Source organism: Gavia stellata, chromosome 11, assembly GCF_030936135.1.
Source record: "Gavia stellata isolate bGavSte3 chromosome 11, bGavSte3.hap2, whole genome shotgun sequence".
Lineage (NCBI taxonomy): Eukaryota > Metazoa > Chordata > Aves > Gaviiformes > Gaviidae > Gavia > Gavia stellata.
In genome coordinates this window covers 6,648,334-6,707,848 of record NC_082604.1, presented here as the reverse complement: position 1 = coordinate 6,707,848, position 59,515 = coordinate 6,648,334, and the positions used below count along the sequence as shown (strand labels likewise).

The window sequence follows — 59,515 nt, the reverse complement described above, 5'->3', positions numbered from 1 at the left end:
AGGAAAAAAGGCAGAAGCTATTCAAATCCCAACTAAACTGATACTAAGAAGGCAAATCCTTAGGCAGACAACCCCTTGATCCAAGGGCCAGAGGTAGGACTGTTACAAACTAAGAGTAGAGATGGAGAGAGGTTTCCTATGGCTCTCCCAAACAACCTCTGCTGGCTTTTCCGCCGTAACCTCTCTCCTTCCCTAACAGTGAAAACGAATGCTTAACAACACACAACTGCTCATGGGCTTCATCGCATTCATAGAATCATTTAGGTTGGAAAAGACCTTTAAGATCATCAAGTCCAACCCTGCTAAGTCCACCACTAAACCATGTCCCTAAGAGCCTCATCCACATGTCTTTTTAAATACCTCCAGGGATGGTGACTCCACCACCTCCCTGGGCAGCCTGTTCTAGTGTTTGACAACCCTTTCAGTGAAGAAGTTTTTCCTAATATCCAGCCTGAACCTCCCCTGGTGCAACTTGAGGCCATTGCCTCTTGTCCTATCACTTGTCACTTGGGAGAAGAGACCAGCACCCACCTCTCTGCAACCCCCTTTCAGGTAATTGTAGAGAGCAATAAGGTCTCCCCTCAGCCTCCTCTTCTCCAGACTGAACAACCCCAGCTCCCTCAGCCGCTCCTCATAAGACTTGTGCTCCAGACCCCTCACCAGCTTTGTTGCCCTTCGTTGGACACGCTCTTGCCCTAGTGCCCCTGAGCAGTAGTGTAAGGACCTGATTTTTTTTACACATACATATATATATATATATATGACATGACATACAATTTGTAAACACACAGATCCAATCCATCCCAACAGACAGGCGTGCAGAAAGCCAGCCTCGGAGCTGGAAGAACAGCTCTGCAGCGGCCCTCTCCCCAAGACGGAGCGAGAGCTGTGGGCTTACTGAAACGAGCAGGTGAGCAGCTCCCTCCCAGCTCTGCCTGCGCTGGTACAAGGCTGGTACAAGTCCCCAGGGCCACAGAGCAACGACATTTACACCGGTTTCAACAAGGCAAGAATGGGCCAATGACTTTACAGGATTTATTCAAAACAGGAGAAGAAAAAGCTTTCTTTACAGACATCATGAAACACATCAGTATGGAAGAGGACAGGGAAGGTGTTCTCACTGACGTACAGAGATTGCAGAGCTACTACTTACACCACGCTGCTGGGGGAGAGTCCCCTCAAGCAGGGAAAAGCTGCCCTCCTCAATTCTGCCTGTGTTTCAGCATGAGAAGCAGGGCACAGTCTCGTCCCGCACCGCCCATGAAGCACAGGGCAATGCATCTGCTCCCCACCTATTCAGAAAGCACAGAGCACCCGAGAGATCACCTCGGTTACCTTGCAGAGAACTGGAATGCATCTGGCCAGCAGCTATGTGGCATTTCTGTTACCAGAGATGAGCCAGCAAGTAATTTGCCAATAATTGCAAAGATAGACCAGCAGAGAGCTGGAAAGAGGTACCGACTTCCAGTGAGTTCTCCCATTTGTGCCTCGGAGCATCTTCCCCAAAAACATTTTTGAAATAAGGCTTCTTCTGTACCAAGCACGGCACTGTACTGGAGAAGTAAATATTCACTAAAATTTATTTTAAGTGATTTAAAAAAAAAAAGTAAAAAGATTAAAAAGTCTTGCAAGAATCACTGAATTGTGAATTGCCTCCCTCTTCCTTTGCCAAAAATGCCATCTGAATGAGTTCAGAATTCTTACAATTTGAAAGGAAGTTGTCATGGTTATTTTACAAACTGTTTATAAAATCAAGTATTTTGGACTAAGAGTTTAGCTTATCAGTATGCAGCTTTGACAGTGTTTCCATAAATCAGCCCTGCTCCAAAGAACTCGTAGGACTATGGGAACAAGTTGTAAATTATTTTTCTTGTTTCTCAATGGACCAGGTTTTTGGTTGTCATAACCCCTTTGAAGCAAACTAAACTATATTCAGCATTTGATCCTGACTTGTGCTATCTCTGCTTAGAAAGCCTCTCCTGCATCTCCCATACCTCACCCATCGGTTGAGATGAAGACGGAGATATCCACCTGCCGCATAAGCCTGGCTCCACCGGGAGTAAATTTATTGCAGTGGCTCATGCAGATACCGTGTGGACGTACCGCAATGTATTAACACCGCCTTACAGCTGGGAGAAGTTAGGCAACGAAGTCCTAAGAGCAAGTGTTGCAACATGGAAGAGCTGTCAAAACACACCAGTGCTTAGACCTAACAAATCTGACAACCCTGACTTAAAAAGTGCTTTGACAGTCAAGAAAAATTCCTAAACACACTAAAAACTGATCTGCTAGCAATGCACGTTTCGGAAGCCGGGCAAAGTAACTTTCCCGTGAGTATAGATGTCCTCATCTGTGCCCTGGTTTATATGCTTCACCAAGTTTTTCTCAAACAGGAGGGGGTGGTAAGCTCCCATGGTACAGGCACGGTCTTGAAACTTCTGGTAATAGTGGCAAATGTCCGTCTGCCGTTTGGAAGGGAGAAATTCATACACGTGCACTTCGTCACAGAGCGTCATCATGATCACGATGCCTAGGGAGGGAAAGAAAGCAGACATCCCCATGTCAAACCAGAGAACAGATTAAACATTCCAGCAAGACAGGCGGTCAGCAAGGAGTATCCAGCTCCAAGGGGAAGGGTTTCCCTTCTGAACGTTCAGACAAGAGGGGGAGAAAACACATCTGGCCAGATGGGGCTGTTTTCTGAAGCCCTCTCTTGCAAAGCCTGTGACTGACTTCCAGACTGTCTACAGCAACAGCCATGCCAAAAGGCCAATTTTAAAGAGTGCTACCATTCTCCACGACCTTCGTGGAAACTTGGGTGTCTGCCAACCGTGCACTACAATTAGCTGATCCAAACAGCCCATCTCAAACCCGCTTGGGTAAGCAGCAATGAGACCTTCATCTTTTCCCCACCTGCCTCTTGAGAATGGAGGGGATAGAAAAGCAACTGTGCTTGAGGATGGCTCACTCAGACGAGCAGCCGCTGCTCCTCAGGCCTCCCCAGCTCCCCCCAGCAGAGCAGTGCTGCCCTCCTGTGTCTTCTGACAGGCACATGAACCACTTGAGGACATTCACGCCAGGGCTGGGCACAGTCCTCTCAACCTTCTGGCAGGTCAGAAGTAAGCCATAGTTATTGGCTATTTTCCTTCCAAGTGCAAGAAATAGCAAATATTCTTGCTGTTACTAGGGAAATAGAACCAATGTATAATATCACAGAAAATTCAGGCAGTATGTGAGACATCAGGGACCATGAGTGATCAGAGGAACAGAGTTTACAAGACATTAGAAGAACCCATCCGTGAAACCACTTCTTTAACTAAGGTGCATTTTAAACATGTTTTCATCCACCTTTTCAAATCACCATTTTCGTTCACGCTTAGGCCTTCCAGGAAACCCAGAGCTGTAAACTGGAGCTTGTCTGTGCCCCTGAGTCTGTTGAGGTGACTTATTTTACAAAGCAGGTAACTTGGCCCAAAGTTACGCCACAGAGGTGTTTGCTGTCTGCCCCTAACTCCAGTTAACAACAACTTTGCTGCTGCAGTCATTGACTATGCTGTTACGTAGTTGTTCTGCACATATCCCAGCAATGATGTAATAGGTGCTGCACAGGAGCAAGGCTGTGGAAGAAAAGTAGACATTTGACTGGCAAAACTACGAAGTGACTCCATTTACACAGAGGTAGAAGGGTGCCTGTGCCCCAGCAGTGACGAGAGCAGAGACAGGAGCAGAGGAGGGGCTGAAGCACAGCAGCTGGATATCCACGTGGCAACCAAGACCGTATGTTTAATGCTGTGACTTCAAATACATGTGAACTTCCTGAGAAGTGCAATCCTTTTTATTTGGCTGATCATGAGATCTGCTCTCCCATAAGAAGGAAAGGCTTTGCAACAGCAGAATGTTAAATGAGCACCTTCACTGAGAGGCTGGATTTAGCATGCTGGTGAATAAGGCATTAGCGTGCTGAATAAGGGGGAATATCACTTTTCAGGACAACTATTCACCCTGACCATCCCCAACCCCCCATTAAGTCTTTAGCTATATATATTTTTTCCAAATATCTATATTCCCCTATTTATATATTTTTTTCACATATATATACATATATATAAAAATAGGCAAGCACTTAATTTTCATCTGCAGTAACCAGATTTATTTCCCTGACAAGATCTGAGCCCACAGGAGCCGTATCCTTCCTCTCGCACCCCGTGGGAACTGCTCTGGCGCTAGAAGCTAGAAATCCTAGAGACCAACTCGATGTTGCAATCTGCTCTCCTGTTCCACGTGGAACCAGGCCATGTTTGTAACTGCTGTTTCAGAGGGGTGCTGCAAACCACTTGTTTTAACACAACTGAGCTGCTGCTTTAAAGACAGGAAGCTTAAATTTTGGCATAAGACAAACACTGTAAAAGCAACTCTGATAAGCACCACAAATCTGTAGTTGTCTTGGAAAAAAGGCATCCTGACAAGTTCCTGCCAACGGAACAAGCAGTTTAGAGGGCAGTTATCTTACCAAGCATTCCTGACGACGGTGGGTTAGGCTGAATATGCTCCAGGGAATTCTCCTGCAGAATATCCCAGAGTTGCCACTGCATTTTTGGATTCAGGATATAGAAGGGCTGCTCTGGATGTGTACTGCGATACAACTTATAGCTTTCAAAAAAGTTGTAGTCTGGTTTTCTGTACCACTGCAAAACAGAAACGAGAAGTCAGACTCTTTATTTCTAGCCCACTCTTTCCCATAAACAATGGGAAATGAGGATGAGCGAACCTGCTGCTGCCAGGGCGAAAAGGTGCTGCTATACCTACACACACTCACCCTCTGTCCCCCCCACCTCATCTGCCCCTCGAGTCACTGTGATGACTTGGCTCAGTGAACAGAGCAGGAAAAAACCTGAATCTCCTCTCTTTGGCAGTGAAGGACCATTAAATGAGATCAGCCATCTTGTATAATTTCATTCTGCAACCCCCAATAGCAGATGATGTTGAGAACTCTGCCTTAAATGTCATAGACCCCGAGACCCCTCTCCACGCTGAAATACAAAGCATCTTATTCTGCCGGCAAGTGTCCCCAGCTCCTAAACCAGGCTGAACTGATTTGCATCCTAAAACTTCCCCTTTCAGTAAAAATACTGAGGAAGGGTTTATGTTTTCTTAAAGTCATTTTGAGATCTTTTTTTCCCTATGCTAAAAATACTCCATCCTGGTTTTACTGCCTTTGAAACATGCTGTACATACACCCTCATGTCTCTTGGAGGTGTGGGAGTAGGCACAAGAATAAACAGTGAGAAAATAGGAGATGCAGTCCAGAGAAAGGAACGCAAGACCTCTCAGTTACAGACAGAGCTTAAAATAAAAGTAAAGAATGGACTACTCACTCCTACCTGCTTTCGCCCTGAGCCTCCAAAGCTCATCACTTATCAAATAACTCCCTTCTGTGCTCAAAATGAAAAGTGAATGCTAGAGGGATTGCAACACCCACAAGTGAAAGTCTAGCTGACACAGAGGGGAGACACTTGCCAAGATCTGCAGAGGGTTTCCCAATGCATCAAGTATATCTCATGTCTGACTGGTGCTTGAAATATCCAAGCATCAACCATTAGCAAATCTTACAGCAACTGTCACAAAGAGATCACCCTCTGACAAGATAACCACTGCTGCAGCCAGTAGTGACCTCCTCCCTGCGGCATCAGCCCATGGGAAAGTAAACGTGGTGACCCATTACACTTGGCCTGAGGCCCTTCCCAGGGATCAGGAAGAGGCAAGTGTTTCCCTAGGAGCACCCATGCATGGGATACTCTCAGAAGTACATACAGATATATCCATGATAACGAAGAGGTAAAAAGAATGGCCTTAAAATGAGTGATTGCCCACATTAGAAGGAAGCGGGTTAACAGATGCACTTCAAAGCACATGGATCTGATTTTATTTACAGAAAACTCAGCCTTACCTCATGGATTTCTGCATGATATGGTGCTGGATCCCAGACAATTAAGATTCCAGTGTTATATAGCGATTCCGTCAGGAACTGCTGCTCCTCAACAGTTACAAGCTTGAATAACAACAAAAAACACAATAATACACAGTATGCTGTCAGAATTAGCAGGCAGCCAAGCAGTAAAACATACCTGAATACAGCCACAGCCACCCCACTGCCGGTTACTGAGCGTGCCCCACTGCATGCAGGCAAGGACAGGACCCCCAGGGACGCCCTTCCAACACCCACTCCAGTCCTACCTAGCCGCACAGGACTTAGCGGAGAGTCACAAGCAAAACTGCCATGATGCTTTACAAGGTTTTCTCTATCCATCTTCAATAACAAAATAAGGACAGGACCCGCAGAGTGACCCAGCCTGTATGGTGGATACCATCGCTACAATTCCCAGAAGCAGGTGGGAACATCAGTTGCTGCCACCAGTCGCCAGGACAGTCCAGGAAGAGCCTCACGCAAACACCCTGTTGGCTTTATCAAGAGCCTTCATTTGAACCAAAAAAAGTCTGCACGTGGGTGGATTCTCCCGAGCAGCACAAACTCAGGTGAGAGCACCGGTGCGAGAGACAGGAGACCATGGCACCCCAGCTGACCCTCGCACGGAGCCCCACCTTGCCTCTCCAGAGCGGGGTGATGCAACTCGGGCGAGGGAGGTTTGAGTCTTGTGAGAGCAGCAACGAGAAAGCAAGTGCCACAGCAGCAAAGCACACGGGCTGGAGGCGGCATCAGTGGAGAGAGACTGCTCCACCAGAGGCTCTCCCGAATGAGCAAAACCAGGAGGGTCAAACAGAGAAGTTGCACTCTACAGTCTGGACACAACCGTCACACCGTGACACCCGAGGGTTTGCAAAAAGCTAACAGTCAGAATCAAACGAGACAGGGGCTGATCTCCCGTCCTCCCCACCCAAAGGCATAACCCGTACAGGCACAGCTTGGAAACATCTGCTGAAGAAAAGCAGCATCGTATCGTAAAAATCAGCTCCCGTTTGTCCCAATTTTCTCCACAGATCTAATTAAGAGCTAGCCAATTTATCCTGGAGTATCCTGGCTGCCCCCAGCAGCAGGCTGCCTTCCTGGCCGTCCCCATAACCAGAGCACACGGACGCTCTGGCCAGCCCAGATGCTAATTATTCCAAAAGGGAAAAGGGTTTCCTCGCATCTGTTCTTAACTCTGCGGGATTAGGCTTTGGCCTTGACCACGTGTACTGCCTACTTTCATTTCCTTACAGTAGCTAAAATATCTAGGCCACTTGTTAGCTGGAGCGTGCCACGCTGCGGGTGTGAACCTCTGCCTCCGGTCCGTGGACGCCAGAGGCAGAGGGCACGGCCGCTGGCACCAGCCAACCCCTTAGCCAGGTACAAGTGGGATGGAGCATCGCAACGGGACAGGAATAGGGCAAGGAACATGGGTGCTTTATTTTCATTGCCTTGTTTCTGTTTAAAGGCTAGAAATCTTTCCGGAACTCTTCTGATGTGAAACACGTGAGAGGAGGATGCGAGAGATTGAGCATCAGGGAAAGCAAAGGTCAGCCAGCAAAGCCATGCGAGCTGGTGGAGCACACAGATCCCTAGAGAGCTGTGACAGGCACAAAGGGGTAAGAAATGAGGGGGGGGCACCCCCACAGCCACAGGGTGTTTGCTCTTTCCTTCCCCACACCACAGAGCTGGCCCTTGGCACTACAGTTATCTATCGGTCACTTCACCCGTTTGCTGGAGGAGTCTGGCTCCCCAGATACCTTTAGTGCCTATTTGTTCTGTTTAATAGCGACTGATTCTTTCCAAGTAGTTAAATTCATTTTAATTGCTACATGACTTATGTGTCCTGCCCAGCTTTTTGATCGTAATTAGTTAACTGATCTATCAATTTCCTAGTTAAGTTATTCTTTAGCCAATTCACTGTTCAGCAAGTATTGTGCTAACAGAGCCCCGACCCTCCCGGTACATTTATTGACCATACCAAGATGAGCTCCTCCTCTCCGGCTACTGCAGTCAATGTGCTGTAACCTAAACACGCTCCCCTTTCCCATCACAATCTTACTCCATTCCACTGGTGAGCTATCTCCTTTCTCTTCCTCCCTGCAGACTCATTAGTGCCAATAACAGCAAAACAGCAAAACACAGCCAAAGCAGAGAGTGCTCTCCATGACAGCGAGAAGCCAGCCAAGAAGAACTGTAAGCCAGGGCTGGGAGGAACGAGGTACTCTGGTCCTCGGTCAGCTCTGCAGAAAGGAGTTGTATCCTACAGAATGACATTGGCACTTCCCCCGCACACTTTTCAGCCCTTATTTTTGCAAGATGTGACCGCCTTCCCAGGGCAAATCGATGCCTTGCATAAGACCGCAGGAAAACATGCCATTAAAGGAAGCAGTACTGATGAACCAGTGAAGATCTAAGAAAACAGGCAAGGCAATGTTAAAGAATATCTTTCTTTAGAACAACTACCAAGCCTGTAGCCCTACAAGCCTATCCTCAAATCTGAGGATCCCAAATTTCTCCCCCCTTGCCAGTATCAATCTATTAATCTTTCCCTGTGCACACAGATGTACAAGATACCTCACTCTACTGTTAAAACCATCCACCCCTAGATATGTGCTAGAGACTGGTCAGCAAATCACAGAAAAATATCTTCAAATAGTTATTGAGCAACTTAGGGCCACTGGCCACACATGCCAAAGGGCGACTACTCAATACAGACTAGTTCTGACAGATTAGATTCAGGAGATCCCATTTCCTTCACTTTGGGAATAGACTGAGGATTGATCAAGAGTCAAAATAAGAGCAGCCAAGCCACAATCCCGTCCCTGTTCCCAGGGACCACTTACAACATAAGAAAAGCCAAACCCAGAACAAGAACAAATTACAGCTTATCCAGCCAGTACCTGATGTCTGCAAGCAGCTGAAAACAAAATGCAATCAGGCAACCCCACTATCAAGGTTAAAATGATGTCATCACGACTAGAACAGCACCGAACCATTAGATGTGCAAATGAAAACACAGAAGAAAACCAGGCTCCCAATCCAGTTATCCCTGAAGATAGCAGGGAATGTAATTAGACCTGTTCAGTTTAGAAACTCCAGGAGAGAGACTCCTGCACTATTCACATGAGGAGCATCTTTTGCCCTGTTTAGCAGCTAGATCAACGCTGCATTTTGAGTTACTTTAGCCTCAAAAACTGCAACGACTTTGCTCTGCCTGTAATTGATGTTCCCTAAGCTGGTGTCTCCATTCAGAGGGGATGGTGGCAGATGAAAAGCGTCACCCACGGCTGCAGGCTGATCTGCATGGAGAACAGAAGCACTGTAACAACATGGCTGTAACTACATTTAGTCCAAAATAAGAGCTTCCACACAGAGAGTTATTACTGCTGTATTACAGCTGTACAATCACACTGTTACCCTCCTCCCTGTGCAAATAACCCTGGTGTCACACAGGTCATGTACATGGTTTTGCTGGTACATGACTTCACATCACAGTACGTTTGGCAATGAGCACATCCTCCAGAGAAAGTTTTCTTAAGTGATAACATCTATCTGACACCATAAAAATACATACAGAAGGGAAAGATAAAAACCGTGGAGAGTTCAAACAGGGCAGAGGAGGAAGGATGTCAGCAGCCAGATATGTCTGCTAAAAGCAGATTGGTTCAGAAGGGACAAACTGTCCCACATCCAAGTGGTGGTTTAACGCGGGGGACTCGAGATGCAGCAAGCAGCAGAACAGAGCACGGTAGCAAGGGGAGAAGGCGAGACCCGAGAGCAGAAAGATGTAGCAACAGCTTTCATGCAAGAAGCAAGAGCACACTTCAAAAGACACACAAAATGAACCAGGGAAACTGGTTGCAAGCCAGCTCCATGTCTTGCCTTTGAAGAGGATGGCCAAGCTCCTGCTGCTGCTTTGAGAAACTTCAAGCCTTGTTAGCCGGCAGCACCCCGGACCCTCACACAGGAGGGGATGAGAAAACTCCAGGCCTATAAATCTCAGCTTTGGGGTGAGGAAAGAAAACTGCCTTTTCGGTTCTGGAGTACAAGAGCTATGCTTCAGTCCCCCTTCTCTCCCCCACTCACCCCCTCAGTCTTCACGTGCCGTCAGCCTCCTCCCCCTCTTCCTGGGTGAGGAGGTGCTCGCACGCTGCGCTGCGATGCCGCACCGGGTCGTTCATCCGACGACCTTGGCCTATTCGGTGTTTTACTGTCCCGCTCCATTCCCTCACCAGCACACACTACCGTGATTTCCTCTTCTCTCTGCATGTCTACACTTGAAAATTTCTCCCCCCGAAATGGGCAAAACATGAAGGGTAACAGCTGTATGGAAGTAGGGTGCAAACACTCTCGGAGATGTACCTGGCGCAGCGACGGTCTCTGTTGCGGGCCTCACTCTGCCCCTGAAGGGGTGGCATACTAACCCTGCTAACCTATTGCTAGACATGGTCCTAACCGCTGAGGGTCTGCTTCAAAGCCTACTGAAGTCCAAAGAAAATTAGCAGAGGGACAGCCTCATACCTAGAAAGAGCTCTCGAAGAGTCAGGGAAAATTTAACTCGGTAAGCAATGCCTTGCATTAAAGGTACTTTCTGCCGCGCTCTGCAACGAGGTCCGGGCCCTCCGACTCACCCACCAGAGTCCATACACTCTCCTGGCTGTGCGCAGGCTACAGCCTTAAAGGTGGGTCCTTTGCCAACTGTCTTCAGCCATTTAACAGCCCTGGTTAATGTGTTATCTACAGAGTCTGTGGCATCACTGGGCAGAAAAGAAGTATTCTTCTTTTATTAAATGCCAAATAAATTTCCTTCATTCTTCACACCCATCTCTGGGGCCGGCACAACTCGTCTCTTGGCACACCTCAGTTTGCTGAGCAGCGTTAGCTGAGCTGCCGTGCCGTTCCTGCCTCACGCTCCCAAAGCGCAGCAGCAAGCGTGCAGCTGGCCTTCCTGTACTAACAAAGAGGCTTCGAGCCAAGCCAAAAATCAAAATTAGCTTGTGCCTGCTGTAAATGGCAAGCAGGCTACTGCAGGTTCGCTAGCACATGCTATTTAACCGCAGTAACCTCAGATTTACCAACTGCCCCTCGTTACAAGGGCGGGCGTTCCCATCCTACGGCTATCTGCTAGGGACAGGAGAAATCGGATGGAAAGCCCTATTCTCCCCAACTTCATTTTAAAGACCTCCCAGCAGCAGATGAACCCAGAAGCCCCGTGGGTGTTATTTCAGGCTGCCGCTCAGCTCCCAGGCAGCACAGGGGAGGTACACAGCTCTGCCACGCTTGGCCCATTTGGCACACATTGGTCAGACCTACCTGGGAGTTCACAAGACGAATTGTTGTCTTTTGCCCCACATCTTCTTGAAAGCCCTTGACAGGAGCCCCATTGAATCGCAAGACGGCATCATGGCTATCTGAAAGCAAAACAGAGTGAAAACCCGTGAGCTAACAACTGTTTTTTGAGTGATACAAGAGACGTGTAATAGGTTATTCACCTGTATTTCTAATATAATCTGGCTAGTCCCTGGCTTTCCACGTAAGAACTAGAAGTATCAAGCCAGATTCTGTGGAAGAAGTTGTTAGTCTAACTTCATCATCAATACATTTTTAAAATTCTACTATTTAAAACTACAATCCACTGGCAGGCTGAGAGAGCAGCCCTAGCATTTGGTCTGCAGAGGAGCGTGGCATCTCCCTCCTCTCCCTCTTCTTCCTTCTGAACACTTGACCGGGAGACAGACTGATACGCAATTAATTTACCATGTGGCTGGCTGCAAACTAAGCAACTAGGAAATAACAGCAGGCCAGCGTCCTCTCTTGCAGCCTGGAGGTTGACCAGCCTGAGAAACATGTATAATAACCACAGTGGACAACGAAGCTGGCTTCAGCCTGCCAGCATACCTCCCACGTTACAGAAATAAAACCACTGCTGTGCATTTAACAGGCACGGCTTGTTACATGCCTTGGGATTCACGGCATTTTCCTCTGCTGGCCTCATCTCTTAAGATAGCACAGCATTCCTCCAGCACCCTTCTCTGCCTCGGCAGAGCCGGCCAGGCTGCCGCAACGCCACGGAGCCAGGCTGCTCCTGCGGCATGGAGGGCGTACGTGCCCATCACCCTGGCACCCCGGCTTCTCCGTACCTACTGGCTAGATTTGGACAGGAAACCTTTTATGTGATCGAGGTGTTCAGCTGCAGGAGCAAGACCAGCTTCCCTGCCTTTGCGCCGAGGCCACGCGACCGCAGCTCACACCAGCTGCGGCTGGGTCTGCGGGGAAGTGCCGAGTCCCCAGCCAGGGCAGAAGGGCTCGCCTGGGCCAGAACCAGGTCTTCTCAAGATCGTTTTCTTGAAAACAGGGGAGTTCTCACAAGCAATGCTGAGGATCGGTAATCACTGGCAGCGAAGACTAGTTTCTCAGCTAGTTTATTCTCATAGCCAAGTGGATCTTGTTTAGAACCCTTCCAAAGCAACACACAAAACCCAGAAAGGTGGTTCTTCCAAAAAAAAAAAAAAACCACAATGTGTCCACGCTGAGAAGCAGCTCTGTAGTTACCACTACAGACCCTTAACTCCACATCCTACCTTGCACCAATGGAGTACAGGGTTATAATTTCCCCATGTAACTTCAGCCAGACACCAAGTGTTATTACACCCTAAATTTGCGTTTAAAAAGGGTGTTTAATGACTGCACAGGCAGAGTAGCTGGGGCTCTGCAGCACTCTATCTCCAGGTGCTTCAGCTGCACTCAGTATTTCCCATCTCAGACTTTTCACTGGCAATTCATAACCTCCAATAACACCAAGAGCCCAGTAAGACACGAGCTGCTTGTTTACAAGCTTCTCCCTGTTCTGCTCCGCCAGCCTCCCTTACATTGACTAATTGCTCATTTGATATCTTAATGCGATTACACAGAACAAATATTTCCTGGCCATTTAAGGAATAATAATTCAGCAATCCGCTGTGCTCATCTACGCAAATGCTTCATTTTAAGCCTGTCAGATGTAGTACCTTTTTGGCACCTTCCTCCAACAAAACATGGAAATACGTCAGGTCAAAACTGGGAAAAAAACCATACATAAATTCACCGAGTACTCCCAAATCCTTTGATACTCACCCTGCCCAGCTCAAGGCTGCAAGTGCCCAAAACTCTACAGAATCACTAGCAGAAAGACTGCTTGAGCAGAAAAGTTAAAGTCTGTGTCTCGGCCGCAAGAAACACAAGCCAGGGACACCAGCAGGGGTTAATGGCATTTGCCTCGGGCACATTACACAGTGACCTTTCCAGCATCCATCCCTTGTGATCTGGAACAAACTGGTGCTTCAGTTTTGGGGACAGGCTCAGAGACCAGCCGTAGGAACAATGAAATGGCTTTCCACGTCTGACATCCTCTCAGCTGTGCCGCAGACGGAGCACAGCCCATTGCACTTCTTGGTTGCTCCGATACCAAACCCAGTGCTTGCACGGACTGCATTACAACATGCCGTAAACAACATCCTCAGCTCTTGAGAGGGTCTCCTTACAGAGGAGCGAGCAGTTTTAGCAGCATGCTGGAGTCTAACAAAGACACCCTTGGGCACAAGCCAGCTGTGTCAGAGGAAAGTGTTCAACAGAAGATCACTTCTGTGGAAACCTTTAGCTACTGAACTTCAGGAGGCACCTAAACAAGCCAAGACAGACAGTCAAAGAGAAAGTCAGAATTGGCTTCCCAAGTCTTGACCTACCTGGCCTGAAACACTTGTAAGAGGTGGAAACAATTATATCAACCAACTCCCACCTGTAATTTTTACCAGGAGGCAATGCTATTCTGGTTAATACCACCACCGCAACCTTTTTCATCACATCTTTCTTAGCATTTTAACGCACTTCAGACCGTTCAATTTCATTCTAGAGCCTGCCCACCTGCCCTGTGGAGCACACACGAGTTTGGCGGCGAACATTTGAGCAACTACCAGAAGAAAACCCTGACCTCCCCACGAGTATCTGGGGACTTCCGAAGGCTTTGCCCAGGTTGTTCACGAATAAAGTATTAAAGGGCTATCTACTTGTTTCAGGGGATGAAGGCTACCTACAGCTTAGCGCAACTCAAAGGGACCTGATCCAACAGACAACTTATGGACACACCGAAGTCTGCAAACAATTTCGACCGGAGAGAACACCCATAGGCTTTAAAACTTCTGCAGCAAAGCTGCGGTTCAGCAAAGTGTGAATCTTAACTGAGCCTCGAACAAAAATTAATGAAGAAAGCTGAGGGAACTGCAAGCACAGGAGAATTTTCTGCCAGGCACAAAATCCTGAGTTGACAGCAGGAGAGCTGGTTTCCCCTGCATACTGCTTTCTTAAAGACACAAAATGCTTTGGTATCAAAACATGCTGCTTTGTAATCCACAGTACAAGACCCATGTTTCAGGATTTATTAATTAATGCATTGACCTCAGATAAATATGGTCAGATAAGACTCCAAAGCACCATCAAACTTTGTCTAAAGAATAGATAAAACAATGCCCTGTGAAGTTTTTCCACGGTCTTCTGGGCCAGTCAAACTCAGCCACTGCCTTATGGTTCAAAATGAAGCAGTGCCACTTTTGGAAAGCCACGAGCAAGAATTACAGCATCACTGAGGTCTGAAGGGACCTCTGAAGACTGTCTGTGTCCAGCCCCTCTGCTCAATGCTGGGTCAGCTAGAGCAGATTGCTCAGGGCTGTGTCCAGTGGGTTTTTTTTCCCTTTAGTGTTTTCTTTTACTTCTTCTCTGAAGAAGTCTTTCTGAATGAAAAAGTTCTGACCATTGACTGTGGAATGAGGACATTGGCATTACTCAACCCATCGCAAGTCCTCTCAAGAAACAAACGCTTGAGGAACCAAGACCTCTCCCTGGTATCCAGTGTTAGTGCTACCCTCTGGTGATGCCAACATGATCACGAAAATTGGAAGGACTAGCTGGAATAGAACTACCTGCACGTAAGTCATGTCCTCTCAGCTCAAGCCAACCCCTTCTGCTCCCTTGGGGCTTGCCCGATTTGGTCTGCCCAAGGTCTAAGGCTCACAGGCACTGTGATCTAGGGCACCATAAGGCACCGTACACTGTGCGGTGTGCACACTCAGAGAGGATGGGAGTGTCTGATCATTACTCCCATCTCCTCCTAGGCTCTAATGTTCACTAACTTTAGAAGAAGTTTAAGGATAATATTTCAACTTATTTTAAACACCTTTGTGACCTTTGAGACTTACTGGTAAGAGTGTGAAAGTAGGTTACTTCTATTCAGCATAAGTTATAAAACAATGTTATTTTAATTTATGTGAATAGAAGGATACCAACCTATCTCTTGTCCCAAGTGAGATGATTTCAGAGACCCTGCTGAGGACACAACAGCACAGCGACCCAGGCGGCCCACTGTTTCATTGAGGCTTTTCCCTGGTAGGTGTTGCTGCCATTCAGAGGTATCAAAAGGACCATCCGTCCCCTCTATCATGGTCACGTTCACCCTGTCCCGTAGCTGGCAGAGGAGCTCCTCTGGGCTGAGTTTAGCAGCGTTCCTCTTTCCATTGTAAGTCACGTTGTACTTGTTCATGGACAGGTAGTTTTTTCTGACCTTCTGCAGCCTGGGTATGAGATTTCTGGATGAACTGTCCTTATCCCATACCCTCACAGAGTCTGCTGCTTTCTTGGATTTTTCGGCTGTTCCAAAGGTGCTGCCTTTCACTTTGTTGTGGTTACTAAACAAAGTTTGGGGTAACTGACCCAATTCACTGGCTGCTTCACGGAAAAGGCCCTGTGATTTAAGTGGGTTCCATTTATCCAAAGTCCTGTGAACCTGCAAATCATCGCTCTCAGTCTTGAAAGGAATGTAGTAGCTTCTTCTTGTCTCTCTCCACAGGCAAACCGTCAGAGCTACCAGTATCACCACAAGAACACACATGAATTTTTTCAACACATTGATGTGAACCATAGTGTACGGCGCATCCAAATGGCACGCTGACCGCCGGGCAGGAAGCTGGTCCTGGGAGAGAGGAACACAACTCAGTCAGGGCTGCGTGCACAGGCATGCATATATATAAATATCAGTGTGCGGGCAATGGGAGGGGAGAGGGAGAACAGAGGGGCAATTTTTAAAATTCAGGTCGTTTAAATATCTCATTTCAAAGCCCACCACCTCAAACATCAAACGGATAGACTTGAGCTGGCTATTAGCCATTGCATGCTATGTAACAGTGACCTGAGGCCACTGCCACTCAAGCCATTCCACATGTGACAGTCAAGTTTAACGCAGCCAGTATCACAGCAGCAGCAGGGTAAGTCTCTACTTTGCTTTCCGTCACCTCCCATCTCAGCCAGCCAATATCCGAATCCCACCACTAGCATTTCCAGAACTGAGCTTCTACTTCACCATAGGCATGAACACTAACGAAGCACATAACAAGAGATAAAACTGGGGAAAAAACCAAATTGTGAGTTCATGAACACCAGGAGCTTCACCAGCCTGGTACTGACACACTCGGTGACTTCACAGGCACCTTTGGCAAGCCTGCAGTGGGCTGAGTGCGCTCCCAACACGAAACCTTGCCAAACAGCTGCTGGGAGCCAATTAATCCACAGCAGGGTTGGAGGCATGTTTGGGTTCATGAAGGCACTTTGACAAACATTACTCAAGGTATGTTACCCCCGGAGAAAGCAAAGCCAGACCCTGTGGTACAGCACTGCCTATCTTCTTTTGCACTACCTTGTATTAGCAGACACCTCCCGCTCCCATCATGTTATAAAAGGGGGCAATTCAATAGGAGGAGTGCCCAAAGGGCAGCTTAACCTAGGCAGCACAAGGGGCTGGTGTAGGAAACATATGCTGAGGCATAAACACCTCGTGAGCGGCACACTGGACCACAGAAGACAGGAGGGCAGCTGCTCATTTCCCTACGCGGCTGCTCCGGGATGCGTCCAAGAACGCGGGAGCGGTATAGAGACAGCATGTGTTCCAGAGCCCCTCACTACCCATCCTTGAGAGACCCTAGCGACAACTCCCTCCTTGAGCAACCTGCCGAAAGCAGGCAGTGCTAAGCTGTGGTATTGAGAAGTTACTGAGCCACCAACACACTACCTGTGGATAAAGCAGCAGCTCTCCAGATCAAGTCATTTTTGGCTGTTGGCAGATTTTCTTCCGAGGGTTTAAGCAGGATATCCCAAAACACAACAGTTCTGTGAGGCACTGAAGAGTTCAAGAAACACCTGCAAAAAAAGAGGGGAAAAAACCACCTATTATGGAATAACCTCATGGTTCTGGGGATGAGCAAGTATTTCCTCAGATAAGCCCTGCGGTCCCACAAAAGCTGTTACCCAGGCACGGACAGGCCAGCAGCAAACACATTAACAGGACATTGCTGCTCTCTTCTGCGAGGAGTTAACGCGAGGTTCCCCGTGCTGCTTACGGTTCCCCTTCTGCTGTGGTCTCTGCAAGACACTCTCACCCCTGCCTCTCCCCCATCCCCTCCGCAGCCGGGGCCCCGGAGGGCCAGCCCGCCGCGCGTCTGCCCGGTGCCTCGGGAACAGAAAGAGCCACGTGAAGGCAGGACGACTGCAAAAGCCATTTGCTAAAGGGGAAAGCGCTGCTGAGTCAGCTTCCACGCTGCCAGAGGCTCTGCAGGCAAACCACACTTGGACAGCAATGTTTTCCGAATCGAGAGAAACACCGAGAGTTGTCCAGCATCAGCTTAGTACAAAACTGAGACACCTCCCTCTGACCACGCTTCCCGCAGCCCCCAACCTGACTTTATTCATGCTGTACTTCTTTACACAAGACGAGGGTCTGGCTTCTAGAAAACTCAACGGAGGTCTCCTGCGCAGGCAGGACAGAGCCTCCCCACCGCGGGAGGTGCCCCGGCTGCCCCGCCGCCCGGCAGAGCAGAGCTCTTCGCTCGGGCCCTGCAGGGCTCTGCCATGCTTTTGACTTCGGAAGCCTCTCCTGAGGGCTTTCCAGGTGTAGGTGACAGCTGGTGCATCTCAGTACCGCCAGCTTTTGTTTCCCACAGCTAGGATAATCTAGAGGAGCGGCAGGTTCATCGCGGTGGAACAACCTTACAGCTCATTGCAAGTTCCCACGGGGGCACTCCTCCCGATGCCGCAAAGCAGAGGATGCCCAAGAAGTCACAACACCTCCTCTCCTCGCCAGGCCACACAAAGGAACCTGTAACACTCACCTTCAGCACTCAGCACAACGGGATTCCCACCTTTGGTGACTGTGCATGCTGGTGCAACATCAACAGTTTTGCTTTCATTTGTAAGTTGGCAAAGTAGGTTCTGTAAGCAAGTACATTTTAGCAGAGCCACAACATTTTTAGGTACCTTTTGTTCACCATGGGTTCACTGCAGTCCAGTTTAGTTATTACTGCTACTTCGTGTGATATGACTTTATTTTATTTGCACAAGTAGTGTCCTAACATGAGGTCCCTCTCAAGCATTCTGCCACTAAACCTCTTCCATGGAGCAGGAAGGCAGCTGCCCCTCCAGACAAGGCAGGATAGCCCACAAGCAGTGCTCTTTCCACACCTTTAGATAAATCACTTGCGTGCACTTCTCTATCGCAGCGGTTAGTACAATGTGCTCTTCTGGAAGTGAGGTAAACTTATCACCTACACAAAGCACAAGGTGTCAGCTATGAGTACTAAGAAAGAAAGGACAAAAAAAATCCCCCAAACCTATAAAAATACTTAACCAAATAGCTGCTGCCTTCTTGAAACCCAGAGCCTGACGCAGCTGTGGGGTGCACCTCTGGCTGGCAGGCAGGCTAAGGCCACACGGCAAGTCCTTTGGGGGTACATTTATCCTGCACAGAGAACAAGGGCAGTCAGGGAATTATACCCTGTCCGCACACTCTTACACTTAACCTTTATTGTCCAAGTATCTCACTGGACTCAGGTCTTAAATCATCAACGTACACACGAGCGTAAAAGTCCTGCCACCTCTCACATCCCAGACGCGGCCGTCCGTCCAGGGAGCAGCAGCCAGCAGTACCCTGGCAATCCCCATTTCCACAACTCACAGCAGATTTACTGCAGAACTTTAACAGCAGCATCTTCACCTCGTTAAACAAGAAGTCTATCAAGTCCTTACCTGTCTCCTATAGTGACTGAAGCAGATACACAGAGAAACCACATTAAGTATGGACAAACGTATGAATGTATTTCTCTTCCAGAAAACGCACACAGCTTCCAAAAGCTGTGTCATCAGCTGTACCAATGCCCATCCTCTGCACATTTGTTTAATTGCTTCTTGAAACCACTCACATTTCCCAAACAGCCCGAGGCAGTGAACTCTGACAACCCCTCCTCTCCCCGCTTCACACCGGCAAACCCGATCACACCGATTGCGCCGACAGTAATCCTTCCGCCTTCGCTTTCTGCACATCGTTCATGGTTGCACCAGCTCTCCTAACACCCTCCCTTCCCCACTCGTTGTTTTCCAGGCTGAATCCCGCTCGTTCCAATCCCTCCTTGCACAGCAGCTTTTCCATACCTCCGACTCTCTTGGTCAACTTCCCCGGCACCGTTAGCAGCACGTGAACGTCCCTCGAGGCAGGCACACCGGGACACCCCCGCTGCACACGCTCAGGCCGCATGGTCCGGCAGCGACATAACAACGGGGCTGCTTTGCTCTCCTTCCAGAACTTCCTTCACTTCTATTTCCCTTCATGCCCGTTTCTAAGCACCAAGCTCAACGCTGTTGGTAATGACTTCAGGGTATTTTGCAAGCAGCACTGACTCACTGAGAGTTGTCCCCAGCACAGGGCGGAGGGCAGGAATAAAATACGACTAAAGAGCATTATCTTACCCCTGCTAGCACAGGCTTCTTTTGCCGTTGCGCTGCCCAGCCACCCAGGATCACTGGGTCCCTCTGCAGCTGCTCGGTCTTTCCTCTGGTCCCGGCAGCGCTCTGAAGACAAAGCCAGCCAAGCCCGCAACCTAGCCCTTCCTCCTCTGCTTTGCAGATCCGTTACCGCTGGTCAACGGCGGAGATCTCGGAGCAAATCCCTGTGGGATTTCTGCGATGTTGTGAAACCTGACCACTTGGTTTCCCACCCACTAGACAGTCACTAATCCAGGCCAGGAACCGTCTCATCCCACGACAGCTTAGGGTTGGTTTGGTTTGGTTTTTTTTTTCTGAGGCTCTTGGCGAGCAATCTCACTAAAACCTTGAAAATTCAAGCATGCTGTTTCCCTCTCTCCGGGTTCACTAACTTCTGAAAATGAGAGAAGAGGAAACAGGCAGATTTGAAACATGACCCTTCTGCAAACAGATGATGAGACTTCTCCATTAATTCTTACATATTCTGCAGGTGTTAGTTATTTTTATTATGTTTACTGGTCTGAGGCAACGGATCCCACCAGAGTCCCTCTGAAATGCAATCACGTCAAATAACACCTTTAATTTAATTTAAATGACGATTTGAGAGATGCAGCCCCTGGGGATGGCTCATGCAGGGATCGCATCCACCTGTTCTACTATGCCTCTCCTTGGTCCCTCCGTTCATACATCCGCATCATTCACCTGCGGTTTTCTTGCCTCTGAAGTATGCGCAAAAGCCTTTTACTTTAGCAAGTTGTTCCTCAGTCTTTTTTTGGGTAATGTGACAACGATTTCATATTTAAACTTAGAGCATTTACATTGCTTTCCAGGTTTCCTTCATTTATGCATTTCCATCTGTACCCACAACTGTGCCGTGCCTAAATACAACGCAGTAAAGCTTTGTTCCCAGCTTTCGCTCGTGTATTTTTGAATGTTTTGACGCTCCCCCGTATGAACATTTTATACTTCAACTACACCTTTTTATTCTTTTTTTTGTACATGCTCGGTATTAACCCCTTCCTCCGCCCAGCACCCACTGTAAAGCGCCCGTGAAGAGAACGGTGGCTGGCAGCAGAGGCAGAAAGAGTTCACATGAAAGCGTGTGAAAAGAGGATACCTAAAGAGGAACGACATGGAGCTGTAGGGCAGGAATCCCTCCATTCAAAATAAAATAACATACCCAAGGAAACTGAAGAGGAGAAAAACCTGGGATTTGAGAAGTAACCTCCAGTCTACACCTGCTCTTAAAATTCCCTATTTCTGTCCTGGGGGGAAAAAAAAATATCAGGAGCCTTTATAAACAAACTACCATCATGCCATTTTACAAATAAAGAAGCTATACTTTTCATATACTCGATACATCAGATGAAAGGTGGTAATACGTTTGTTCAAGCTAAAGATCTGTCCCTCTGGAGCTGAGTTTCAGAAGATCTCTCTGATACTTTATTTAGCCCGGCCTTTTACTTCAACTGTGTGTACTTCAATTTTGTAAATATATAAACAGGGAAGACTGGCTTCTAGCAATTCTTGGTTTTTTTCCAAAACGTCACTGTGCTGTGAAAATAAAACATCTGTTGAGCCATACATTTAAGTAAGTGCTTCCAATGCCACCAAACAGAACAAAAAAAGTGGAGAATGAGGAATTTTTACAGAGAGAATGAGGAAAAGAAGCATTTTAAACAAGGAACATGGTTAAATTTCAGATGACGTGTTGAGGAGCTATACAAGTCACTTGCTAATTAAATAAATCATTCCATTAGTCCTGCCTGCATTAAAAATCTCTGCATGTGCCAGAATAAAATATGCTGCTGGCACAGCTGAAAAAATCCTCCAAGAGAACAGGAGAAGCAGATTTTGGGGGGAGGCACAGGGGAAAGTTTAAGCACGTGTTTCATTTTTGTTTTACGCGTCAACACACATTGGGATTTAATAAAGGCAGAAGCCTTCATTTCTGGCTGTGTCAGCCCTTTATTCCCTCTCTTTTCTGAAGTCCCATGTTGTTTTTGGAGGGTGGCTCTGCATAGCAGCACACCGCCTCCCCTCCTGCCCTAATTAAAAAGCAGCAGTTTCGCTCTCACTCACGGCAGATGCTTCGCCAGGCACCTGCAGAACCGCAGGGTCACCACCGGCCACCGAGACCCAAGGCGAGAGGCGACCCGCGCTGTTGTGGCTTCCCACCTCTAGCCCCCGCCATCCCGGCAGGGTGCCTGCACAGCTCTGGCCCAGGACCAGCCCGTACCAGGGCATGGTCTTAAAACGCAGTGCATGTTTGGAGCTGTTGGAGCTCAGCTCTGATAAACCACTTTACGTTAGCAAGTATGACATACATGATGACAAATCTGCTCCAGGGCATCTGAACCAGGTAACTCATGCGGTTAAGGACATGCCAACAGCTGTGGCTGCGGCAAGAAGCGGTATGCCCAGCGGCACCCACGGGGCTGAGAAGCAGCTTTCCCAAGAAGTGAGCCTCTGCTGTTGTGCTCCTGTCCAGACCAGGAGCAGACACAAACACGTGCGTGCAGGGACCATCTTCAACACCGACGTACTGAGAGAGGAAGGGAGGGATTCAACAAACAGTGTTACAGCACAGCCACGCTGCTGGGGACTGTAAAAGGGACAGTGCTCCCATCCCTTTGCCTACCTGTTCAGAGACTGGCATCCACAGAGGGACAACCTTCAGCTCCGACAAGTGTATGACATTACGACCCTTTACTCCAACGCTGTCAGGAAAGCGGTTAACACCAAAAAGCGTATCTTCTCCTTCTGCAAAGCCACAAGCTCTAACCATCGCCCCGGACCAGCAGTAACAGTCTCTGTCCCTGCTGGCTGAGGGAGAAATGGGCTACTGCAGGGTCCCTTGCAGGTGCTTCAAGATGGAAGGACAATTTAACTCTTAGGACAGGAAAAAATAATTATCAAGGCATGCCATGGTGGAGAATACCATATACACATTTCTTGGTTGGTGGGTTACTCGCCCAGAGGGACGGTGTGTTTACGAGCTCCAGAACAGGACCAAGCTCTCAGCTGGTGGGACTAGCACCTCTCCATCACACAACCCCGCTTCCTACCCCACAGACAGACGCCTCCCGAATATTCCTTGTTAACAGTAACGGATGGGAAAGAGACCACCTGCATGGGATGCCGGCGTGCCCCAGGCAAGCCCCGGGCTCTGGCAGCGTGTTCTCGCTCGGATGCGGTCAGACAGCCACCACAGGAGCTTTCAAAGCTCCCATGTTGGCCTCTTCTCCCATGTGACAAGTGATAGGACAAGAGGAAATGGCCACAAGTTGCATCAGGGGAAGTTTAGATGGGATATTAGGAAAAATTTCTTTACTGAAAGAGTGGTGAAGCATTGGAACAGGCTGCCCAGGGAGGTGGTGGAGTCACCATCCCTGGAGGTGTTCAAGGAACGTGTGGACGTGGCATTACGGGACATGGTTTAATGGGCATGGTGGTGTTAGTTGATGGTTGGACTTGATGATCTTACAGGCCTTTTCCAACCTTAGTGATTCTGTGATTCTGTGAAAGTGCAATTCAACACAGAAGCCATTTCATGATAGCCACATGCCCATGGGAGCCTCACTCAGGAAGATATTTGGAGGCCACTGCTGGTAACAAACCTTTTCAATTTCTAAAATTGCCAGTTTCATGTTCAAATTGAAAAAAGAGAAAGAAAGTGCATCACACTATGCATGAACAGCACCAATTCCCAAAAGCACTGCTTCTCCTCCCATGCCTGGACCCCCTCAGCAACATGACTTTACAAATGAGGTTTTCATTATCAGTCAGATTTATCATAACTGTTCCCACACTGCAGCCAACAGTAAAAATCCATCCCCCAGCTTTAAAGACCAGAGTGCGATCACTCATTTAGGACTATTTACTTTACATGGAACATTACACCTTCAAATCAAACAAATCACTTCTTCATTCCCCCCCCCAAGTCATGGGCGTCTCTATGACGTTTATCTTTTGAAATGAGAGGGGAGTGCTTCTTTATTTTAAATTAGCAGCATGTGGAAGGTCAACACTTAATGTCTCTGCAAATATCACTGCGTGTCAAGACCTGTAATTGGTATTCCGTGGCCTCAGGACAATAAATACATTTTCTGCCAGCTGCAGCTACGCTACCTTTCAGGATGATATTTCTCTGACATCAGCCTTTTGCAAGTGGGCGCGTTGTCTTTCCGTCTCCTCAAGGACAATGCAGTAACTCTTTACAACTTGCTCAGAGAAGAATCTAATTCAATTTAACCTAAGACAGTGAAATAAACTCACAGAACTATGCATCTACCATTGCCAGTTTTCAGTCCAGCAGCACTACTGGGATTTGGTTTTCCTCTTCACACCCAGAGCTCATCCCTGTTGGGGATGGCAGGGTTGGCACTCAACAGCAGCGCTCCACCACGCCAACTTCACCGGAGGACAGAAGTAAAATGGGAATTCTGGCCATTGACTTCAGAAAGCGCTATTCAAACCCCTCTATGTTAAGCAAAACACTTCTTGCATTACATGTAAAATAAATTGGTTTTCACTAAGAAATCCATGCTTTATAATGTAAGAGAGACATACAGATGTCAAGAGTGTTCAGCAAAACGTATCAGGTGCTGAGAAAAAAGGCACATCCCGACAGCATTAAAGAGAATATTAGAATGGACACTCATTAGAGGCCATCAAAGCAAATAACTTTCAGGGAACTTGTGTGAAAAATTATGTAACAAGCACGTCAACTATTTGTCTGACAAAAATCAAAAAAGTTCCTTTCTATGCAAGGAACTTGAGGCATGGAAGACAAATGGAAACATCAAATTTACAGTTAACTATTTTGTCTCTGACAGAAAAGGAGGTGGAAAAAACATGTTACAATAATCAGATGTTTTTCCACAAACCAAAAATACTTGCTTTCGCTCTCCATAGCCACAGTGTTAGGTAAGCTAAATTGGTACCACTCCTACCACGTATCATCAGTTCCACTGGTTAAACCGAGACTGCACTGACCAGAGGAAAGCCGGGTATAAGTCAGCACAAGCTGCCAAGGAAGCCCCCGCCCAAGTTCAGTGTCAGGCTGCAGCGGAGCAGCCAAGGGAGCAGATACACAGGAATCCATATACCCCAAATTCCCGGATATCGCTTATTGTTGAAGCAGCAGCCACGTTCTCAGAAGTCAAAATATTTGCAGTAGCAGATGTCAAATATCCATTTTGCCAAGGCACGTCAGCAAATCACGTTCTCACACAGGGTGCTCACGGCGTGGCTGGACTTCAGCCCTTAATAACAGCAAGTGCCGCTCTGTTTTTTAAACATGAGTCTGATTTATTCATCTGGTAACGCTACCCCTTTGTAGCATCATTTCAAATGTATCTACCGTCAATAAGCCCACAAGAATGCTGCTGGGGAAGTGACCTTGCCTGAATAAAATTCAATTTTATAAATTATAGGCAATATAAACGTATAGCACAAATCTGGGTGCCTAGATATATTTAAAGACATTTAAAGAGCTTAAGACACTCCTACCCCCTCAAAGTTTCACATATGTATTTACAAAACCAGAAAACGTTAATGAAACTTCCCTGATAAAGCCTTCATTTAAAAACTCCTTGCTATTTTCTCCCCTCAGCATCCCCCGCAGACGCTTAGGAAAGGAAAACATGTTCAATGGTACTTCCTACCCAAACCCAAGACTATCTCCTCTGCTTAAGGATCCAGCACGGAGACCGCTTTGCAGGAGCAAACAGGTGCCTCTGAAAACGGCATGCAACGGCCACTCTTCGGCGGGATGGAGGACCTGGCACAGCCTAGCACCGGCTCCAGCTATAAGCTCCCAAACAGAGCGTGCCATGCATCTGGCAGCTCCATGGCGCCAGGTACAACCTATCCAAAGATTTCCCTTTTTCTTCCCCACTGACACACCCTGACAGCCTCCCTGTGACGGATCAGTGTGGTTATGGGGATGATATCAAATGATCTGAAGGGCAACGAATCTACACAGTTGCTGGAGGGAGGAAAACACCGTGCTTGTGAAATTGAAACACATGTAAAGTTTAATGAGGTTCAGAGAAGCCAAAATGGCAATAAAGGCCATTTTAGTGTCACAGAATCACAGAATCACTAAGGTTGGAAAAGACCTGTAAGATCATCGAGTCCAACCATCAACCCAACACCACCACGTCGCTCCACTCTATTTAGTATCTCCTACTCCAAGTGCTTTTAGCCTGCTTTTCCCTCTGTTGGAAAACCTGGTGTAAAGCCTGGAAAGCACTACCCAGCTCCTGTCCCCAGACACATCACTCGCTTCCTATGGTCGGCACTTCAGAAATAATTCCGGCAGCAGAGCTTGCAGATGGCTGCTAGCTGGATCCACCCTGGATCTGAACCACACACCTCCCCTTGAGGCAGGCTGCTCTCTCCCCTCTGGTATTTAAGGCCACGGAATTTTCATGCACACGGGAGCTTGTGCCTCCACTACAAAGGATGCCAAGCCATCCTGCCAACCCCGTGGCACTGCCTTACTGGCACGAGCAGCCAGGAATAACTTGGTCACTACCCACAGCAGCAACGGTTCCTGAAATCCGCAGGATATTGCTCTCCCAGGGCGTCACTAACGGTGGCCCGTCTTCCCGGGGCTTGTGCAGTGCCAGGGGAGAAACACAGCCAGCCACCCTCCCGCTCGCTTGCGCCAGGCACCCCTGCCAGCGGTCCCCGAAAGCGCTGCAGGCACACCAGCGCAACGGGCTGAGCGTGCCAGCCTCACACGCAGCACGACGGCAGGCCAGCTGAGCGTGCAGGGCTCGCTGCCCAGCGCCGAACCAGGTCCTCGAAACAGAGAACGGGGTGGCTGAGAAAGCGGGGAAAAATAGCGAGACAACCAACCAATCTCAGCACAAACGTGTTTCTCATCAACGCCAGGTAGCAACTTACAGCATGGAGGAAGAGATCTAGGCAGATAATTCCAACAAAAACATGTTACTCCCTAAAGCAGTAAAGGAGGCCCCAGACATTTTTGTATCCTCCATTCAATATCGGCTCTCGTACCACTTCTAGCACAACACATTTCAGCAGTTAGAGAGCTCTCGTATGGCCTCAAAAAGCTCTCTGAGCCTCCCAGAGCAATTAAAGATCCCTGTCTCCCCCCAAGGACCAGCCAGCACTTTGCTGAAAGAAGGGATGAGACATTGGCAGAGGGATGGGATATGGGAGGAGGACGTTACTGCCAATAGCTCGACTCCTGCACATGAGCACGCAGCTCTCTTCCCGTCCACTCAGTGCCATCCGGCCAGGAAGACACCAGACGACTTCTTTCATGAAGAAAACTCCCCTCAAACACAGAAGTCAGGCATCTGTTGTGCCTAGGACGGATGGCTTCGGAAGGGGCCATTCTCAACCACCAATAATTTCCATGACTAGCTACAACACTCCACTCCTCATCCCCACCTTGTTTTCTAAACGTAACTGCTAAAAATGGAGCCATTTCCTAGCACATAAGAGCTGAAGGGCCCTGAGATAAGCACACACATAACAGCATTAATTCACACAGTTCATGCCCCCAAGAGAAACCTGAGTTTATCTGTACTGCAGTTTTTCTTTTTATAACATCACCTATTGGTTCTGTTTAAATATCGAAGTTCTTTCAGCATTTTGCCGTATCAGTCAGCTCTGTCCCCAAGTCAGCCTTTTCATAGCACTGCCAATCCCAACTTCATCTCCTTCACCAAGTAAATCCTAAAGGGAAGCTCAAAAAAGCACATGTAAAAAATCAGGGGGGTGGGAGGTGCGTTCCTTATGACTTCTGTTGGTGTCCTGCTGCTGGGAAATGCAGCAACCCAAGCAGCTGGTGCAATCACTAGATGTTAGACCATTCTTGGAAAGCTTTTTTTAGTTGGGTTTCACTTGACTCAAACCCTCTTTGATCAGAAACTGCTTCCCAGTATAGATAGAAACATGGTACATGTGGGGGCGATCAGCAGGTCCGCTTCAATAGTGCCATCCTGACCCAAAGTGCATCAATGAAGTACATGCCCTCAACTTCAATGTTAATCAAACCTATGCTGCACCGCTCTCACTCGGGAAGACTGATCCCAAAATCCACCCAATTCTCTCAAGTAACATCTCAACAGCCCAGAAACAGAAGGCCACAGGGCTTCGCTGGGGCTTCCCCCACCACCAAAGAAGGAAACAGTGCCACAGCATCAAACACTTGATGTTTGGTTGAAACAAACCTTTACAAACCAGGGAGAAGGGGCAGAATACTGCAAAACTTGTCTCCGCGATGAGGCTGTGCAGCAAACGCTACTTACAGTCATCTCTCGCAACAACATGCTTTGATGGACCGCACGGGTAAGTACAAGTGCCAAAACCATCCACATCCCAGCAGCACGCACACTTCTGTGCCGACAGGGAACCTGGCGAAATCCAGAGGAGATGTTCCACACTGTGGCGGTGGCTGCCAGCTGCCGGGGGTGACTCACAGGACGCCCCGGGGGGACACACCATGGCTAACTGCTCTAGAGCAAGGACGGGGTGTTTCCACACAGCAGTGATCTCCCACGCTGTGACACCCCGCACAGTGCTCAAGACTGCGAGGGTGATCTCCTGCCACCTCTAGCACATGCCCAACTTCTCTGAGACAAGGCCATTTCTTCTTGCTGCTCAACATCTAATCCAAGCTCAACGTGGAAAAGCACCAGGCTTAAAGTTCACTGAACTTTAAACAAGGCTGACTTTTGGTCGGGCTCAGGTCAAGCTTTAGGTTAAAAGTTACTGATTCATTTTATTTAAACAAATCCGCCTACCTTTACTCCAGTACGCTTTTAAGGGACAAGTTTTTTATTTGGGAATGCCACTGTAGTCTCATAGGAACTGATCCTAGGTGACCCTTCATCTCCACTTTCCTCCCTCTTCTTGCCGAAGGGATCCTTACCAGTGCTGCACCTCGCTCTCTGTTCCACAGTCTCCCCCTCCAGCTTCTCAGGATGGGAGCTCGGCTGCTACCACACCATGCTTTAAGCTTGCACAGGCATCGGAAGGTAGGCAGTCCTGGCCATCTTGGGGTCTCCTGACAGAAGGCACACAATTTCTCTTCCATCCTCAGGCCACCATACCAGTAGCCCCTGAGGCAAAACTGGCAGAGAACCCCAAGCCCTGGGTATGCACTCCAATATCAAAGCAAAGAAAAACAACAGAGAAGCCTAGCAAAGCCCTCTCACACTATTTTGGGATTATTCATTTGCATTTCCTTGGTCTTTTTGGTCTTTTTTTATTTTCAAGAATCAGACCGATTCAGCTAAGATTCTCCTGCTTCCACTGAAATGTCTATCTCTCTCTCTACAATACAGAACAAATACACATACATATGTACTTGTATACCTATTCCCACCTATTTTTGAATTAGGCAATAATGCATTCAGGATACCATAAGAAATTGATATGGCTGAAATAAAAGATTTTCATAAGCTGTCCAACACGTCTATAGGTCAGAGTTGTATGTCATCGAGGGAAATCACTTTTACAAGTCATCTTCTCTGAATTTTTCTTCCTCCTCCTGAAGTTATTAAATATAGAAATCACTAGTTAAAAAAAATGCATCAGCCTGATGAATATTTCCTGAAGTCTGGTAGGAACAATAATTTTCAATTTTTTCCCAAAGTACAGGGGTAAATATTACAAGCCTGCCCCAGTTTTTAGATTCCTCTCACTGTGGGTTGTGTATAAAACCTTATCTTGTCTGCATCTCCGTAAAGCTTTATCTGTAGCCAACACAAGAAGCATCAGTGCTTCAAAAACAAGCGCACTTGCAGCTAACCTCCTGTGCACTTTTTGGGAGGTCTTTACAAGCTGACCAAACATCAGAGCTCTTTCAGAGATCTTGGCAGATTACAGCCCAAAGCGGCGAAAAACCATTTGTGTGAGAGCAGGGAAGCCGAGCGGAAATTTCCCACGCGCTTGGCTAGAGGTGCCGGCTGCCCTGAACCCTTTGACTTCACCAGGGCATCGCTGCTGCCAGGAGAGATGAAAGCGCTGTGCTCTGCACCGTCTGATCAAACACTCGCACGGCAGCTAGCACGGCAATGCTGGTGGTTAGCGCTTGGCAAAACCGCTCCTCTGACTGCAGCGCTACTTAAAAGAGCTATTTTTAACAGACCAAGGATGCACAGCACTGCGTGGAGGTGGGGAGGAGGGCTGGAGATGGACATATGTGCTACCGTGTGGAACCAGAGTGCCTTCCTACTGTGTCTGCATCTCCAGGACCCTCCTCTTCCTCCTGGGAAATCCTTCCTAAGGCCCTTCACACCCCATCCAGCATCGGCACCGCACGAGGGGATGCCCTAATTTCCGTGGCCTTTCCCCACAGTGCAGTGGCAGGCAGCTGCCCTCCTGCCTTGGTGAGATCCGTACACCCACCTCCAGCCCTCCTCCCACCCTCCACAAACCTTCCTTGTTCGAAGCCCTTTCCTCATCTGCATTTTTGGTCAGCTTTTCTCCCATCTCTCTCGGATCCCCTGCGGGCAGTGCCTGTTCCGGGCTCGTGTCCTCTGCTCACCAAGATGTTTCAGAGCTGATGCATGAGTCCCACAGGATGCTTCAAGTGCAAAGCAATGTCTGAGATGAGGGTCTTCTGCCGTACTGTACCACAGCATGGACCTCATGCAGGAGCCTTGAATATCCAGAAACAGGCTGACGAAAACAAGCAGATGGGCTGGCACTGCACTTCAGCATCAAGTATGCAGAATTAATTACTCCGTTAATCTTACACAATACGATTACATATGCATCATCCCATTATCATTAGAGTGAACTGTATTTTAGTATGCGGTCCAAGGTTTAGCTGAGTGTGCTCCACTGGTTTTGCTACCCACCTCGGATAACCATTGCTCAACCTGGACACAACACACCAAAGTACATCCCTGTCCTTCTCTCCTCCATCTTCAACCATCTAGACCCAACCCACCAACAGTCTCTCTTCTCCAATGGGCAGGCTCTGCTCAGCCACAAGCCACTTTCTAAAGGAGCAGTGGTCAGAGGCTCCCATACAGCTACATGGAGCACTGGGGGGTAAAGGGGGGTGTGTGTGTGCCTATTTTGGGTTTTACTTCCCTATTTCAGATGTGCCCAAAGGAGGAAAGAGAAGAGAAAGATTTTGTCCTGGCACAAATGGAAGGTAACTCTTCAGTTCAGTGTTACCAAAGCACATTAAGAGAAGGAATATTTCTCCACTAAAAGCGAACCTGTGCTTGAGAGGTTGGCTTGGCCTTAGATTCCAGCTGTCCCAAAGACTGGCATCCAACCAAGGCCAAAATAATAATAGTTAGTCACTGCTGCGTATCTGTACTTTGCATATGCACACAGAGCTGCCCCGTGCTCCCACACCTCCCGAGAGAGGATGACTCCCATACCTACACAAGATCCTGCTATGTCACCAGCCCTTCTGAGGTCACACCCAAGACATGTCTTTGTCCAGCAAACAGAGGATTTCCACAGAGGAACAAGGAAGTAAAACAAAACTAAAAAACCCCCTTGTTTCTAAAAAAAAAGAAAATTAAAAAAAGAAGTTGTTTTACAGGGGCAGAGCTTCATGGCTGACCTGCTTTTTTGATCCTCTATTCTATACCCAAATACCCCCTAATCAGAAGTCAAGCTGTCTCCAGTGAGTTTCCTTCTTTCCCCATGAAAAGAGCAGTTGGCAAAGATGTCCAAGGCAATATGCCACACTCCTCCTTTCCACTCACCGACCTTCAGCAGTGCGCTGCCCCTCCTGCTAACACTCCCCACGCCCCATACCGCTCCGTCTTGACATCCGTGCAAATTTTGGCTGCTCTCTGCCCTCTTTGGGGAAGGAAATCCAGCAGCCCCCAGGTAGGCAGGCTGCTAGAGCTCCACCACCCCAGCCCGAGCGTTCCAGTTTGCAATGCTAAAGGTAATACAACACTGGGAGGGGGAAGTGTTCCCTGGCCAGAAAGGAAGAAAGGGTGGTGCATTTTCCGCATTAAAGATTCAGGTTTTAAGCAGAGGAGAGGAGATTAGCATGTTTCCAGCAGAGGAGGAAGTGGGGGGCAACATCGGGCACTCTTGATGCCGGCAAGTTAAGGATTTAAAGAAGCAGCTGTACAACGAGGTCCTCCCAAACCCTCTTCACACATGAAAACACGCATAACCCAAATACTTGTATTTGCAGTCACCTCTAAAAATGCCCCCTACCACGTTAGCCTTCCCATGTAAAAGAGAAAAGGGGGGGTCCCAGCATCACCCCCTTCCACAGTCACTGCAATGGCTCAGGCTGTCCAAGAGTCTTGATTTGCATGATCAAAACCTTACGGTGTACGCTAATTGTACGCCAAAGGGTAGCAGCATTCATGCAATTATTGAACTAATTGAGCTCAAAGCTGAAGCACAGAGCTCTAGGAATATTCAATACGTAATACAGAACTTTTGGACTAGCTTGTCATCCCAGGAGGCAGCTGCTGAAGGCTTGCAGCGCTGTGATAAGGGGCACGATGCCAGCGGGGAAGAGTGACAGAAAGGAAAAGTAGTGGCACCAACAATGAAAGCACTTCAGGCATGTTCAGCAGAGGTCAGCTGTGAAAGCAGCCGGCTAATTACTCTAACCTAGCACCAGTGGCAATATCCCCAGAGGGTTTCTGGGGAAAGCCCTAACCGAAATGAGCCCAAGCACACATCTTTTAATAATTTCATGGAAGTCAGAATAATGACTGGTTCTTAGACATGTATCTCTGGAGCATAACCAATACATATCAACATCTACAAGGGCTCCCACAAGAAGCAGAATAAGTGTTTTATTTTGCTTTAAAATATAAATATAGGATAGTTGCAAGGGGAACGGCCGAGAACCCTTCCCGTTTTCTTTACCATCCTCCCAGCTCCGCATGCAACACAAGACAGCCTCAGTGCAAACAGCAGTGCCTCTGAATGTATGCGGCCTCGTCACGCTGACAGCAGCTGTGCTCTTGCTGCAGGTGTGTGAAAGGGAAAAGAGGAGCAAGGAAAAGAAGAGGAAGAGCCATGGTCGTCACCTTCATCTCCAGGCTCCTTTGCTGTCCACAGTGGTTCCTGTAAAACTTTTACAGGCAGAAGCAGATTGCCAGGTAAGATCTGTAGGAGATGCCACCACAAGGCGCACATCCGTGCTCTGCACGCAATTCTTCATGCTCCCATCTCCCTTCTAATTGAGTTCTCTAGCCTGGGAAAGAAATTAAGGGGAAGATGTTAGACAGCCACATCAGACTGATCAGAAACCACTGGACTGGGGACTCCAACCACCAGCCGGGACCCCACAGCAAGTCAGCAGTGGTGTGGAAACACCCGGAGCCTGCAGACACTGCACCCACACCACGGGCAAGGGTGTCCTGGGTGAGCCCAACAACCAAGCCGCCAACACCTTTAAACATAACTTGTGCTCGAGTAAAACAGCGCACAGAGCCTTATTTTGAAGGCAAGATCTGCTGGTGAAGACCTGCTGGCTGCAGAACTCCCCAGAGTCGAACGTCAGGGCCAGGGCGAGCTGGTAATGCCGAGATCAGGGCAGAAGAACTCACCCTCAGCACTGAAGTTCTGAGTCCTTAGGGAGGCCTCAGCAACCCAGCCGGTATAAAAGCATCTGCAAAGCCCCTCTTGCGGATCTCTCTCCCAGCGAACCAAAACCCGCTGCCTACACTGATGCAACGGAGCAGTGATGCACTGCACTTATCTGATGCACGGCACTTATCTGATGACCCTTGCTGGAAACACAAAAGCGCCTTTACAGAGTTTATTTTTCTAACCTCTCCCCTACTTCTAAAAGAAACTCAGGGTAACTGCAGCACATGTCCTAAAATCCTCTTAAATAAGGCATTAATCACAAGACTGTTGAGCAAGTGAGAGCACACAGTCCACTCAAAAAACGCTGCCTCCCATAATGATCCTGCCCTGGACAAGCTTCCAGTGTATGTGCACAGCCTGGCATATGTTTCACCCCCGAGGCCAGCAGCTCAGATTTCTGCTCTCAGCAGGGAACCCAAGCGCTCACAGCTTAAGGAAAGGTCCTGACATGCCGATACCCCAAATTACTGCCAGCTTGAACCATCTGAGGACCCTAACCCACTGCAGCACACCGCGGCAGAGGAGGGAAAGCAGTGGAAAAAAGGTAAGCTTAGGCTTTAAAAAGTTTATGTGATGAGGAAAGGGAGGAAGATAGAAAAAAGAGAGGTAAACAACAAGAAAAAAGAGGAAGATAGAAAAAAGAAGAGGGGTGCTGCTCGCTGCAAAGAGACATTGGCATGCAATGCCTTACCAGGAGCGCTGAGGTCCCACCAGCACCAGCTGGTGCAGGTTCTCGCCGGGTGAGAAATAATGAAACTAAAACGACACTTGAGGGTTGGGTCAAAGAGGAAGAGAACAGAAAGAGCTGGCTGCTAGACTGAAAAATAACGTTCTTTGCTTCTCCCGGCCAGCAGCATACCTCGGCGTAGCTGCACCTTTGAGAGCCACTCACCCAGCGAGGGGTCAGCCATCACAGCATGCCATTAGAGCAATCCACCCTGGGGCGAGGAAATTTGGACAGGCAGACCACAGGACAGCTGTAATGCAGTACAGAAAGGCTGGATGAGTAATGGTGAGCCTGAGCCCCAGCACATTTACATGCCAGGCTAGGAAATCCCCAGCCAGCGAGCTCAACAGAGCAGCAGGACCCCCTTGATGCAGGCTGTGCTCACACCAGGCTTTGTGGCCTGCAGTAAGGGCATGTTTAAGTTAGAGAAACGATGCAAACAGGAGAGAAAAGGGATGCAGAGGAGCACAGGCAGTCGAGCAAGCCCTGTACACTTGTTGTCCAGCCACACAGCACTTCTTCAGGGACATCCCTTCTAAAAACGTATGACGATCCACCTCTGGCTCCCCGCTCCCTGCCTGAGTCTGCCTCTACGTGACTGAAAAGTGAACCCAGAGATGCCATCAGAGGCGTGCAGCTTCTGCCGGGGCAGCACCTGGGGCAGCCACAGAGCTGGGAGAGGACGCACGACAGCCAGGCTGGGACGGAGGGAGCTGCTCAGCTGTCTGCCTGCTCCCTCCCACTAACAGGGCACGATGCTCAGAAATATTCACCAGCATCTCTGGGAGGTAAGAAGATCGAGGGGACGTGCGCCCCTGACCACAGCAGGACAGCAAGATTGCCTGCTCAGGAGCACCTCTGGCAGCCCGACTCCTTCCAGATGTGCGCAGAGCCCGTGCTGGGTGCTAGGAGCCACCAGCCGCAGGATGGGCAGTGTCCCTCAGCAGAGCTCGAATCCTCAGCGCTTGTCCTACAAGCCATGAGCACGAGAGTGACCAGGCCCCCTTGCCTTCTCCTCAAGCCTGAGTTTGACAAGTTCATCGACACAGCATTTCTACAGGGCAAGCATTTGCACCACCAGGAATACTAGCAGAGAGTTACTGGAAGAGGAGATACCTTGGAAGATGCCAAGGTTAAGTAAGGACCCAAAATTAACCCCTCACACACAACACTGGTGTAAAAATTATCATTAATTCTTCTTCCCTCCCTTACAGACAGACGATCTGCATGGAAAGATACCGGAGGATGCTGAAGGTCTAGTACCAGTCCAGGTGAGTTTATCTGCCTGAAGGGAATTAATTAACACCCTAGTAACATCCAGGATCCAGTGTGACAGGTATGTGAACTAACGGCCAGTAACCACAGATAGTGGGACCAGGAGGCGAGAGGAGGCAGCAAACCTCCACTGTCGTTCAGCATCCTTCCCACTGGCAGCCGGGAGAGCCTTAGGGCTTATCTTCTTTCTATGGGTGAGAAATTATTTCTCCTTCCCACCTTACCCAGCTGCAGCATAACCAATTGCCTGATGGCTGCTTTGGCAGAGGAAAACATCCTGCTGTCTGTGTTCTTGTAAAAGAAATCGTATTTGTTTATTGCTTAATTGTTAACGCTGATTCATCCCCAAATTAGAAATCTTGCCACCACAACTCTTCTACAACATAATAATCAAAACCCTGCCTGCCAGGTTAATTACGGTTAAATAGAAAATCATTAAACCACTGCAGAGCAGCACACCATCCGGGAGTGCCCCCAGGCCAAGGGGTGCAGCAGCTCCCTCTCGCCAGCGCCAGCGGCTCAGAGCAGGGTGCCAGCATGGCCGGGAGGGCACCGACGCACGCTGCTGCGGGGCGTCCAGCCGGGAAGCAGGGACACGAAGCACGCCGCTGCTAGCAGAGAGCGCGGCACCCACTGCTTATGTCAGTCAGATGAGGAGAAGGTGCGAGGAACGAAGGAGCCTGGGTAGGATGGGTCTACGTGATGCAGGGGAGTGGGATGTGAAGCCCAGACAAGGGCTTCCAGGAACTGGAATGAGATGCTGAGGAGCTTCAGACCAGGATTAGTCAATGAAGAAGGTTAAGGCAAGGACCTGGAGGTGGTCTGGGAACAAGCTGGAGAAGAGACAACGGCTGGAGCAATTACCTGCCTCTCAGGCCACTGACAGAGCCCGCGGTTCCCCAGGTCACCAGTGCCAGCCAGCCAACAAATCCTCTCCACACAACCTGTGAGCGAAGCTTCTTACCCTGCTCACCAACGGTCTGGGGAGAAGACTGTTTCATTGCTACCCTCCGCTGACCACTCAAGTGGCAGAAGTCTGTGTGGTGGACTGAGGAGCCCAGCCCCTGGCAGAACAGCCTTCTCCTCTCCCCACTCATCACAAAACACCAAAAAAAAGACATTATAATCCCACACCTCATTTTGTCACAGCATACTTCCTTCACACAGCAGAAGCGCCCTCTGAATGACAGCACTGAAGCAAGGTTCTGCCTTATTTTTTTTCCACTAAGTTTAAAAAAAAGAAAAAGTGTCATAAATAAGGCACAAAGGCCAGATAAAGTGCCATGAGAGAGACAAATCAAAGCTGCCAGACTGAAGTAATTCCTGCCTTGCTTCTGTAAGAGCTGCTATGAAACCAAACAAACACCTTAAAACAAACTTTTCACATCCCTTATTGCCAGATCCTTGCACAAGGTCAGACCCGTGATCAAGTCTGCACATGGGCTGAGTTCTCAGCACCAGAATTGCATTTCACAGGCGTCAGAAATTAAGAGGAGTGAAGTCCTGGCAAACTCCCAGAAGAGCACCCAAAATTGTCTGGGTACCCTGTGCATGCCTCAGCTCCCCATTTATACAGAGATGCTTTTCAATAAATGCACTGAGAACTGCAGGTGCTCAGACATTTATGAGGAGCACCACAGAGAAGCATGCCGAAGAACTTAGGTTTCTGTCTTTGGGGCAGGATTTAAGTGCACGAGTAAAGCACAGTCTCAAGCCACTAAAAATAAAAAGAACCCCAAACCAACCACAAATACACGTTTGTTTTGCACAACGAGCAAGGCAGCATCACGCTCAGAAGCTGTGAAACCATGCAATGAGAAGCTGTAGCGCACACACAAGTCAAATTTGGGCTGTATAAGTAACATAAATGCTATCCTGCTTTCTGAAAGCCTGGCTTTGCAACACTTTCCTCCTGCTATTGAGGCCCAGGTTGAGAGTTTAACAATTCCACAATAATACTTGATAAACCTGCCATTTCTACAGTGTAAACTGTTGCATTTATATATAAATTTTTGGCATGACTGATGCTACTAGAATACACCTCTGCTACAAAATGGAACCTTCTTATAAATAAATTATAATTAAAAAAAAAAACAAACATGAACATCGTCTGAACTACAGGAATTCCATGAGTTGCACCGATTTTGATGGGACGTAGCTTTGCTTGGTCTTGATGCCTTCAGCCTAACAAGCTATCATTGACCCTTACTCAATTCAATTGCTTCACAATACTGCAGGAGAAAGACTTCAGACACCAACCACTGCTGAAGCTAGAGGAGTAAAGGCAGCAGTTTCCAGGGGAAATACAAAAGTCCCTCCACTTTAATGAAAGATACATTTCCCCTTTATTAAAGCAACTTCTAGGACAAGCCTAGGGCTACTGCAGACTGCTGCAATTAATTCCAGGTACACACATAAGTTGACCACTTTATGCTTAGGCGGCCCAACTTCACCTCAGAGCAACGGGTCTTTGCAAACACGGGACAAATTCAACAGCACTGCAGAAGACACAAGCCCAAACACCATCCTTTCTGCAGAAGAGGGGCTCAGCGGCCAAGAAAGCAGAGAGCAGTGAAGGCACTAAGGTGGTACCTTTGGCGTGGATTTGGGGACGATGCAATCGCCGCCTCCCGCAACTGAGACCATGAGACCTCAACCTCTGCTACCCAGGAACAGGGTTACAGCTCTCAAGGGGCAGGAATTGAAAATCCAGTTCCTGATTGCTGTCTTGACCATACGCCTGGGGAAACGCATGCCCAAGTTGTGACATTATCAGGATATGCTAGCGAAGAAATCCCCTGCTATCACACCGCCCTTCCATGAAGAAGAGAGCTAGAAACTCGTCTGTTGAAAGGCAAGTTCAAGCAAGACTTTCCGTTTCCCACACTTCACCGGGACAGGGTGCAATACAGCAGGAACAGGAACACAGCCAACCCACGCAACAGCCACGGTTCAAGCAGCAGCCAAAGAAAGATTACCTGTGCAAATTATGACCAAGCCAATCTCTTCCACCCAGCAGCAGCCTCACCCAGGCAATAGCCCAGCAGGACCCTTCTTCCACACCTACCAGCTTCGCAGAAGTTTCCCGCTTTCCCCAGACGAGGTTCTGCAAGCACAAACAACATTTCTATTTCAAACCCATCTTGCTTGAGATAACTCAACTTCCTTGATCCTCCTCCCCAAACCAGCGCTGAGTAATTGCTCTCTTTCAGTGAGCAACACCAAAGTAGCTTCTCCCCAGGCCTTTTTTTAAGGGGGTAGTTTTTGCAGCTCATCTGCTCTGAACCAGTACACCTACTTTTTGACACAAACACACAGCTAATAGTCTCCTGGTAACTGGCTATAAAAAAATTCATTAGAACTGCTGGTAACACCAACAGCTCAATTCAGTTTGGGGAAAAATAAGAAGTGTAACTACAGAGAAGAGAGCCAGAATGGGTCTGGACATTTGGAGGGCTCTTTCGGGTTTTTTTTGTTCTTTTGTTTCAATTCCAGAGTTTGTTTTCATTAAACGGAACAGAAAGAAAGCAAAGGATGTGGGGGTGCTGAAAGATGGACAAGAGAGACCCAAAGCTCTCTAGGAGATGGCTGCTTAGGAACAAGCCCTGTTATTACCTGGCAGGAGTTGAGAGGGGCTAGAAGGAGCAATACTGGCAAGGGGAGAAGGTTTCCTGGAGCGTATGGTTAGCCAGGCATTTGGCCAAGGGAAAAGGTGTGCAGATTGGGTATTCCGGGCATGCCTGCAAGGTGCTCTTTAGGCTGCTGATCTAAGAAATACTTGCAAATAATTGCAAGGTTGTGACACACAAGATTAAAACATGCAATAGCCTTTGGGGCAATCTCAGATGGGGAGAAGCACGACGTGATTACCTTCTTGCCCAGCCTGCGTGTCTTCACTTTAGAAAAGCAGCCGGCAATGGAAAAAGCTGCGGTTACCGAAACCCTGGCAGGTGAGCTTAGGGCAGAAAGGGTGGGCCACGCTCTCCAAAAGTCATCATCACCGTCGTGCAGCCCCCGGGTGCCAGCCCCCCGAGAGCAGCACGTGTTGGGGTACAGGCTCAGGGGACGCGGGGGGCTGGCAACATGCTCACAGCTGCTCCCTCCGCTTACTGGGAGCCCCGTGTAGTGTTTAATCACACCCCAGGGCTGTTTTCTTCCAGATTAGGGAGTTACAGCAACAGGGGAGATCTACACGGGTGGAAGCTGCAAAGAAAGACCTGAGACCTCCTGACAGCAGCAATGGGTTTTATCAGCTCAACCACAGATCCAACCACCACCAAGGTGCTGAGGATGAGCGCTGCCTGATAAGGGCTCTAACAGATGGGTGGTCTAAGACTCGGCTTAAAACCCTGCCGATGGTGGAGCTGAGCCATGAGCAGAAGCGGCTGTGACAAAGCCACTCCTTTCCTGCCCCTGCTCCTGCAACCTCAGAGGCAGCGACCCCACTGCCGCACTGACCTGCTTCGGTGCACGCATGGCAGGACGTGACGTTCACGCCTGAGAAGACTTCACAGATGTGAAACGCTGGCACCTGCGAGATCATGTTTAGGCGCAAAATTAAGCATTTGAAATATTACCTGCAGGGTTTTACTTGCTGTCCTCACCCAGCATAAAACCTCAGCTCAGAGGTTGCAAAGAGATTGTGCGGTGAAAAAGGCATTTCTGCAACACCTCAAAAAAAGTCAGGCTTCCAGAGTGTTGTCTGCATAGGGACAGATGGCAAAAATCAAGCCAAATTAAAGGCAGGCATGAATTTTAAAAGTATGAGTTAATATGCATTAATGACCTTGGTACACCCTCACATCTGTAGCTACGGTAAGCTTAAATTTCCTTCATTTCCATTCACTTCCAGCATGAACCAAACTAAATGTAATTAAGAGTGTCCACACTGAAACTTAACACTATTTCTGACATCAAATTTTACAACTAATCCTTAATTAACCTTTCTGAATTTTTCTCCTTAGATGGAAGTATATGATCATCTATCCATCTAATTAAACAATCCATGAATATCTAATAAAATATTTATCCAATTGCACTCCCATAAGAACTAGGAAAACTTCTCAGCCCTAGAACACGTAGTTCATTGAAATGCATTGTTTTGCAAAGTGATTTACGAAGTGATTAGAAGTTTCCAAAACTGAGGGCAGAAAGGCAGAAGGGAGCTATGCCACACTTGAAAATTAACTTGATTTTTACCCCAGGTGCAGAGTTGAAGCGAGTTCCCCTTGATTTTTAAAAACTTCTAACCACATTTGAAATTGCTGAGCTGCATCCACAGGACCTAAAATATTCCCAGTCCACACCCACGCTAGGTTATAAAAGAACAAAACAGAAGACAGAAAGCAGTGACTGCTCTGAAAACCAGCAGATAAATCTAAACAAAAGGAGATTCCTTCCGTGCAGCTCCCCCATCTCTCTGTGCTTTCCGGACCCCTGATACAAAGCGTGCCGCCTTGCTGCCGGCTCAGCACGGCAGCGGTCCACGCGCACAAGACGTGGGGCCACTGCTCAATGCCAAGTCTCAGACTCCCCAACCCATAGGCGAACTACTCATTTTGCCAGATTCCAGACAGCCGTTCTTTAAACGCACGCTAAATTAAGTTTGAAGAACCTGCAAACGTCAATGACCTCTCAGTTCCCACTTTGTATCGTGAGCAGAAAGCCTGACTAACCCGTCATGCAAGTCATTCTTGAAGTGTCCTTCCAGCATTGCTCTTCCTTCTTTTCCAGCTGGGCACTCTCACATCTCTCAAAACACCCTTTTATGTTACAGGCACAAGCAGTATTTATTTCTACCAATCCCATTTCTGTCTTCAGGAATCCCCCTGCCTCCAACACTAAAACACATCCTTGGGACTATTTCCTTCAGCGCTGTTCCCGAGTCATTCAACCTGAATCCCATCTCTGTTCCACTAAAACCCATCCCTGCAGCATTTGTTGGAGGTAACTCATAGCGTGTCACTTACTGGAGACGAGGTTCCCCTCCACGATGTGTTTCGTTCAGAGAGGCGCAAGGCAGCTTCCTAAGCAGAGTTACAGACTCCATAAAACATATGCCATCAAGCTCTGGAAGCAATTTGTTAAGGCACAACTGGTCTCTCCTTTATGACCTTCCCAGGAAAGCTCCACTCTTTCATTGACATATGCATTTGTGAAAAGTGAATTTCAAGACTGCAAGGACAGCTGTTCATAGGAAACAAACTTCAAATTCACAATTATCTGGATGAGAGCAAAATCCACCCAGCACTTTCCAGACTCTCATAAAACATATATAGTATTTCAGTCAGACTTGCCCGTGAAAAATCAGCGCGGAGGAGCCAGAACACAACGTGTCCACCTCTGCTCCGTTTCTGCTGACGGACCTCACTTACAAAATGCCCAACTCCCTGACAACTCTTTATACTGAGTATCTGCTGGGGAAATAAGAGCTGGGGAGTATTAATATAAATTTATATAAAAAATGTGAACAAAACAAAAAAATATATAGTTTGATCCCAACAACTATGATCTTGTACATCCAAATCTCTAATTTCCTTAAGACCCCTTGCAAGCACAAAGGATGGCAGGATTACAGCTGGGTCGTAGGGACAATCAGGAAACAACACAGTGATTATCCATCCCTGGACCAAAGTAAAATCTTTAAGTTATGCAGAACTATACCTTGGGGGAAGGAGAAAAAAAAACGAAACCCAACCAAATAAAGAAACATAATATCTCAACTTGGCTAACAAAGGATCACGCTCAAATTTTCAGTCTTGCTAGGCAATGCAACTCAGAGCATGAAGGTATCTTCTCTGAGCAATCAGAGACTTTCATTTATTTCTTTATTTAAAAGACAAACTAATTGCTTTTGAGATGCTCTGTGCCTGAGCCGCTCTGTTCAGAAGTTCCAGGGAGCTCCGCTCACAGTGTTTCCTGAGGATTCTGTCTTACAAACAAATTTAGCAAAACCAAAAAACTCATTACCCTGGTACTGAGAGTTAAATGTTATTTCAAGATGAAAAGCAGCTCCTTGAGATCAGGCATCTGCAGGGGGAAACCATGACCGCAGATCTCTCTTAGTCCCCAGGAGATCCATTTTAGAAAGTAGTTGTCACCGCTGGAAGATTGCCGTGACAATTTCTATTGTCATCCCATCCCATTGAGCATCAGCGCACTCCCCCCACAGACAGGGCACTCTGCCGGCACACGCAGGCATTTGCAGAAAATCCAGGGAACGCAGTCAGGCTGATCTGAACCCTTTTTAATCAGCGAATGCTGTATTACAAAGATACAAAGGGCAAGCCATAATGCATATGAAAAAAATTAATCGTGGCTGTCAACAACTTCTACTTTTCTGCAAAATTTTACAGCTGAAAATGCAAACTGCCTCACCCGTCTTAAGTGGGAATGGATGCAATATTTATAAGGGGAGCGTTAGCTCGTTTCCAGTCTCTCTCACCCCCAGGAATCCCAGGCACAAGCCCGGGCTCCATGACGAACACGCCTGCCAGTACCACGGGGGCTGCTGAACGAAGATCAGTATGCAACGTACAGCCGGACAGATTGGCATCCTGTGCTGGATGCGTTTAGGTTCTCTGCTTCCTCCAGCAGCACAGAGGTACGTAGCAGCAAGCAGCTTTGCTCAGTTAATTTGCAGTAGCTGCCAGTTCCCAGAGGAAACACACATCAGGAGCACGCAGAAACGTTAGCACAGTCTGGCAAAGAGCTCTCTTCTGCCTGTGCAGACGTACCGTTCCCAGGCAAAGGCAGCTGGGGCACAGAAGTGAATGTGAAAAAGCAGAGACCTCCCTGCCCTTCAGCACCCTGTTGGTAAAAGGGGGGATATTCTGTGCAATGTTTCTGTTTTAAATAAAGATCGCACAAACAGACCTTTTTTGAGCTGTGAGGATGTAAGAATAAGCAAGATCCTGTGTTGTACCTTTCTGTGCAACCTTTGTTTGAGAACAGAGGTTGTGATAACTGGTGAGCAACAGATCGTCAGCAAATATTTAAGACCATCTGATGACTTGCTGGCAGAGTTGTAAGTTCAGAGACACCCCAAGCCAAGCACACAAGGCAGAAACTCCGCAGGCGGCTTCCAAACACTGCTGAGGGGCCAGCAAACCCAAGCTGAGCAAAGGCACCTCTTGGGACCTGCCAAGACAGAAAGCTAAAGGACAGACCTCCCACGTTGCACAGAGGTGCAGCCCTGTTGCTTCTTTTACAGAAGAGCTCCTAGCAGCTTGTAGGACCAAATGAGATTTCATGCCCAAGATCTGCAGGTGAACATGCTGCCATACACACTCTCCACTTGAAGGGACCTTCACCAACCCTGGCACCAGTGAACACACCAAGAAGCACATGTGCAGTCTACTGGTACATGCTGGGAAGCACACACACGCTCATACGTGCACTTCTTGTTGCTTCCCAGTGTCCTTCAAACTAAGGGATCGATCTTGCAGAGCTGAAATCGTAACAACTGGTAGGAATGGGCTTAAGCGCCGCCTTAAAACAGGTAAGTCACTGCTTCACAGACCCAATTCTGGACCTTCCTTTTTATCATTGTTCACCTCGTTACTCCAGGAATCAGAAGGAAAACTCACCTGCGAGGGAAACAAGCAGAAGTGCATTTGCATCAGGACCATCAGCGAACCTCGGGGAGGGATTTTATGGAGGAAGCTCGGGGTTCACATCTCACTAAAGGCTGAACTGCACTGCGCACTTCAGAAAGGCAACAAACCTTGATTTTTACCTATAAGCAAGTGGCTCAAATATATAAGCTTTTCCAAGGTTTTTAATCACACAAGCGATTAGAGCATCTGATAACAACGATTCCTGCTGGCTAGGCATCTATGAGCACTTTATACTGAAAGAATCTTATTTCATCTTCTAGTTTCTTTAATCAGCACAATTATAATTAAAAGAACATTCAAAGGAACCACTTACATGTCACACTTCATAGACAAGTTACCAGTCAAGCAGCACAGACTTCAAGCACATCTGAAGGCACCAGGAATTTTAGTCAATCTCTGCGTAATCTCATTGCAAATGTTCTCCAAACACAAAGATCTCCAGCAGTTGGGCCACCTTACACTCAGAAACAAAGCCTGTCCTCAGCAAAGCAGTTATAGCGAAAGCTGTAATATGTAGGTCAGCAATCTAAGAAGGGCTATGGTTAAGACAAAGTATCAGATTGATTCATAATGCTCTTTGATTGCTAATCCTGTGCAGAATTGTGATTTACATCACTCTAGCAAAATCCGAGGGCTACGGAAAAGGTCCGAGCATTTCGTAAAAGATTATCAAAACGATTCTATCAGACCTTTTATCGTGATCTTTATGAATGTTGAGTTGAGAACAGGAAAATGACGTTTTCACCCGAGGCTGCGCGCACTGCTCAGCCTCTCCTGTGGAAAGGGAGGAGGACCATGGCTCTGCCGCATCGTTCCTGCCCTTTGAAAAGCTGGCAATGCAACAGATCAAGCAGGTCAGGAGAAGCAGAGGAGGCAGAAGAACTTGAGTTCTACTATCTCCTCTGTGCCAACCAGCCTGAGGGCAAAGGGCAGAACAGTCCGACGTGGATTTTGGCCAGCGCCCATTATCATCCTCCGTTTCCTCCAGCCTGGAGCAGCACAGGAGCAGAGAGACGTGTGCTTCCCAAGCGCCGGTGGTTAAGGTGCCCGCGTGGCCGGTGTCACTGCCTTCGGCAAAGGGCTGCCCTTCAGCGGGCCATCTACCCTCTGACAGGGGCAGGCGGGGAAATAAGCTTCTGAATATACAGTAATCTGCTTCTGCAGCCGAGTGCCTCTTGCACCACAGTCTCAAGGACAGAGTTAAAGATTACCGGCTGCGTCTGCTTTGCCATTCATTAGACCACCCTCGGCCATCTCATACTGGCACCTCTAATTCCTCCCATGCATTTCCAGCTCCTGCAGTAGAGGACTCTGCCAGCAATGGCATCAGATCAAGATTTAAGTACTTGCCTATTTTGTCCCTAGAAAACTACATCTCAGTGAACAACGATGCACCTCCATTTCCACAGTTTGGTTTTAACCAAGTTACAGAGTATTTGCAAACCAACAGCCACCAAGCAAGCAGCCTGCTTATCAAAGCCTCATCAACAAATATTTGTCTGCGCGGGAATTAGGTAAAGATGATCGTGTATTCCTCCCTCTTGTCTGAAATTTAACTTCACGTTTGCTGCCAGCGACACACACACACCTCCCCCAGCTAAGCACTGCAGCACCGCTGATAACGTGCCAGCTCACTGCACAGGCTGTCCATCTCCTAAGGAGGATTTTCAGGCCAGCCACCGCTTTTGCCAGAGGCACACATTTAGGCAAAAGGACCCCACGATATACCCACAAAGCCCACACTAAGTCACCACTGCTGCGTATGAACGCAGCCCAAACCAGAGCTCCTTCCACAGTATTTTGCCTACCTAAGGAAAGCAACCACAAAATGAAAGAAAGCAAGCCAGAGGACAGATTTATCTGGAGCCAAGCCGCAGCCCCGCAAGGCTGTCCTGTCCCCAGCAGCCATGGCGGCTGCGCCGGAGCTCCCTGAGCACACACGCCTCGGCACCACGGAGCTACCCGTCTCTGCAGCACGATCACCTCCAGCAGCAGCAAACCGATTTATCAGCTAAACCAGAAGAAAACGGATGATTTGTCTAGACTCAGCACTTGCATCACCTCCAAAGCAGCGGCTTGTGCCGAGGCGAGGCGATCGGCTGCCAGGAGCAGAGGAGACCTGGAGAAAGGCTGCCTGCCCTCAGAGGTCCCCGTGCCTGCCGACTCCAGCCCCCAAGCCCTCATCCTCCAACAGCAAAAGCTGCAGCTAATAGGAAAAGTTTGCCTCATTAGATGCTCTTGGCCTCTGTCCCAGGGGCCTTCTGGGGAAGATTTTTCCTGGGAATATTCTTCCTCCCGGGGAACATTCAGCATCACTCATGTCTATACAAACTCCTCAGTTACTCAAAGCGCCACTTAAACCTTCCCTGACACCATGACCCAGGCAAAAGGGCACGGTTATGAAGTGCAAGGGATGTGTGCTTGTTACCGTATCTTAATGACGGCAACTCTCCAAGACGCACGACCGAGGCCAATAACCAGGTTTTGCAGCAAAAGCTGAGGCCGGAGAGCCAGCCCTTTCCCCCTCAGTGGCACACGTGAGGTAAGCCAGCCCCACGCGGCTGGGGTCTCCTTCCGCTGACTCCCCTCCCAGAGCAGGAGGCTGGCGCAGGCGTGCATCGCAGTGCTCCCATGTATTTAAGGTTATCGCAGCTCAGGAAAACTATTCCACGATCCTTCATGTAAGGAGGGTTATAAAATCCCGCTAGGTTAGCTACCAGCCTTTTAGGCAAGTGCAGCCCGGTGAGCGTGCCCCTTGGGGGGGAGTTGCACATTGCAAGTTATAGTCATTCCTCACACATTAACAGGCAGCTCTGGTTTCTCACTCCCTCAGAGCCAAGAAAATCTCCTGCTACATCCAGCTGCCCTGCAATGGCACCTTTTCCCTCTCAGATATTTTTGTTTTGACACTGTCAGTGATTAGATCCAGTTGCAGCAAGCAGTTATGGAAACAGCATCGAGCAGCAGCGGTTTCCATTCCTTCACGTCCCTGGGTCCCCTTCCACCACCCCGATTTGGGGGGGCTCACAAGTACAGCAAACGAGATTTGCCCCCAAAGAAAACACTAGTGCACGGCAACACAGAGAACACGTAAAACATTATTTTTCCTCTCTGCAGTCTGACCTGCCGTGAGCTATTAAAAACGAATCTAGCTACTTCTAAAATTACTTACAGCGTACGTCCCTTGCTACAACTCGCAGGTCCGTGCGGACTGACCCACGCCAGCAGAGCTCAGTTAAATTCGGATGAAAATAAGCACATAGGAGGCGAGGAAGGGGCTGGAGGCACAGGGTACGTTTTTCGTTGGCATTACCCGCCTCACCCCCCGCCCGAGCTCCCTCGGTGCCGGCACTGGGCAGGCTCCGCGGCCGGGATCGGCCGGGTCTTCTGCCGGCAAAGCCCCGCCGAGCGGAGCCGGGGCCGGGGCCGGGGCCGGGACCCGCCGCTTCCCGCCGCCGCCCGCGGAGAGGAGCCCGGGCAGCGGCCGGGGCGGGCGGGGTGTCCGGCCGAGGCAGGAGGGACGCGCAGCCCGGGCAGCTACGGCCGTGCACGACTACCGCTCAAAAGTTTCTATTTATGGGGCGATAAGGATAAAAAAAATCGTAATTATAAGCGGAATTAATAAAGTTACGCCGCAGCCGAGCCGGCACGTGTCAATCAAGGCAGCGCCCCGCGCCGCTCACTCGAGACCGCTCGCGCGTCCCCGTCCCCCCCCCCCCCCCCGCGCCGGAGCCGCCCCCCGGCCCGGCCACGCCGAGACCCCCGAGGGCCGCGGGCGGCGCGGCCCTCCCCGCCCTCCCGCGACACCTGCGCCGGCCCCGGCCCCGGCCCCGCCGCCCGCTCAGCCGCTCACCGCCGCCCAGCGCCGCCGCCCGCCTTTGTTGCCGCCGCGGCCGAGGCAGTTAAGCGGCGCTGCCCCGCGCGGCGCTGCGCCGAGGCGGGGCGGCGGGGGCCGGGGCCGCCGCGCTGGGGGAGGCGCCGCCGCCAGCCCGGCTGCCTCCGGCGGGGACGGGGCACGCGGCCCCCGCCCCGCCGCCCGCAGCCGCCCGGGGTAAGGAGCGAGCTGAGGGCTGTCAGGCGGTGAAGGGTACCGGGGCGGCTGGCAGCGGTAAAGCCGGCTCCGAAGCTGAGGGCGGCTGCTTTCCTGGAGAAGACGAGCGCAGGGAGCAGGGCAGCGGCGCCACAGCATCCTCACCACCCTCCTCCTCCTCCCGCCGCGGCAGAGCCGCCGAGGAGCGAAGCGGCTGCCCGTGACCGGCAGACCCCGAGCCTCCCCCCAGCACAGCCCTGGGTGCCTCCACACCCGCACCTGCCCCCCAAAGCCGCGGTAACGGAGGAGTCCTCAGCCCGGGAAGCCGTGAGCGAGGCTGAAGCGTGGCCGGCGGCACTGTTCTGGCAGGGGAGCGTGCCGCAGGAGAGGGTCTCGCTCAGTCCTGTCCTTGCCTGGGAGAAAGTTTCCCCATCCCGCTGCAGCAACCCTTGGGTGGGAGCACACAACGCCCTTCCTGCCCGCCTGCCTTTGGGGGGCTCTTTCTGCAAAGGCGCACAAAGCGATCGTACCCCTGTTATAAACACAGGCAGAGACTAGCTCCAGCAAAGCTGCCATCGCCCTGGATTGCTACAGCCTTGTTTTGAGTAACAGCGCAGATACAGCAATACTTCATTAGCAAGACGCAGACAGCTTCCCCGAGCACCTTATTTCACTGCCCCCCCGGGAGAGCCCTCCGGCCCAGGGCCCCACCGCAGCCAGTCCCAGCACCCCTGCGTGCCGGCGGTGCAGGGCGCGTGCCCGAGAGCTGCCCGCAGCACGGAAAATGGGGCTTACGGCTACTTTTTGGCTTAAACTAGTTTCAGGCTTTAACCACTTTCAGCCTCCTCTATTTCTCCGTCAAACAAGCAACCACAAGCAGAGATCAGTGTATGCAAATACAATTTGCCAAGTTGTGTATTAATTAGGTTTCAGGCAAGCTAGCGTCATTAGCATTATTATAAAAGCTTGAATTCTGGAACAAAAGAGACCCTGACCACACGAGCCAAAACAAGGGTCCCACTTAAATCAGCACCATTCCCCACTGGCGGGCAATCGGGGCTGCAGGACACGGTACACTGTATCTACCCTGGCTACTGCGCTTCCACTGCTCAACTGGGAAGAGCAAGCAAACCATGTGTGGGGTGTATCCATGTTTTTCCACCTTGAAAGGAGTCGGCTTGTGGTCTGGGGCCGTATCTTACAAGTATGTGTCCAAGCTTGGCATCTCGCTGTGCCTTACTCCCGCCATGGCAGCAGATGAAGTTCCCCCGCACGCGGACCTCTCCGCTCCCGCTGAGGAGATGAAACATCTGCAAGGACATAAAAAGTATTTTGAAACAAACCCCCAGAAAAGAAATAACCCACAGCGCTATTGCGGAATGCAGGTTCACGCTGCAACCCTGTGCTCTCCCCAGGTGCTCCCGTTACGGCCGGTACCAGTCTGAGCCAGGCACCTGGGGAGACGCAGCTTTCGTGTGCGACGCAGCCAACTCCTGGTGCGTCTCCCTGGCTGCAGACGGGCTGGGTAGGGTGCTCCCCGCAAGCAGTTTGCTACACTGCCTGGGAGGAGAGGGGAGGCAGAGCCTGCTTGCCCGGGCAAGGCTGGGGTGCGGGGCTCGGGTCCTGGCCGGGTTTCCGTACGGCACCCCGTGCCCTTCAGGACCCTTGGCAGAGAGCGCTGTTCTTGGAGCGTGAGCACCAGGGCTGGGCTTTCACAGCAGGCAGATGCTTTCCTGCACGGGCGAAATGGTTTAGGGCACTTCCCAGCATTTAAAAGCTGGTTAAACCTTGCATACACCCTGAACCTGAAGGCAGGATGAGTTTGCACAGCTCTTGAGTAGGGATGTAAGTGAGATGGGCAGCTGGCCAGCCCACATGTACCACTAATTGTGGTACGTTTATGTGGATGTTTGCTCAGAAACTGAGCATCTTCCCAATCCTTTTGCATTTGGACTGTGAGGAGGTAGGTACCCACTGTCAGTGCAAGGCGCTGGCAAAAGCCTCCTGCCCCCCCCTCGGGGGTGCCAGGTTGGTAACACATGGCCTCGCTTTCTGCCCCTGCCTCCACCCACTCCCCTCTCGCAGAAGTTCCCTCCTCTCCGGTCCTCAGCTCCATCTCAGATTCCCCTTGTGTTGCACTGCTTGCAGGAAGGAGCGTAACTTAACAAGTTCACCTGCCTGGATAGTACAGAAACCCCCAAACCACTGTAAGCGCTCCCCCCTCACCTCCTGACACTGTTCATCCCTCCCCTCTTGCTGTACCAAGGTTTCAGACCATGAGGGTGCCTGAGAAGATGGACCACCCATGGTGGAGGGAAACCTTCCCCTACCTTTGGAAACTCTTAGAAAATATGCAGATAACCAAAAGCAATCTTTGCTTGAGCCCAGGAGCCTCCGTGGGGTGAGCCTCACCCACTTGCCTTGCCATGCCCCCCGGCAGACAGCAGAGGAGACCACAGGGGAAGCGAGGGAGAGCATCCAAATTCCAGAGGGATGTGCTGAGCTGTGCTAGCTTTTTCAGGCTTATGACTCCTACCTTCCGGCATTGCTTCTTTCTGGGGAACAAAGCCAGCGTCAGCATCTTCGTCCAAGTCATTTTTTCCTATGCTGCAGAAGAACAAGCAGTTACAGGGTAAGTGCTGGGATTCAGAGTCACCACTCTCCATTTGTCACCCTAGAGAGATGGGCAGCCTTGAAACAAGAACAGCATAAAAAGAAGGCTTTTGTCCTAGCACACTCTTGTCCCGTCCCAGCCACGTCCCTGGCCAGTTCAGGGACTCTTCTACCACCCCCAGCACTGGAAGCTGCTGCTGCATGTTCCAGCGTTACTGATTCTCCATGGGGTTCGGTTTCCAGCGCCCGCGGTGGCTTTAGTGGAAGGAAGCAGGCAGGTCTGTAGGTTGCTGGCTGACCACTTTGCCCCCATGGCTATATTCACGCGACTTCTAGTTATGGCTGTCTCGGTGGGGAGGGGGCACACTCACCTGTGCATTGCTGTAAACATTACAGAGGAGCACTCAGCTGCTCCATTAAGTGATTAATATTTATGCTCCATGCCTGCTAATATTAGAAGTTCAGGGATAATAGACAATGCTTTTATGGGGCTGTTAAAAGGAATCTTCCTCAAAGACTCCTTTACTGAGAGGCCTATAAAGGTGGGTTTGAGTGGCTTTTACATGACAAAAATATTTTGTCACATCTTCAATTCCTTAACTCTTTGATTAAAGCCTTAATAGCTTTATGGCAGTAAGTTGCCACGTCCTTGGTTGCCTAACGTGGCTTTCTTTGCATCTCAGGCAAACCACACACAGATGCTGGGCAGACCAGTTGTACAGAAGTCCCACCACACTTGAGACACGCATGAATACCCTCACCCCGTGCAATGGCAGAATTTTTCTCCTGAAGCTTTTGGCTTCAGCACAGTGAAACCACCTAAAAAACAAACTGAAATTAAGAAGACCCCAAAAATCCATGTTGTCCATCCTCGCTGCCCAAAGCTGCATTCTTGACAGAGGTTTGTCTAACCTGGTCTTAAAAACATCTATTGATGGAGATGTCCCAACCTGTATCTTTTCGAGGGCTTATTTCTCCTGCAGCTGGAAAGTTTCTCTCAATGTTTTTTCAAAAATCTCTATTATTGTAAATTTTCCCCTCTCTCCAGTGGGAGAACAATTTACTGCCTTACTCTCTGATAGTCTTTTATATACTTACAGGCTTAACTAGTCTCCCTAGTCTTCCTTCCTCTGGATTAACCAATGCCAGTTCATTCAGTCTGCCTTCATAGGTCATCTTTCCAAGTTCCCTGGTCCTTCTTGCTGCCCATCTCTGGTTCCTCTCCAGCCAGGCTTTATCTCTGATGCCTGTCCTGAAGCCTACCCTGCCCTGAGCAGAGGGAAAGGGTTGCATGGTGTTGTACATGTGCACATGTCCTTATTCTCCCTTTCACTTGAGCAGGGCATGATGCCACTCAGCCCCTTGTCCTCCCAGGCACGTTCCTCCTCCTGGCCCATTCAGGATCCTGGATTCTTGCGCAGGCAGGTTGAGTCTTGTTTTCTGAATTCCTGTGGGTGCACTTTCCAGGCAACAGTGAAGAAAAACAAGAGTTAGGCCACAGTGTTTCATCTCTTGGCCAGCTCCAGACAGTCTCCTGGGGCTGAGCAAATCTACCAGAGCCCATGATTCATTATGCCCGCATTGTATTTCTCTCTTCTTAGCGTTGGGACGTTGCTATTCAATAAAAATATGACGCATTTAACTGGTAGAGAAATGGCAGACCCCAGGCAGCAACAGCAATGAGAAGGGAGGATGCATAATCCCTGCTGGAACACGTGCAGCGTATACACACAGCAACAATTAGGCAGGTTCAATTGTCTCAGATTGCAGTTGCAGACAACATTACAAATGCAAGTCCACACACAGCCCGAGCTAAAAAAGGCGGATTCTTTTTTTTGCTGGAAAATTCTGTGTCACTGAGTTGCCACACATGGAAGAAAGCAAAATCTCACTCGGAGCCAGGATTCTGCCTGCAAACGGGTTAGCATGAATCCCAGCAGCCTATGGGCCATGTTTTCTTCTCAACTTTCTATCTGCACAAGTAGAGAGTTTAGGACGGTACAGCAGCCTGTGAACTTGCATCTTCCTTTCATCTGACAGAGGAGGGAGAGGGGGCCGGATCCTGAGCTGGGACATCAGGGATGCACCTCTGCTCAGCAGAGCAGGGACGGGGGAGGACTGGTAATTTTACACAAACTCATTTCCCGGAGGTCAGACGTATCGCAGCCCCATCAGTGTTCTGGTGGACGAGGACGTCTTCCTTGGGTCGCAGCCAACAGTCTGGGAGGTCAAGGACGAGCAAGAGGAATTTCCTTTGACAAGAGTGGCATTCCCCAGCCCAGGCTCACGGGTAAGAGACTCCTCCTTGCAGAGCTCTGTTTTATTTCTCATGGATGCTTGGTTTTTCAGGCTAGCAGGAAGAGTGCAGTTGCCTGCAGCCACTGCATGGTCAGTATTCATCCCTGTGGGTGACCAGAGGTGGGTGGCCATCCTTCAAAGATTCCCTGCCTGCAGAAGAGCTGCCCTTCACTCTGCAGACACGGGAGTGCAGCTGTCACACCTGAGATGTGACTGTCAGCGGTCCCCACTCCGACTTCGGTTTAAGCTAGCCCCAAAACTTCGCTTTTGTTACAGTAATCCAGACTTTGACAAATAATATACTTATTTTTGCAGTCACTCGTGCGGCTCCCTGCTCCAGCAGGCCACGGTGGGGCAATTGCTGCCGAAGGAGCTGCCTGCAGTCTGCCTGTGCCCAGCGCCGCCTGCCCGGAGAGCAGCCCTTAGCCTGCTTCTGTGCAAAATCAGCCCAAATCGGCCTGACTGTGCATTGAAGTAAGTGAAGAGCCTTCACAGGCTCTGGTCTACCACTGCGTGGGGTTTCTTAGTGTTTGGTTTTGTCTTTTTTTTTGCAGGAGGGAAGGCAACAGTCTTTGCCATGAAGGTGAATTGCACAGCCCTGAAGCAGTAACACGCCAAACCCCTTGCCTCTCCTCTCTGTACTGTAAACCATCATGGGTCAAAGATAAAAGCACATCAGGGCACCGTGACCGTGTCAGTAGTTTTGCAGGGTCTTTTTTTAGTTTTCCAGAGGAATATTCTGAGCCAGAAACTGCTTTTACAGGCGAGTTTTAATTTTGTTCTCTTGTCCCCTGTGAAATGCAAACAAACGACATGGCTCAAAAATCAAATGAGCTTGGTCTGGGGCTGGCTGAGTCATCCTGTTTCATTGTCAGTCTATAGTAATTAGACTGTGTGCACTAAACCGTTTCATTACAAGGTAGTCCAGAGGCGGACCCCTGAAAAAAAGATCAGACGCTTCAGCCAATCCTGTCAGCACCTGCCATTAGTGACAACATTTTACCAAAAACTGAAAACTCCAACACGGAAACCGCTCAATTTGAAGTGTTTTTCTCAATTGAATGTAATAAAAATATTTTTCTTAAGTTTGTTGGGAGAAAAAAACAAACCCAAAACACCCAGCAAAAAAACTTAGTTAACTGAGAAATAAATTCAGCAAAACATTTCCAAGTAGTTCTCATCAGGACATACAGGTCCCCACCACTCCTCAGAGTCCTGGACAAATGCAAGGGGCTCTGTGAGCCTCCTCCTGCAGAGGAGATGTTCCAGCTCAGAATTAAGAAACAGTGGATCCAGTGTAGCTACTTTATGCTCTACCTGGTGTATGTGTGTGCAGAGTTGAAGAATTAAGAGCTTATCTGAGCTGAACTCAATGCAGTAAATTGAGGAAACCTTCAAAGATACATCAAAACTCAGCATACACTGAACAGAGAAAGGCGGCCTCAGCAGAAACCACCATTTCCAGGTTCATCTGGACCATCGAGTGCTTTTGTACCCAGCAAGCGATCACAGTGTATAGGAGGAGTGCTTTGGGTTGGACCAGAGATTTTGGCTCTGCTTACCGGAAGGCATCAGCTTCTCGCAGTTCATCACCCACAGGAAAGAGCCAGCGGTGAGGGGCATTGCACCGGCTTGCATACTTCTGCAAGCTGTTCTCATGCCAATTAATCGAGTTGTCCGACTCCCTACAGCAGGGCTGAGATTAAAGGATGTATTAGACAAGCTTTAAGAAAATAAAGCATTGCTTACCTTCCTTTTTAGTGAACTCATGACAGGCCAACTGACTTGAAAATGTCCATATGTATGCTGTTCCTGCCTGCTTCGACGAACTTTATGTTAGCCTACAACCCCTTCTTTCCTTTAAATCCAGAACAGTGCTTTGAGTTTATGAAAGCGTAAAATTTCTTTCTGAAGTCATCAGCTACATGATGTTGTGCAATGCTGCGCTAGAAAGGGTATGGCTCTTCCACTGTCCCTAGCAGGGAGGCAGCAGGATGTTTTTGCCATATGTCGTTCACATTAAAATTTAGCAATTTCCCCTTGGTTCTCCTGGGTATAGTTTAATTACTGTATGTGTACCTGCATCCTTAACACAGTTTACACCTTGAGATCCTGAACTGATCTGCAAACTAAATAACTGCATTTTCAAGTTGCAAATGGGGAAGTTCAGGGACAGATTTCACAGCCCTTACACGCGTTGATCCATACTCATGTGTGCAAGAAGTTCGGCCGCACTTCCAGTGAGGTATTGCTCAACAAAGCAACATGCCACAGCTTCTGCATTTTTAAGATTTCCAGAGAACTGGTGGGGTAGTGAGAGGTCTTTGGTCTCTCATTTTGTAATGGTTCATTGGAAGCTCAAGTTTATTCTGTTCTGATTCTGGAGCCTGCTATTTGGGGCGTTTTAAGATCTACAAATAAAATTCTTTCATGTTCAGTCTTGATGTTGGTTTCCTGAAGAAGCGCAAGAAGAGGTTGCTGTTGTAAGGGTGCTGGAAATGCTGATTGCAGCATGTCCTGTGCAGATGCTCTGCATAAGATGATGGGTACTTTGGATCCTCGGTTGAGAAAGTACAGTAGGGAAGGCCTCGGTCCTCCCGCATCCCTGCACGCTTCCCTACTTCCCGAAGGAGGTGAGGGGATGCCGCAGGGGAGGATGAGGAGGGATCGGCTGCAGGCAGGCTGTCCTGGCATCGGGAGGGGCTGTTCCCCATGTCGGTACAGGAGCATTCAAGGTGCGGAGGAGAGCTCTAGCAACTGGCTGTAGCAAAGTGCTGCTGAACGCTGTTGATGGCGAACACTGCTCTGCGAGATGAGCACTAGCACCAGAGCAGTTATGGTAAAGCACAGTATCCCTAAAAAGCACTGGAACAGCTCCGGGGACCCACAGCCCACTGGAAAATGTGCAGCTGAGGCAAGAGATAAGTGATGTTTATGCTGCTGAAGGAAAACATATAGGCGATCCTGCTCTGGCCTTGGGATCTCAGATAAACAAGGAGTGGGACAAATAAAGATGTCACTGGTTCATAATACATGCACAGGAATTTCCAGACAATGATTTATACCAGCTCCAGTGTATTTGCCTGTGTAAAAATACAGTCACAAGCAAAACATTTGGGACCCAGCCCTCCCTCCTCCTAAACATGCCTCGCCCGAGCCATTTGCTCTAGTTTGCTTTGGAAGTGAGGGTCTGCAGATGCCTCCCAAGCATTCACACAGTGTCTTCTTAGCTGCTGGCCCTTAACGCCTTGCCGCTTTTGTGCGCAGCGCTCAAGAAACTCAAGTAGAACTTTCCAATTAGTATTGAGGTGCAAGAGAAACAAAATCCTAGTTATCCTGCCAGCATGGTAGCAAAGGCAGGAGAGCAGAGTGCTGATGTGACCCATTAGGGGACAAAGCTGCCTTTGCTTACAGGGATGCTTTTCTAAGCTACCTTATTTATGGCTGGTGTGGTCTCCTGTTCAAACTGCTTTGTTCAACCGCCTTGACTGTCCTTTGGCACAGAGGGTTGTGTTCAAAGCACAACCTGGTTGCCACCCACCTGACTTTAGCTGTACAACACGACTACCTGTTTGCAGAGGGACATGCCTGCAAAGCAGTTGCACACCTTGGTTTGAAGCAACAACCCTTTGCTCTTCGTCCCCTCACTTGTAGCTGCCAGCTCAGCTCTGCCGGACCTGCGGCAGGGCAGGGCGAGGACATGCCTTGAGTCTTCCTCAGCAGCTTTCATACAGAGGGTGTGCATCTCTTCATACAGAGGAGGGACGACCTGATGCAGAAGGTTTAAACGCATCATGGAAAATCGAACAAAGATACCGGCTCCTCTCGGCATTGACTTAATACTATCGCCTCCTTTCCAATTTGCTGAGCATTGCAGGAGCCTCCGACCCTGCACGTCTCTGCTTGTAATTATCACACTAGGAGCACCAGGTGATTGCTGCTGCTTTCACTGTAATCCCTCTTTGGAAACCAAAAGAGGGATCTTTCTAACGTTGAGGAGAATGGCAAACATCTTCAATTCCCTGATCGTTTCCTACCCCGCTTCACTCTCCAGCCACTGGAGAATGAATGGTCCATCAGAACAACTTCACCCTGTTCTTGAAATAGTCTGTCTCACCCACTGCTTTCGGCAAGACTGGCCCCAGTTACTTTCACCTTAATTTTTCATAGTGCTAACCATAACCCTACTCCCCTACCATCATTTGGATGTGTAGGATCATATTTCTTCACGGTTGCTGTGCCTGTTTTCTTTCACCATTTTTTTGGTACTGCCTGCTTGGCCCATGCTTTGTTGATATATTTTATTTTTAATGCCATGTTGATGTTTGTCTTTCATGCATTTAACACCTTAATGGTCCCTATAGGTATTACAGCAGCCTTCTCCTCTCTTTTTTATATTTCCCACTTCCTCTAACAAGGGATGCTTCAGCCCCCGTGCCCACACTGTCTTGCAAGGTGCCTCTTTCACATATCTGATGCTTGCTCTCTTCCTTTGCTGTCTGGACTTGCTCACCATTAGCTTCCCAAACGCTTGTGGCTCGAACCTGTCTCCATGCCACATAACCTTTCCGCATGTTGTTTTTATGCCTGCCTTCTCACCACCCCCTTCAGCTGTGAACGCTGCTTTCTGAAGCACTTTCCCGCAGCTCCTCGGCGATCCCTCCCCTGCCCTGTGCAGCGTGTTGCCTCTTGCCCATGCTCTCCCTGCCAGGCTGGCTTCACTGCTTGCTCATGGCCCCTTTCAACCTCAGAACGGCCCTGTTTCCATTTAGGCACGGGCAGAATCACTGCCACAAAATTGCCCTCAATGACACAGGCCAAATCCCTCTCCAGTGTGAAGTGGTGACTCTCCAGCGTGATGCTCCGTCACGGCCAGCTCAGAAGCTCGTCATCCTCTGAGCTCCTCCTCTCCTCCCGTTTCCCACAGCTGTAGACCCAATGCAGAGGTACGGATGCTTCAGGCCAAGTCCTCTCCTCCCACTCACGAGGGCAGGATTGCAGCAAAGGCATCATGCCCTTCGAGGGATTTGCGTGGAGACAGCACCAAGGCAAGGAAGGAGATTGGACTGGTCCAGTGTCAGCCTTCACCATCCACGCTTGTGATCCCTGGAAGAGCTGCACAGCAGTTCATCCTGAGTTGGGGGCTGCCCTTCAAAGGAAGATCTGCTGGGGAGATGGCTTGCGAGTCCAAAAGGAGGAGGGAGGAGAGCAGTGCTGTGGATCCCAGTGCTGCAGGAGATGTCAGACCATGCAGCGCTCCCAGTGCTGAGCAGACACTCCCCACCAACCCTCCCGGCACGTCTGCATGAGCACAGGACCCCCAGGGATGAGGGTTTTTCCTCAAAAGGTAGTGCTGTGACTAACTTTCTAATTACAAGAGAGGGGCACTTGGAGGCTGCCTGGCTCAGAGCACAGGGAACACAGCCCTCCCTTGTCCTGCATCCTCCGCCACCTTTAGTTCCTTAAAAATCCCCCAGACCAGAGAAGAAAACATGCACACTTCTGAACACTTAACAAGAGAAAAGCTCAGACCAAGCCTGGCTACTGCAGTCCGCAGGGGTATCCTGAAGGATGCCCTTCCTCCTGCAAAGCCCGCAGACCCGCTGCGGGAGCTGTCTGTCTCAGCGGTCTGTCCTTCGGGTGCACAACACCCGCTCCCTTGACGCCGGTACATGGAGGTGTGCTGGCCGCAGCCCAGGCTCTGCCCCTCAACATGTTAGCTGATGCAGATGAGACCGTTCATGGTAACCATCCTCTCCACCTGTTCTGGAGCTTTATCCTTCCATCTGTTGCTGTACAGACACCAACTGCTAATCCACAAACACCACAGCTGTAAATGGGAGTTATCCCTGATCCTCCCCCCCAGCCCCTATCTCCTGCATCTCTTCTTTTCCAAGACATGACTTCAAAATAGGATGTGACCCAAGAGCTGCTTACATAAGGGTGTGAGAAGGGGAGGCTGTGAGTTGAGAAGAGATCTCAAGGCAACCAGGTTCACAAGATGATTTCTGCATTACCTGCAATAACACAGGAAGCAAAAGAGTCACTATTAGATAAGAACAGCAGATAACGGTTTATTTTCTCCATAGTCAACTGAGCTGTAAAAAAAGATTTAGCCTTTTACCGCTTCCTGTTTTCACAGTGGCAGGGTGCATCCCCCGCTGTCCTCCGGCAGGAGACTCAGCCCCTGGTTTACTGCAGGGGGTGGTGAAGCCAAACGTCACCGAGGGGAAGACGTCCGGTCCACAGCCTTTGCCACGCAGCAGCGGGATGAACACCAGAGCCCCCTCCACGTGTCCGTTTGGAAAGAGGGAGCTGGCCTTGACAGCACCTGCCTTGAAAGAAAACTCAAGCTTTTCTCAAGTCTTCTTTGAATGTGTTGGCAAAAGGCCACCTGCAGTCGCTGGCTTTTCTCCTTCATGCACGTGTATTTACTCACAGGAGCCAAGCAAAAGGGCTGGGGTTAACAGAGATCCATATGTACGGATTTAGAGAAGCGGGCTGTTGTTTGCAGTCCCATCTGCAAGGGGTTTGGATTGCAGACGCTGGAAGGCTCCGGCTGAAAG

At 49.2% G+C, this 59,515-nt stretch overlaps 1 protein-coding gene across 2 annotated transcripts; it reads right to left on the bottom strand.

The window, feature by feature from the left end:
• Positions 1-1,030: 1,030 nt before the first annotated feature.
• ST6GAL1 (ST6 beta-galactoside alpha-2,6-sialyltransferase 1) lies at positions 1,031-38,381 on the bottom strand. Of its 2 annotated transcripts, none has more exons than XM_059822702.1 (7): positions 38,369-38,381; positions 17,058-17,185; positions 15,284-15,965; positions 11,282-11,379; positions 5,948-6,049; positions 4,511-4,685; positions 1,031-2,530 (listed from the first exon to the last, which is right to left on the bottom strand). In XM_059822702.1, the coding sequence occupies exons 3-7, from the start codon at positions 15,912-15,914 to the stop codon at positions 2,289-2,291; spliced, it is 1,248 nt and encodes a 415-aa protein (XP_059678685.1). In that variant the 5' UTR covers positions 15,915-15,965; positions 17,058-17,185; positions 38,369-38,381; the 3' UTR covers positions 1,031-2,288. The 2 variants fall into 2 exon arrangements, with proteins under 2 accessions (XP_059678685.1, XP_009816965.2); XM_009818663.2 differs by lacking the exon at positions 38,369-38,381 and adding an exon at positions 32,824-32,975.
• Positions 38,382-59,515: the final 21,134 nt, after the last annotated feature.

Bases quoted from the DNA above. Each gene is read 5' to 3' on its own strand.
- ST6GAL1 (XM_059822702.1), bottom strand. From the start codon at position 15,914: ATGGTTCACATCAATGTGTTGAAAAAATTCATGTGTGTTCTTGTGGTG. The intron at 11,380-15,283 runs GTTGGTATCCTT...TTTTGCTTTCAG, and splicing joins TCACTTGGGACAAGAGATAG to ATAGCCATGATGCCGTCTTG. The intron at 4,686-5,947 runs GTAAGGCTGAGT...TCTGTTTTGCAG, and splicing joins ATCATGCAGAAATCCATGAG to TGGTACAGAAAACCAGACTA.